This window comes from Aegilops tauschii, chromosome 6 (genome assembly GCF_002575655.3).
Source record: "Aegilops tauschii subsp. strangulata cultivar AL8/78 chromosome 6, Aet v6.0, whole genome shotgun sequence".
Classification (NCBI taxonomy): domain Eukaryota; kingdom Viridiplantae; phylum Streptophyta; class Magnoliopsida; order Poales; family Poaceae; genus Aegilops; species Aegilops tauschii.
Genome location: NC_053040.3, coordinates 13,939,114 through 14,011,202, shown reverse-complemented (window position 1 = coordinate 14,011,202; position 72,089 = coordinate 13,939,114). Strand labels below are relative to the sequence as shown.

The 72,089-nt window shown below is 46.0% G+C and overlaps 3 protein-coding genes and 1 pseudogene across 3 annotated transcripts; 2 read left to right on the top strand and 2 right to left on the bottom strand.

The window, feature by feature from the left end:
* Positions 1 to 5,553: 5,553 nt before the first annotated feature.
* On the bottom strand, positions 5,554 to 7,946 carry LOC109784676 (uncharacterized). Its single transcript, XM_045229545.2, has 3 exons — positions 7,820 to 7,946; positions 7,623 to 7,705; positions 5,554 to 7,457 (listed from the first exon to the last, which is right to left on the bottom strand). Exons 2-3 carry the CDS (start codon positions 7,649 to 7,651, stop codon positions 6,239 to 6,241), a joined length of 1,248 nt encoding a protein of 415 aa, XP_045085480.1. The 5' UTR covers positions 7,652 to 7,705; positions 7,820 to 7,946; the 3' UTR covers positions 5,554 to 6,238.
* A 5,349-nt stretch (positions 7,947 to 13,295) lies between these two features.
* LOC109784677 (uncharacterized) lies at positions 13,296 to 14,509 on the bottom strand (annotated as a pseudogene).
* Positions 14,510 to 36,155: 21,646 nt separating this feature from the next.
* Positions 36,156 to 37,778, top strand: LOC109784679 (wall-associated receptor kinase 4-like). Its single transcript, XM_040391675.2, has 2 exons — positions 36,156 to 37,101; positions 37,204 to 37,778. The coding sequence occupies exons 1-2, from the start codon at positions 36,198 to 36,200 to the stop codon at positions 37,776 to 37,778; spliced, it is 1,479 nt and encodes a 492-aa protein (XP_040247609.2). The 5' UTR covers positions 36,156 to 36,197.
* A 5,321-nt stretch (positions 37,779 to 43,099) lies between these two features.
* On the top strand, positions 43,100 to 48,361 carry LOC123494412 (putative wall-associated receptor kinase-like 16). Its single transcript, XM_045230254.1, has 2 exons — positions 43,100 to 43,247; positions 46,543 to 48,361. Exons 1-2 carry the CDS (start codon positions 43,100 to 43,102, stop codon positions 47,781 to 47,783), a joined length of 1,389 nt encoding a protein of 462 aa, XP_045086189.1. The 3' UTR covers positions 47,784 to 48,361.
* Positions 48,362 to 72,089: the final 23,728 nt, after the last annotated feature.

Below are 72,089 nucleotides of genomic sequence, written 5' to 3'. Positions count from 1 at the left end.
TGAGGACCTCCAGCTTGACCACCCTACGGGTGACGGGGAGACTCGGTGGGTTCTTGTCTGAAGACTCCATGCCTATGGTGGAAGGAGCTCATCAACCTTCCGAACTGGACGCCTCCGCCTCCTCCTCCTCCTCCGGCGAGTCAAGGCACTCCGCCTCCTCCACCGCCTCCTCCTCCGGCGAGTGATCAGGGCACTCAGCCTCCTTCTCCGGCGCGTGGCGGCACTCTGCCTCCTTCTCCGCCTGCGCCGGCGCGCCCGAGCAGCCACCAGCCTCCTCCTTCTCCGCCTCGCCAGCATGGGCAGAAGAGACCCGCCGCCGCCCCGGCTGCTCCGGCGCGTCGTAGTCCTTCTCCTCTGCCTCGTAAGCAAGCACGAAAGAAGACAGCCGCAACCGCTCCGTCTGCTCCGGCGTCTAGCAGTACAGCCAGAGGCGGGAGGCAATACAGATAAGGTCCACCTTCTCAAGCCTCTAGAGAAGTTACCGTACGAGAGGACCGAGGAGGAAAACGTGAAGATCGTGCGGACCGAAGTGAAGGACTTCTTTGAAAGGGTGAAAGCAAAGAGACATCCACCTCCGGAGGAGAAGGTAGATCCGGTGAAAGCAAAGCGCACTATCGATGCCCTGAGGAAACCACCAACGTCTCCACCGAAAACCAACTATGAGCGCGTTACTGAAAAGGTATATCTCGAAGCGGAGTGGTCGGGAAGTACTGTCAGCGATCAAACGTTAAAAGAACGACGAGCAGCTGGGAAAAAAATTGCCCAGCTCGGCGAACAAGCAAACCAATCGTGCCCCCCGCTCAATGTGTCTAGCGACATCGTCGCTAATGATCCGGGGATGGTGCCCGGTTATAGCAATCTTGGAGATTACCTGCCCGACGATGTAAATTATGATTTCTTGGAGGTGGACGAACACAGATACGAGTACGGGAAGCCTCTCGTCAAAGATGAAAAATCTCTAACAACGATGATGCGAAGATTCCATGATTGGTACATGAAAACCTGCAGAGAGTCTGGGGGGACGAATACTTTGTATCTGAGAGTTAAAGAGGAGCACAACCTCGTTGGAATTGATCTATTGCATGTTCCATTTGAGGAGTTCTTCCAGTTCTTCAATCAAAAGGCCCTCGATAAATTAACGGTCACTTGCTACTGTCTGTAAGTACTACTTCTGTCATTAAGTCTCTATATATAGCTCAGCTCTTTCATTGCATGTATTTATAATTATCCTCACTATATTATGCAAATTGAAGATCGTCGAGTGCAGAAAAGCAGAAATGTATGATATTGGGTTCATTAACACAAATCTCATAGATGAATTTCAGGTTAAAAAGAGCGCCAGAGATGCCGAGGCCAACTTGCTCAAATCATTGATAATAAATCAAAACAAAGATTTAATACTCTTTCCTTACAACTGCAAGTGACTGTTACTGTCGTGTGCATATTTGGTTTCCCTTATTACTCGAGCGAGGTTATAGTAATGTAATTGATGAGTTATACATGCGTGCGCAGCTTCCACTATATTCTCTTGGAGATTAAGCTTGAGCGGGGACTAGTAACGGTCTTATACTCGAGACGAAAAGATCCCGGGACATATGCGGACATGACTAAAATTCTCAACAAGTAAGTTCAATCGATCATTATCGCACCATATCGGCAACTTTTTGTTCATTTCCTGATATCTCAAGTAATAATTATTTTCTTTGTCTTGCAGGGTTTGGAAACAGTTCACCGCAGAAGCTCCGGGACTGCCGAAAGAGCTGCGATATACATACCCGAAAGTAAGTACTACTAGCTAGCTAGTTGCGCGCATCTCCCGTTGATTCTAGCTACTTTCATCAATGCCATTTATAATGCTTCATTATCAGTTTGATTGACCTCTATTTCTCGTAAAGTGTTTGTGGCAGGAATAAGGGAATGATTACTGTGGATACTACGTGTGCAAGTTCATCTACAACGCGACTTGCAAAGATAAGCGGGGCTACTCTAAAAGACAATATAAAGTGCGTAAGCAATAATATTCACAATTTCATTTTATTACACCATCATTTCTGTTGAGTTTCATTCATATATATGTATTAACCCCCTTCTTCAAATTAGACGTGGCAGATGCGGAATGAACTCCTACCACAAGATCGCATGAAAGCAATTCAAGAGGAATTGGCGGCATTCTTTCTTGACCACGTCATCAATAAAGCCGGAGAATACCATGTTGGAGCTGACTTCATATATAATTAGGGGAGATTATATTGTAAGAGATCTTAATATTGTATATATGTAGCCAGTAGTGTCAGATAGATATACGAAAACTTGTTGTTCGCGCCATCTCTTGGAGAAGTAGAGGTCGATATCACTTCTCTCAGTATGCATGACAAACTTTTGTACTTAATGGTTTTCCTTCATTTGCTTACTAGTTAGCGTGTCGAGGGCCTCTCTATACGTATAGTACGTAGCGTCGACCAAGCACGGAGATAAGAGAGGACACTTCTCTCTATTAATTAATTAGCTACCTAACACAATATATGAAACACCTTAATTAACCATACAAAACCCCCAAATCCACCCCCCCTTTCAGAATAAAAAAACCTAGCCCCTGAACAGCTGACGCGTGGATGCCTATTGGTCCCGGTTGGTGCCACCAACCGGGACTAAAGGGCCTCCTGCCTGGGCTCGCAGCACCGGCCACGTGGAGGCCCATCTGTCCCGGTTCGTGTAAGAACCGGGACTAAAGGCCTAGGCATTAGTAACGACCCTTTAGTCCCGGTTCACCAACCGGGACAGATGGGCCTTATGAACCGGGACAAATGGCCCTTTTTCTACTAGTGCATTGATTTTGAAGCATATATGTACACGGATTTTCCGTCAACTAGTTAGCCTTGAAATACTCCGTCAACATTGATTTTGAAGCATTCTCAGTGGCGGCATATTTGGGAGATGAAGAGGCAACTGTAGGGAGGGGGTTGGAAGAACCATCAAACCTATTGGATATTTATTATAATGCTTCAGGTCAGAAAATTAACCTCGACAAGTCACTGGTTTACTTTAGCAAGGGTTGCCCAGAAACTCTTAGAGGGGATGTGTTGTTGAAGTTGAATGTTGCAAATGAATCACTCAGCGAGAATTATCTTTGCTTGTCGTTGCCGTATGAAGTAGGAAGGTCCAAGAATGGTAATTTCAAGTATCTGAAGGATAGAATTTGGAATAAGGTCGGGGGTGGGGAGGTGGGGGGGTAAATAGGTGTTCATCAGATCAGTTGTTCAAGCTATTCCGGTGTATTCTATGGTGTGTTTTAAACTCCCAATATGTTTAGATGAGCACACCAACTCGATTACACTTTAGTTTTGGTGGGGCAGCAAGGAGGACAAAAGAAAGGTGTTGCTTGGTCCCCTTGGGAAGTTATTACTGGACCAAGATTCATCGGTTGCGTTGGTTTTTGTGATTTTGAGCTTTTAAATTTTGCCTTGCTGGCTGATGACCCACAAGTATAGGGGATCAATCGTAGTTCTTTCGATAAGTAAGAGTGTCGAACCCAACGAGGAGCAGAAGGAAATGACAAGTGGTTTTCAGCAAGGTATTTTCTACAAGCACTGAAATAATCGGTAACAAGTAGTTTGATAGCAAGGTAAGTTGTAATGGACAAGTAATACCAATCTCACATAGCTACAAGTTCAGAGTTCAAATGTACATAGCTGCAGGTTCAGAGTTCAAAGGTATGTAGCAGAAAATTACATCATGATTATATTCGAGAAACAATGTCAAAATTCTGTGGTTATTGGGTTTGCGATAATATACTAAGACAAGAAAACAGAGTGTGCAATATGTTAAAAAGATTAAGAATCTTTCAACTCTTATACAGTTGGCAACATGATAAGAAGACTTAGAGTATTTTTGTAGGCCCAATTTGTAGTTGGCACTAACACTTCAGAAAACAGTGATACAACAAAACTAGAGGTCCATGCTCTAAACACTCAAAAATCAAAAGAAACAACTCAGGACAAAAACATATGTTTTTCGTACCAAAAGTTACAGCCAGTACAACTTGAATGCCCTCATATTGCAGACCCACTTGTTTCCATTTCATACTTTGTATTTTAGTAAAAAGAAAACTAATCATACAAGGAGAAGTGACACACAAGCAGACTACCCACTATTAGCTTGGACTAGCCACTAGTTGTTAAAAAGGAAAAAAAAAATCATGGTCGCAACAAGAGCAATATAGAGATGATCTGAAGTCCAAAAAGCAAACCTTGAAGGGTCGTCCTTGAAGGTGACGGATGACCGTGGCAAGCTCTGGGGGCTGAGGTAGCATGGGGACAAAGCGTGGAGCAGAACGGTGGCTGGTGATGGGGGCAGGGTTTAAAAACTCTGGGGGCAGGGGCAGGGGCAACATTTACGTGAAAGGGTGGAGCACCAAGCTACTCCAACGCAACCGACCGCTCAGAGATGTAGTAACCTAGGAGGCATGGTGGGTGGAGCTTGCGGAAACGGCAGAGGAAGGCGGGGTCAGCGGCATGCCCGAGCCAGCGCTTGCAGACGAGGGCGGCACGGACAAGGGTGGTGGGGAAGCCGACACGGACGATGATCTCCCTGAGGAGGCTGTTATCACCGAGGACCTTGGATACGGCATCCACTGCCCGCTCTGTGTCGCCATCCACTCATTGTTTGACCCTGCCAAATGGGCAGCAGCCACAAACACTGGTGCAGATGGGCATCAGTGCCATGGACAAAGACTAATGCAGATGAACATCAGTAGAATGGACTAATTTCATGAACCAGTAATGTTTACACACAGCAGCATTGGTTCATCCATCCACCCATCAAGCATAACAGCCACAAACAGAGTGCATGAAATGAGAAAGAGATAAACATCTGAGGCAAGCACTGACGGGAAATTCCCTCATTTTTTTTATTGTTCAGTTGAACTACTAGATGAACACATATATGTGTTCCTATTACACAGTTTGCCCCTTATCCTTGTTATGCATGACAGAATTACCTGATCACGCTATAGAAACAAAGGCACCACCAGGCAGGCTTCTTATGCCAAACTTTACTAATCAAACACACCTAAATTTCAAGCCAGAGTGTCGCGTGCAAATTTACTTTTGCATTACAGCTACACATAATTGCTAAAACAGAGTGCAGTTTAGTATTAGAATGTTTTTCTTCTATCTATGCATAAAAAAGTTAAATGAGCTAACAAGACAAGTGGCTAGTACAACGATACTCAAATGTTACATGCACTTCAAAATCCAAAAATGTATCTACTACATCCTGGTTTTGCTCCAATTAACCGGACAACTCTTCTTCTTCATCAATGAAAATGGCAAATCTTTTGCCTCGTTTCACAAAAAAAAAAATGTTTGTTTGGAATATCTAGCGAAACAGCTACAATAGTACAACCAAACTGTCCCAAATGGCCATGTTTCCAATTTATAATATGCACTCCAGTACAACAAAACTATGATCATACACGGAAAAATGCCACACAAACACAATTACTCACTATTAGCTTCGACTAGCAACTTGCCAGTTGCCATACAAAAGGAAAAATTTCGGTTATATATCTGGATAAAAAATCATAGATAAGCTCAATCATACCCACGTAAAAGTTATGATCCACTAGTATTCAGAAAACATGTGTCACCCGCCAAGCAACATTCGGAAAAAAACTGAGTATTGACAATCTCGAAGATAGCTTGTGGTTCATAGTTCAAAGGTAGGCAGTACAACATTACACCATGATTGTATTCAAGAAAAAGGAAGCTAAATTCCATGCATGACGGGTATGTGAAACTGCCTCGAAATAAAAAAATGCAACAGTCAAGATGATAACAAAGCTAGGCATCTCTCAGCCCTAACCACCTAAGCATGACGTTCACATTGATGTAATCGAAATGAGAGGTCCATAACACCAAACAAGTCATCTTCAAGTACCAGCACAAATTGCTTTTTTATGAGACTTCATTTATGAGGGGAGAGGTCCCGGGAAGCATGATATCTGGTGCCCACTGCAATGTTCCTCTATTATTACCACAAGCACATAGTAATATTACCACAGTAGACAAGTGATTTATGTTCATCTTATGGCAAGCGCTTGTAATGCCGTTTAACTAGTATTGTTCTAATGGCCTGAAGAATGAATAATAACTACACACATCTACAGCTATACTAAACAGTGTGATGGATGATACACATTGCAAAACTTTGTAACCTCATAAAGAGGACTGACAAATCATCAAATGGGAAGCGCAAACCTTGCAGGATCATCCTTGAGTGCAGGAAATTTGGGAGGCCAGATCATCATAAAAGGATGGATATGACCAAAACTTTCATCACTTTTAGACTTTTCATACACCTTACGTAATGCCCTGCACTTGACATCCAAATGAAGTGTGCAACGGCCCATCTCCAGGAATAGAAACTCAGCAGAAACCCACAGTTGGTTTATCCGGATAGAAGTAGGAGCGTCCTCATCCTCAACCTCACAACCTGGCATCATCAAAGTAGCACACATCGCACGCAAACAAATAGTGTCCACAGGCAACCAGTTGTTCCCCTTGTGGAGCCAGATGCACACTTGAAGCTCCTTGACTTGGATGAGATACATACCAGAAGCACCATCACTGTGCGGCAACACCACCCGTCTATCCCCATACTCCACCCCTTGTGGGAGTTGAATGGTGGAGATGCTTGAAGTCGTCAAATCCAAGACAACAATGTTGTGGAGGGCGCTCGGTATGTAGATTTTATCATCAATGAGCACATGTCTGACATCCCATCGTATAAGAGAGAGTTGGTCCGTGGCCAAGCTAAGATACCTGCGCCAGACACCATCACCATTTTGCAAAATATCTACAAGCACCATAGGTTGCGTTGTCTCGTTGTTAGACACCACCCGCATAAAAATGTAGGAGAAGCCATCGCCTTCTTCTTTGGGAATAATTGTACCATAAGTATTCTGTTCAAGGATGAATTTTGGGACAATGACCATGCCTCCCTCGGGGCACAGTGGGCTGTGCACTGCAGCTGTGAATCCGCTTTTGTCACTGTGCAGGGTGAACAATCTGCCATTCCAGCATTTTATGACATGTCCCTGGCTGGTGCCCAAGCTGAAGCTCGCAGCACGACAACTAACGATAGTGAGCTCTGGGGGCTGAGGTAGCACTGGGACGAAGCGTGCAGACATGCTCGGAGCCATTATGTCGTCGAGGTAGAAGCCAAGGAGACTGGGCGGGTGGAGCTTACGGAAATGGCTGAGGAACTTGCAGTCAGAAGCGAGGTGGCACCAACGCTTGCAGACGAGGGCGGCATAGACAAGGGTAGTGGGGAATCCAAGGCGGAGTAGGATCTCGATGAGGAGGTCGTCGTCGTTGAGCACCTTGGACATGGATATCGATGTTGGGGAATGCCACTCCGTCTCGGGATTCGGACATGATTCCTTCCCGGGACCGACCCTGCAAAATTGGCAGCAAATGCAAAATTGACATCAGTGTAATGGACTAATTTATTCCACAAATTAATGGTGTTGCAAAATTATATCTTATACACCCATACATCGAGCACATCCGATGCAAATAGACAGCAGGAATTGAGAAAGAGATGGATAAATTGGAACATACCTTTGGGGAATTTCAGAAGGATCCATCATGTATCTTCCTTCCCCCTCTCCTCAGCTGAGCTCCCGCTGCCACCACAAGTAAATCTACGTATATTTCAGTTTAGGGAAGTAAAATCTAGGTAGCTAGGGTTTGATACCCACGAGAGATGAGATGACGGGGAAAGACGAAGAAGAGATTGGGGCAGGAGATATGCTGACCTTGGAGCGGGAGACGGAGACGGAGCGCGGACGAGCCGAGGTCGCCGGCGAAACACAAGGCGGCGGCACGTCAATTCTCCCGGTCGTGGGTCGAGGGTTGAGAGCTGAGCTGGGTTGAGGAAGCCGTGGCGTGCAGGGAGTTGGCTATTAGTCTATGACTTTGTCAACTCCAGCCCATATAGAACCATCCGCTTCAGGCCCATATGTACGAGAGAGCAACCCATAGCTCAATTTTTTCTTTTCTTTTTGGAGAAAATCTGTCTCCATTATTTGTTTTGCCCTGGAGAAGTGAAAAAAGAGAGCTAACATCTTTCACTTAATTTAATCTGATCGTTCTTCAGTGCACTGCCATTGTATGTATTTGTCTGATTGTTTTTTTTTTTTTGGAAAAGGGGTGTAACCCCGGCCTCTGCATCAGAACGATGCAAACGGCCACATTTATAAGCAAATAAGTTCAACAAAGGTCATGAAGTCTTATACAAACGAACCACAAAACGACTCACGAAGAGCGCAAAATGAAGACAGGAAAACTAATTGCCTATCCTATTACATGACCGCCATCCAAACCGGCTGAATATAGCCCGAGCTACCATCTTCCATCGGGTAGATCCAGTAACCAAATGCTCCCTGGCCTCCGTCTGAGTGACTAGCGACCACATACGGATCAGCGTAGTGGCTCGGAAGATAACCTGCAAAAAAGAGTATTTGTTGTTCTGTTAAAAACCAAATCATTTCTGCAGTTCCAGACTGCCCAAAGTAAAGCACATACTCCTACACGAATGTGTCTCGCTGTTTGGGGCTCTATCCCGTCAAGCCACGTCCCAAATAACGTGTTGATATTATTCGGAGGAGTAATATTAAAAGCAATGTGAACAGTCCGCCATAGAACCTTTGCCATCGGACAATCAAGAAAGAGGTGTTTGATGGTCTCATCGCGATCACAAAAACTACATCTCGTAAAACCGGTCCAGTTGCGCTTTGTCAAATTGTCCTTAGTTATGCATGGTTGATTCTTCCTTTCCTAAGCTAAGCTAGCTTCAGAGTTGAATTAAATGCATATTGACTCCATCTCCTATTCTAGCTAGCTAAGTTAGAATGTGACATATTTCAAAAAAAAAGTTAGAATGTGACAAGGTTGCTGCCAGCGTAGAAGTGCATACACAACTGGAACGCACACCTAGCCGCCGCCTCCAAGAACCCTAGCTTTCTGCCTCCCACCCGCGCCTTTTTTCGAGCTTTGTTAGGGTTTGTGTCCTGCTCAGGAAGGTGAGACGGTGGCGGCTCCCTGAAGATGGAATAAAGGTCTCCCCGCCTAGCCCCCGTTCCGGTGATGCGTCTTGCATCGTCGGTGCGCGTGTGGAGTTGTGTCTCCGGCGGATCTGTCTTTCGTGGATTTGCTCGGATCTCTTCGTCGTTCGTCTTCGTTCGTGTGTTTTCAGGTTGGATCCTTTTGATCTACACTCTTCATCCGCGGTGGTTGCTGTTCTGGTGCGTTGGTTCTATGGAGCCTTAGCACGACGACTTCCCGACTGTCTACTACAACAAGGTTTGCCCGGCTCCGGCGAGGGAGGGCGATGACAGCGGCGCGCCTTCGGCTCGCTTCAGTGCTTGTAGTCATCGCTAGGTGGTCTACGGATCTGGATGTAATTTTTATTATTTCTAGTGTTCGTTGTACTACCATGATTGAAGATGAATAGATTGAATGTTTTTCCCACAAAAAAAAAGCGTAAAAGTGCATGCTCTAGCCAAAGCAACCAGAAAACCGATCTGATGGAAGAGACTAGGCAATACGTTTATACGTCAACAATTAGTTCAAATTAATTTCGTAAAATTCTGAATGTGCTAGGTCTGTTTCAAAGTACTCACTCCGTCCCATAATGTAAGACGTTTTTTGACCATGTCAAAAAACGTCTTTCATTATGGGACGGAGGGAGTACTTGATAGCCAACTCAAAGTTCTCGGCCAGGATTCTCAAATGGCAGACTGCCAGCAAAATTAAGCATTACTATTTAACAAGAATTGAAATACGTGCTTATCAAATTAAGCGAGCAGGACAGTTTCATGGTCAAAAGATACAGAGGATAGCAATAAGGTATGGTCTAACTGACTTCCTGCTCTCGCCAATATTTGTTCTTGACACAGGGAGAATTCCATGTGATGAATTGAGTGGATTTTATTGTCAAGGAAACATTTATACCAACTTTCCTATAACAACGGAAGTTATATACACACACAGACTCGCCGTTGATACTCTGCTTTCTCTGAAACAGGAATGCCATGTGAAGGACAAGTATATATTGGAGCTTTTGGATGGCTCCAGCAAGGAAGAGACGAGAGTCACATTTCCTTACTTGCAGTTCTAGTAACCATCTTTGTTACAACTTGTAATAGATTTAGGATGCTATGTAACCGTAATGCAATGCGTACCCCTATCCTATGTATCATGACTGATTGGGACCGAGGTCTGTGTTCCATGAAGACTCCATGTTTTTATTTTTATTAGTGATGTTGTATGGTCCACTTGCGTTGTAGTGTTGTGTTTGCTGTATTTGTGGAATTGGTCTTGTTGTTCTGTATGGTATTTGTGGAATTGGTCTCGTTGTTCTTTACGGTATTTGTCGAATTGGACTTGTTGTTCACCATTACTGAAAATATGTTTCAGTTAACTTTACTTATATAGCTCTATTTCAATTGTAAAACTGAAATGTCTCTTTGAGCCTACATATTTTCTGCTCCACACAGAGGTTCATACATGGTGGACAGCCCAAAGTGCATTTCTGCTGGTGGATTCAGGAGGTTTTTTTTTCTTCCAGGGAGGTTGATTCAGGAGTTGGTACTTACTACCAGGAGAATGAAGTAGTGATGAATGATGAACAACCAGAGTTTTAAGCGCTGGTAGATGGGTCTTTTTTTTTTGAAACCATGGTAGATGGGTCTTATATACCAGGGCTAAGAGAACGATGTGTTGATGAACCTCAAGCTGCCAGTAAACTCACTAAGAGAATATTTTGTCAACCCAGTAGCTAGTTAGACTGATTTACGAATTGGTGCCTGGTATTTTTGTTGCAAAATTGATAGCCGGTCTCAAGCCCGGAAAAAGGAGGAGAGACCACCCATGCGCTTTTAGACGGTAATATATACTCCCTCCGTCTGTAAATATTTGTTTTTTCAGAGATTTTATAAATGAACTACCACATACGGATGTATATAGACATATTTTAGAATATAGATTCACTCATTTTGCTCCGTATGTAGTCACTTGTTAAAATCTCTAAAAAGACAAATATTTAGGAACAGAGGGAGTATGTTCTATTGACTTAATGATAATGGTTGAAATTCAAGAAGCATTTCGGAGAAATATTATTCCGTTAGTTTCAGAAAAATGAGCTGCCTTCTTTTCTTTTCGATAATGAAACAAATATTTGCCGTATTAAAGGTCTGCATGTTCAAGCCAATGAATCTCCATTGAGACGCTCAATAACACAGCGAGTACCGAGACTAACTCATCATTAGGTTTTTATCATTCCAGTCATATCGAAGCTATTTATTCACTGGTTTTCTTTGTTCTTCAATCTTTTCTATGAAGCGCTATTTCGGAATTTTGCCACTCATTTGTCTGAACCACTCTGCAGTACATCTCCTCTTTGAAGGAATCGTTCACTTGCTTTCCTGCTGGTTGCGTGTGTTATGTCTTATCGTTCATGTTTTGACTTGCTTGTGTATCTACTATCTGCTGATAATCACAAAGTTGAGACACTTATTTTAGGACGGAGGGAGTGTATACTAGTACATATGGAGCAAAATGAGTGAATCTACACTTTAAAATACGTCTATATACATCCATATGTAGTCTATATTGGAATCTCTAAAAGGGCTTATACTCCGTATTTAGAAACAGAGGGAGTACATCTTTTGTCATTTGTCTGAAGCATGCATTTCCAGAACCTAAATGCCAGCTTTGCCATGTACATGCATTCAATAACACCTAAGCTAATTGGACTCTACATCCTTAGCTTTCACTTTTCTGACCACTATCTTGAGATCTGCGGCGAACCAAGCTTAGGTTTTTAACAAGTGTCGGTGTTCTTGTTCTTGTTATTTTACAGAGTGGCTTCTGCAAATGCCATAACAAGCATCAACCTGCAGAAACAGTGGAACCACAAGCCTGCAGCAGAAGCAGATTACTCATCATATACACTTCTTCTTCCCTACATATACAGGTCCCAAACAGTAATGATTCATTGATACTATACTATGTCCTAGTCCGGTACAGAGTGTAACTAGCTTCTGATGTGCTCGAAACTGGCTACAATATGCAACTTAGTCCTCTCCTGTTAACAAAGACACAGCGAATATTCACTCAGAAAAAAAAGACAGAGCTAACATTCCCTGCAATCAAAAGATAAAGCAAGACATTCGTTACAGCTATATAGCTTACATACCTTCATATCCCTTCATTAATTAGAACAAATAGATGCCCTCGTTTACGTGACGGCATATGACAATTTTTATATCAGTAGTCTAGTGAAATAAAAGACGATTTGATTTCAAAAAATAAACCAAGTGCATGTAACAGTATTGTGAAGGCCGCTCGGCACCATAATAGGCGTCTCTGTCTCATTTACTTTGTTGAGAACACCATACAAATCATATTTCGGTACCATGACAAACTAGTATTATGATACTCCCTCTTTCCCGAAATAACATTGGGACGGAGGGAATACTTTATAGCATTATGTTTTCTCTGCTCGGTTACTCTGAAGCACACAAAAAGAATATAGCAATTCTTTTGAAAACAAAGGATAACTCACAGTGTGAAATATATGATTTTCTGGTACACAATATAGCCCAATGATATATTCTGACCCAATGGGTGGGTTAGGCATAAACCTGATCGTGATGTCGATCGCGAAACACGTGTATCTATGAAATAATAAACCAACACTTCCTTACCATAAACCGACCAAATCGTAGAACTAACATGGAATTGTCATCATAAACCAGCACCAGTTTAATAAATAACCATATGCAGATCACAGCTTACCACCATAATCAGCAACGAATTATGCTTGCTCCATACCTGGAGGTCTTGACCAGCAGCGACTTAGTGCAGCAGCAGGCGGTCAGTCCTTTCCCTTAATAGGCGACGACATCCAACGACCAGTCACAGAACCCGTCGGCTAGGAATTATGCAAAATCATGATGTGTCTATATTCATTTCATGAATCTTCAGCATGCAGTGGTTCAAGGGAAAATAGGAGGACATCTCAGTTCAGATGAAAGAAGGCAAAATGCTTGCACAAGTACAGATAAAACTAGGAAAACCATAGAGGTACATTATGATGGGACATGAATTTCCTCACTAATTGGCAAATAAAACTTGTAAAATTAAATTATTTGCTCAACAAAATCGTATATTTGTGCTTCTATAGTTGATAATGAAGTTGAGAATGGACCAAGAACCTGAAAGAATTAATCACAAAGTGCTATTGAATGTTGAAACCCAAGCCGTCAAACTCATCTCATAGGGGATATTATGGGTCGTGTATGGGATCCTATGATCCAAGAACCACCTCACAATCTCCATGATGGACTGCAGGTCGAGCCAAAAGAAACCACGGCATGTGTCGATGAGCACGGTGCCACTCGTCTCGCCGAAACCAGATTAGCTTGAGTTGGACTGGGTTCGTCGGCGGAATGCAACTACCGCCTGCCTTGTCAAGGAACCGCAAAATTTTCTCCGTCATGTTGATCACCACATGTGGCCGTTGCTGCCACTTGCCTGTATGCTTTGATTGTGCCCATGCCGATATCTTGTCCTCTTCAGCGACGAGCATGAGCACATCCCGACCCGCCGACGATGTTGCTAGAAGTTTTGGTGTCGTTCGTGGTGTGGGAACCCTTTTGGGAGCATCCTCACCATCACCTTTGCCGCTCTGACACGGAGCTTCAGGACATAGGACCCGGTGTCAGTCTGGCACAACCAGTGGACAGTGCCGCCGGTGACCAGGGCCTTGCCGAGGCTTTGTTGCAAGTGGTTGCCAAATAGGTTAGGTAGATAGTTGTTGGTGTAGAGGCCCCACACGCCATGCTCCGACGAGAAGGTCTGGAGCTGCAGGTTGCCGCCGTACTGTGACATCTCCAGATATGCCTTGACCACTTGGAAATGCCGGCCAACGGAGGTGGCCCCCTTATCATCGCCACGGACGAGCAAGACTAAGTTACCCCAGTCGTTCTTGGGAACGCCTGTTGGGATGGTAGGGTGAGACTCCTGCCGGTGGCCGGGTCGCACACGCGGAGCTCTTGTACCAAGCCCACACGGGCGAGGACGAGACCATCGCGTGACGAGAGGGGAAAGCCTCCGCGGCTAGCCGTGCGCAGCTTGGTGGCATCCGGCGCGCTGGTGTCCACCAGAAACAGCTCCTCCTCGGGCTTGGGCCACCCGTGGGACTGGTAGATCAGATTGCCGCGCAGGAGGGGGAGCACGAAGCGGTCTACCTGCTGGAGGCGGAGGGGGCCGTGGAGGCTGATGTATTCCTTGACGCGGCAGCGCATGTCCACGCACGTGGCGGCACAGCGCACGAGGGTGGCCGGGTCGGTGCGCGCCGCAATGTCCACTAGCGCTGCCGCTGCCTTCTGCCTCCGCCGTCTTGCAGCTTGCGTCCGTGACTTGGCGCCGCCGCCTGCCATGGTCGATGCCTCGATGGATGGCTCTAAGAGGGAGCTCAGTACAGGGCGAGATCCGGTCGCGCACCGATCCATGCTGTATAATTAGCCCAGATGATAGATGTGCATCCTAGTTGATATAAGTAGGATTAAGGGATATTTAGGTATGACTTGGGTTTCCGTAATTGTTTGGTAACTAGAGATGCGGCCGGAGACGTCCCGATCGAGTCCGTACGTAGCAATAGATAGATCAAACACCCAGGAGAGGAGCACCACGTACGTGCAAGTGCAAGCTAGCCGAACAAGCAGCCAAGCAGGCAGCTTAATCGGGTGGCTATTGCAGTACATGATCGATCTACTTCGGTGATTGGCGACTCGTAGCTGCACGATGAAACGATAACCTTTTCTTGATTATCTCCTCGTACGTACGTACAAAGGGTACAGATGTTGCCACGTGCAACGCGCTGCCCGACTCGCAACCAACGTGACGCGACCCGGACTCGTACAGCCACCAGTCCAGTTTACAACTCTATCTAGGACTATACGTGACGTTTGGACTACAACTAGATTAATTACTACATAGATCGGCATGCAAGAACTGCAAGGACGCCGGCGCCTGCAGATGGCCAACCGCGACGGCAACATGGGCACGAAACAAGAACGGTGCTCCCCGACGACCTGCTGGGCATGGTCCGTGTGAGAGTCGCCTCCCCGCTCGGCCGTGTACGCTTCACCGCCGTCTGCAGGTCGTGGCGCGCTGCCGCGTTCCAGCAACCAACGCCGCCGGCACTCCCTCTGCTGCTCCTCTCACCTGTGGACCGGTGCACCGTCAACGAGAAGTGCCTAATTTACTGCGCCGAAGAAGGTGGGATCCTTCAGGTTCCAATCCCAAGCAAGCTGTGCAACATGCAGTTCATCGGATGGTACGACGGCGGAAGGATCGCGGCTATTGAAAGATCAAGATCCTAGTACGACGGAGGATGGGTGGGCGCCGTAGATGGATCGGCCATGTTCCTGATTGTGAATCTCTTCTCTGGCGTCGAGGTGCCACTGTCTGAGAAGCAGCGGCATTTTCGATTGACTGACGACTATGAACAAGACTTCATCTGGAAAATAGTCTTTTCCAAGGTTCCCACTTCGGGTGACTGCATTCTCGTCGCCATGACTGCTGGGCGCAAGGTCGCACTGTGTAAGATTGGTTGTCCGGACGGCGGATGGACCATACAAGGATGTGACATGGAACCAGTTGGGGACATTATATTCTGCCGCGAGGAGCTTTATGGCCTGGCACATAGCAAGACCTTGTGCACGTTCGACATTGGTGTTAATGAAGATGGTGCACCCATAGTTACCGCCGCCTACCCGATGGACGTTCGAAGGGGCGGTGATCCTATGTGCATCAGCTGGTTCTTGGACGATGTCTCATACATATGCGAGTTGAATGGTAAGTTGGCGGTGGCAGTTATGAGTCAATGGTTGCGAAACTGCAAGCCTTTCTTTAAACTATTCCAAGTCACAAATGTTGATGATGACGCACGCAAATATGAGTGGGAGGAGGTGCGTAGCTTGGGCGATCGTGCGTTGTTCTTGGGGCAGCTATGCTCCTCCAAGGTGGTGCAAATACCGGCAGGTGGGGGGGGGGGGGGGGGGGGGGGGGGGTGGGTGTAGAATGAAACCGCATATACTACTCAAACCATCACTCCGGAGCTAGCAAAGAGGACCAAGAGTTCGAGGAAGAATACGTCACAAAATCAGAATATGGTGACCTAATGTTCCATAGGAAAGACCAAAGTGTTGATAATGTTGGTGCTGACGTGGAGAGCATCTTGTCAGTACGATACTACATTAAGGGTGGCCATCATCTTCCCATGTGGTGCCTTCCTCCCGACTTCTAGGGCTTGTTTGACTAAAAGGATTTTCATAGAAAAATTGGAGGATGGAAATCATTGGCGGTATTGCTATCATGGATTGTTTGCTCTATTGTGACCACACATTGTTCTTTCTTGAAATATCTCTATGGAGTATTTTATAGGAAATTTTCCGTTGACTTTATCTCTCGGAAATATTATAGCAATAAAAGTTTTACAGTGATTGAGAAAAATAAGATTCATCCATCCAAAAGAATCTAGCTAGTGGTAGATAAATAGGAGGTGCCAATAGAAAGGTATTGATAAAAACTAGAAATATGACATCAATAAAAAACGTGGGATCGATACAATAATACTTTATTTATTTATATTTATTAAAGGACCGAGACACCGAGGGAGGGGGGAGGGGAAGGAGTAGTCCTGGCCATCTCAGGCCCGGCCCTGCCGGCCCACCCAGGCCCGGCCCTAAAATCCAGGGCCTAGGCCCGATGGGCTTGCCCGTGGGCCGGGCTTGGGCCTGAGTTTTGAGCCCACCAGCAGGGCCTGGACGGGCTTGGGCTTGGCATATTGGCATTTTAAGGAACAGGCCCGGCCCATGGCCCTAAGCCCTAAGGGCTTTTCAGGGCTTTTTACTGGATGGGCCGGGCTTGGACTTGAAAAGTAGGCCCGATGGTAGGGCTTGGGAGGGCCTGGGCCTCAGTTTTTTGTCGTGGGCTTTTTTAGGCCCGGCCCAAGCCCAGCCCGGCCCGGCCCATGGCCAGATATAGGAAGGAGAGAGCGCCATCTCAACAGGGAACAAGATCAAGCTCTCAGAGTTCCCATGGTAGATCTTGTCAGGCCTAATTGTCTCAATCCTGGTTCTTGTTCTGTTTTGCTGGAACAGAGACACCACATGAAGAGGAAGGTCATGGATAGAAGAGTGATCCGAGCAAAGTGTATATTTTCATAGGCAAAATCATGACCTTTCTGTAAATTCACTTAATGAAAAGTTCTATAAATCTGCCTGCATGCAGTGTGATCCTACTGACAGTCACCACTGATTTTATTGCATCAGCTAGTACAACCACCTCACCTTTTGCTCGTTCACTCGGTATGCACACTTGTACATGGCAATCCATATCCTAGCAAGTGCTTAACACAGTTCGGACGTTTGCAGGTCGAGTTGGCGGCAGCAGACACGATGCATGTGTTTTGGGGAAGGAGAAAGGCGTCCGGGACCATTCCAGCTGCAGCGGGGAGGTCCTCGATAGCAGCAAGCCGGCCTTCACAGTTATGTGTGCCTGCCTGTCTCGTATGTCTCTGAAAACAGCCAAATCATCTAGCATTAGCTTAGCAGTCGCAGGGAATCAGCCATGCCACGAATCTCAAGGAGGCAAGCACCACAAGATTCTATGTACAAGAGATCAGATAAAGATTTCCTTTCTTTCTAACTGTGGACTACCTACTGACTATAAAATGGGATTATGCCCTGTCAAATACAGGACAACATCTATGTTGTAACTCTGTAACGAACTTTTGAATTAAACATTTTATTCGGCTTGTCTTTGTTCATAGTCGAGGATCACACACTAGTTATACTTTGTACTGTACAATGAGTCAGTATTGATGTTTGCGAACTGTATATGTCGGGAAGAAGAACTGTAGCTGTTGAGTAATCTGCTTCTGAGTTACAGGCTTGTGTTTCCACTTCAGCAGATCGATGCTTGTCATGCAGAATTGAAGTGTCATGTTCATCATTTTTAATTCGGTTTTAGGCTTTTAGCACAAGTGGATCACAGTTGAATACTGCTTTATTTTTAGAGCTGCCTGCAGGGTAAACAGACCCACAAAAATGATGCATAATTTGTAAGATGGAGGACAGACAATTTTGAAAAGCCAACTGTCTCGTCATCATGACAACAAGCAAAGAACACGTAACAAATTCCTAGAAGAAACAGAAGGTATGTTACAGCATCCTTCTTCTTTGCCAAAACACGAGGAAGTTCATGCTGGACATATATTTTGCTGCAAATGGTAGCTCCTGTGGGGCATCAACAACTACTATATGCAATTCCTGAACTATTGTGATTAAAACTTGTACCAATTCGGTAACAATGTGTACCCTGCAATCTTGGTGTTTGCTCTGCTTGTTACACCCAGCCTGCTTCCACCAACATCAGTGTTGCATTGCTAAATCTTGTTATGAAAAAACATTTTTTTGGAAATCCTAATAGAGATGCCGCATCCCATCTTAATACCTTCGTATCGATCGTTGTGTGGGGGAAAAAGGGAGATAGAGAGACCTACAGAGATTGTGGGAGACAGACCTAAAGAACGAGAACGTCTGTGCGTGATGCAGAGGATGCCGAGTGGGGAGTGTGTGTGCACTTATCCTCCACACACATATTTTGGTTCTCGACACTAAGTTCTCTTACCATGGGTAGGTTCTTAAAATTTTCTAATCCATCATGTAATTTAATACATTCACCATGGTCTCAATGCGTAGCTCATCAACGCGTGCACGAGAAAACATATAAGGTCATAACTGGTGAGTTGCCACGTTCACTTGTATATGTGCTTGTTGTAACACGCTTGTACTCACGGCTATAACGGTGCTTTGGATAGCTATTTACCTGTGCGGCACCACCTCACCCATATCGCTGCATGTAGGGATCGTGCAGGTCCCCGTCTATGCATGCCCGATGTTGTCAACACAGGCGCATCAAAGTTGTCATGTCTATTGCATATAAATTGCCATGATGTCTCTACTATCTAAAAGAAACGTAGTGTTCCGTTTCCCCTCTTATGTTCGTCAAGCCTTTCGTCGCCGTTCTTACAAAAAAGCCCCTGTATTTATTCGAATTCAACCCGCCGTCCTATGTAAAGTGTGTTCCTGAGAGTACGTTTCATTTTTGCAAAATAGCCCCTGCAGTGGTTGGAATTCAGCCCGCAATACTGCCTCTTATCCATTCTCAGACTCCACCGCCGGCCACTCACCGCCGCTTGGCGCCGGAGTCCACGCCACAGAAGCCAAGTAATCGAGCGAGGGTCATAGGGGAACGGCGACGGGGCTCCTAGGAGGGTGGCGGCGCTCCTGGCGACGTGCAGCAAGCGGAGGCGAGGAGGTGGTGGGGTTCTTGGTGGTCGCTGGCGTGGCGAGGGCCGAAGGGGTCGCCGGCGCGGGCGTCGGGTGCGGTCAGAGCAGAGGAACTCGGGCAGCGGCGCGATGTGTGCGGTCAGAGCAGAGGAACGCGGGCTGCAGCGCGGCGCGGGAAGGCGGGGCTCGTGCTGGAGCTTGAGGGCGTGACCATCATGGCATGCGTCCAGATGACGGCAGAGTGCAGGCGTGGCTTGGCGTCGCGCCGCAGCCCGAGTTCTGCTGAGAGAGCCACGAGGTCGTCGCCGCCGGCCTCCGCGCCATGCTGGACCAGATGCTGCACCCCCCTGCGTCGTCATCGTGGGACGCCTGCGTTCTGCTGAGAGACGAGGTGAAGATTCAGAAAAATTGAACAAAGATTTGTCCGTCATAATAGATGGATGCTCTCGCGAAAGAGAAAACTCGGGGCTCACAGGGCAGCCGCACACTGCACGGGCCACCATCCAAGCTGCCCCGTCATCCTTGCGCTACCTCAAGCCGAGCGCACGCACATCTACGCGCCAACCGGCGAGATCTGGGCCCGAAGCGCCGCAGTAAGGCGCCGTCGGAGGGTGAGGTGGACATGACCACGCATATCCGGAGCCCGGAGCCTCGGGGCAGATCTACGCGGCCCCGTCAAGTAGCCGCCGAGCTCGACCGTGAGCAGGCCACCACTGCCGCGCCTCAGCCATCGGCCCAGCCAGCCCCCGCGCGCGCAGGCTCGGCCAACAGGAGCCGCGCTGCAACCGGCCGACGAACGTGAACCGTGAGAGGGCGGTGCTTGGTTAGTTGTGGAGGAGGGAAGGGAGAGGGGAACGAGGAGCCGTCGACTGAAGCAAGAAGGGCGCGTGGGTGGTGTGTGGCTAGAGCACGGATAGAGATGAGAGGAAGGAGAGCACCGCTGATGGGGTGGGCTTGTCGGCGCACTGGATGTGGATGGATAAAGAGAAAGAGCAAGAAGAGCAGCAGCGCTGCTGGAGGAATGGCGATGTCCACGGAGTAGTGGTCTCGGGGGGTTTTTTCTTTTGTGTGGATTGCTTTCTTTATTGGCTGCACCGACCAGAAGCTGCTGGAGCTTGCCATGCATGCTAGCATCGATTGCAATTCTTCTCTTTCTAAATATATGAGCACCGATTTACTTCTTTTGAGAAAAATGAGCACCGATTTACTTGTTGTTGTTTTATTGTTATTACTGTCATAGTTTAATGTTCTAGCTTACCACATCTTATGAATACATCATCAAATACAATAATTAAAGTTAGTGAAATATTGGAAATAATATTTCTTGTGAAGAGTAGAAAGAATGTGACGATGGTGCATCTTAAAATTTAGCTTTGTTTTTACAATTCACCCGAAATTTACCTGTGATGGGGAATAGAGAAAAGCTTGCTTTTTTATGATGATGATGACTAAGTTCATAGTGCAAAAGAAAAAGACCGGAATATAATCTTCCAAATCAAATAACCAAAATTTTCTAAAAATATAATTAATATAGTAAAAAAATGTTTGCTTTCAAATATTAACAAAAATAATTGTACATAAACAATCCCACTTCAATGCACCACTACTCTTTCATCCAAAAAAAATATTTTGCAAATCTTTTGAAATTTCTAAGAAAAACTTTTGGATTGGTTGTTAAACTCTCGAATAGTATACAACAATTCCACAGTTTGTATATCCTGCTGAAAACAATTACACCATTTCCTCTTTCACCTGATGATAGTACTAAGCTGAAGGAGGCGCCATCAAAGGACATCCCTACGACTTTCTCAACTTTATACTACATGGTATGGACCCAACAATCCATTTTTCGTTGCAGACACCGAGCGTGTGTTTTTTTAAAGACAAAGAGTGTTTCAAATTCTTCTTGCTTTAAAAAATTCTTCTTGCTTTAAAAAATTCATGCTTTTCAATATTGCTCAAAATTCATGTTTTTCACGCTTTCCCAAAATATGTTCAATTTTTTTAAAAAAATCATTTAAAATTGATCGCAAATTTTTAAAAATTCTCTTTCACAAAAAACTTGTGTTCAAAAAAAATGTTCATTTTCAAAACATGTTTCAATTCTAATAAAATATGCTTTTTTTAGTTATTTAAAAGTAAAGGAATATTTGTGTTTTCCAAAATATAAAATACAAAGCTGATTACTAGACTATTCTATGCAGCACTACTCCTCTATCAGATGTTAGGATGACTTCTTTACGTCCACACTTCATATTTCGAAAAGCAATAATAATATAAACTTATTACTAATGTTTATCAGAAATGTATATTAAAATTGACGCGTACTACCACACGGAGCAAGTTTTACGATATTTTTTCGCCCGTTGCAACACACGGGCATTTTTCAATGATATAAGCACATATCAATGTGGGATCTAGTTTTGAAGATCTTGTGTAGACGGATTCAATGATATAAGCACAATTTTCTTGCATCCATTAAAAGTATATCTAAAAAGTAAAACCAAACAACCATTAAAGATGAAATACATTGACCAATATAGTCCTATAGGACTACTAACTGGCACAACATGCACAACCGTATTCTTCAGTCATATACACTGCACGGGGAAAGTAAGAGCGAAATGATATCCTAACACATATAATCACCCTACAACAGTGTTCATGAATGTTGCCTAATAGGTATTGTAATATGGGCCTAATAGGTATTGTAATATGGTTTGCGGAATGAATCAGACAACCATGACTATTCATAGTTATACCAAGCAGCGTGATGATTGAAGAGGCATTAAAGCAAGACTAATGGAGCATCAGTGCTGCATCAATACAACAAACTTCAACCAAGTTTGTGTTGGGGAACGTAGTATTTATAAAAAATTCCTACGAACACGCAAGATCTATCTAGGAGAAGCATAGCAACGAGCGGGGAGAGTGTGTCTACGTACCCTCGTAGACCGAAAACGGAAGCGTTTAGTAACACGGTTAATGTAGTCGAACGTCTTCGCGATCCAACCGATCAAGTACCAAACGCACGGCACCTCCGTGATCTGCACACGTTCAGCTCGGTGACGTCCCTCGTACTCCTAATCCAGCTGAGGCCGAGAGTGAGTTCCGTCAGCACGACGGCGTGTTGATGGTGATGATGACGTTACCGACGCAGGGCTTTGCCTAAGCACTACTATAATATGACCAAGGTGGAAAACTGTGGAGGAGGGCACCGCACACGGCTAAAGATCAACTTGTGTGTCTATGGGGTGCCCCCTCCCCCGTACATAAAGGAGGGGAGGAAGAGGAGGGCCGGCCACAAGGGGCGCGCCCAAGGGGGGATTCCTACTCCTAGTAGGAATAGGTTTCCCCCTTTCCTAGTCCAAGTAGGAGAAGGGGGGAAGGAGGAGGAGGAGAGAAGGAAGGAGGGGGGCGCCGCCCCCTCCCCTTGTCCAATTCGGATTGGGGCAAGGGGGGGAGCCACCTGGCTGGCCCTCTCTCTTCTCCACTAAGGCCCATGAGGCCCAATAGCTTCCCAGGGGGTTCCGGTAACCCTCGGTACTCCGAAACTTATCCGAAACGACCCGCACTATTCCGGTGTCCGATTGTAGCCTTCCAATATATGAATCTTTATTTCTCGACCATTTCGAGAATCCTCGTCATGTCCGTGATCTCATCTGGGACTCCGAACAAACTTCGGTCATCATATCACATAATTCATGATACAAATCGTCATCGAACGTTAAGCGTGCGGACCCTACGGGTTCGAGAACTATGTAGACATGACCGAGACACATCTCCGGTCAATAACCAATAGCGGAACCTGGATGCTCATATTGGCTCCTACATATTCTACGAAGATCTTTATCGGTCAAACCGCATAACAACATACGTTGTTCCCTTTGTCATCGGTATGTTACTTGCCCGAGATTCGATCGTCGGTATCATCGTACCTAGTTCAATCTCGTTACCGGCAAGTCTCTTTACTCGTTCCGTAATGCATCATCCCGTAACTAACTCATTAGTCACATTTCTTGCAAGGCTTATAGTGATGTGCATTACCGAGAGGGCCCAGACATACCTCTCTGATACACGGAGTGACAAATCCTAATCTCGATCTATGCCAACCCAACAAACACCTTTGGAGACACCTGTAGAGCATCTTTATAATCACCCAGTTACGTTGTGACGTTTGATAGCACACAAGGTGTTCCTCCGGTATTCGGGAGTTGCGTAATCTCATAGTTAGAGTAACATGTATAAGTCATGATGAAAGCAATAGCAATAAAACTAAACGATCATCATGCTAAGCTAACGGATGGGTCTTGCCCATCACATCATTCTCCTAATGATGTAATCTCGTTCATCAAATGACAACACATGTCTATTGTCAGGAAACATAACCATCTTTGATTAACAAGCTAGTCTAGTAGAGGCATATTAGGGACACTTTGTTTTGTCTATGTACTCACATATGTATTAAGTTTCCGGTTAATACCATTCTAGCATGAATAATAAACATTTATCATGATATAAGGAAATATAAATAACAACTTTATTATTGCCTCTAGGGCATATTTCCTTCAGTCTCCCACTTGCACTAGAGTCAATAATCTAGTTCACATCGCCATGTGATTTTACACCAATAGTTTACATCACCAGGTGATTAGTTCACATTGCCATGTGACTAATACCCAAAGGGTTTTACTAGCATCAATAATCTAGTTCACATCGCTATGTGATTAACACCCAAAGATTACTAAGGTGTGGTCATGTTTTGCTTATGAGAGAAGCTTAGTTAATGGGTCTATCACATTCAGAGCCGTATGTATTTTGCAAATTTTCTATGTCTACAATGCTCTGCATGGAGCTACTCTAGCTAATTGCTCCCACTTTTAATATGTATCCATATTGAGACTCAGGGTAATCCGGATCGGTGTAAAAGCTTGTAGTGACGTAACTCTTTACGACGGACTCTTTATCACCTCCATAACCGAGAACTATCTCCTTAGTCTTCTAAGGATAATTTTGACCGCTGTCCAGTGATCCACTCCTGGATCAATATCGTGCCCCCTTGCCAAATTCATGGCATGGTACACAATAGGTTTGGTACACAACATAGCATACTTTATAGAATCTATGGCTGAGGCATAGGAAGTGACTTTCATTCTCTTTCATTACTGGAATTTGCTTATTTGCCGTCCGGCAATTCTTTGCCGTCTGTTGGCGGACGGCAAAGAAGGTCTTTGCCGTCAGCTTGCAAAAAAGGACGGCAAAGAACTGGCTGATGGCAAAGAATGTATTTGCCATCAACCAGTTCTTTGCCGTCAGCGGGCGGACGACAAAGAGGGAGGTGGGCCCCACTAACGAGCTGTTCAGAAAAAAACCTAACGGCCCCTCTTTGCCGTCCGCCGGCGGACGGCAAAGAGCAAAAAGACGGACGGCAAAGGGGGGCGGACGGCAAAGAGATAACCTAACTAACGGCTCCCCACCCACCCCCTACCCCTCTCTCTCTTTCTGTCCTCTCTCCCCGACGAGACCACCGTCAACCGCCGCCGCCCCCGCCACCAGCCACCCGCCGCCCCCCTTGCCCCATCGCCCCACCACCCGCCGCCGCCCCCTCGCCCCGTCGCCCCACACCCCTCCCCTGCGGCGCCCTGACGCCCACCGCGCCCCCGCCGCCCCTTCCACGCCGGCCAGCCGCGCCGCGGCCGTCCAGCCGCCCCGCCCCTCCCCTGTGAGGCCGTCCCCGCCTCGTCCCGCCGCGGCCTCCCCCGCCACCGGGCCGCCGCCGCCCCCACCCGCCGCGGCCTCCCCCTCCACCGGGCCGCCACCGCCCCCCCCCCCCCCCGAGGAGCGCCGCCCATCGCCGGCCCTCCCCGCCCCGTCGCCACCCTGCCTCGCCGCCGCCCCATCGTCGCTCCCTCCACGAGCCGTTGCCGCCCCCACAGTGAGCCCCTGCCCCTGTTTTATTTTCCCTTTTTTCTGTTTTTCTTTTCTGTTTAGTTTAGGTTATTTAGTTTAAGTTTTTTCAGTTTAGGTTATTTAGTTTAATTAGTTTAGGTTATTTAGTTTAAATACTTTAGGTTATTTAGTTTATTTTTTTGTTTAGGTTTAGTTTTAGGTTTAATGAAAAAAGAAGAAGAAAAGTAGAATAAGTAGAAAGGGGGAGGAAGAAGAAGAAGAAGAAGAGGAGGAGGAGGAGGAGAAGAAAGAAGAAGAAGAAGAAGAAGAAGAAGAAGAGGAGAGGAGGAGGAGAAGAAGAAGAAGAAGAAGAAGAAGAAGAAGAAGAAGAAGAAGAAGAAGAAGAAGAAGAAGAAGAAGAAGAAGAAGAAAGAGGAGAGGACGAGAAGAAGAAGAAGAGAAGAAGAAAAGGAAAAAAGAGACCCCGACCCCGACACCCCGACACCTCGGCACGACACCCCGACACCGACCCACGACCCCCGACACCACACCCCGACCCCGACCCCCGACCAACACCCTGACACCCCGGCCCGACCCCGACACGACACCCCGGCACGACACCCCGACCCCGACACCCCGACACCCTGACACCACACCCCGACCACGACCCCGACCACCGACACCCTGACACCACACCAACCCTTACCCCCGACCCCGACACCCTGACACCACACCCCGACCCCGACCCTGACACCCCGACCCCGACACGACACCCCGGCACGACACCCCGACACCCTGACACCAGACCCCGACCCAGACCCTGACACCCCGACCCCGGCACGACACCCCGGCACGACACCCCAACCTCGACACACCGACACCCCGACACCACACCCCGACCCCATATATATTTGTGTTGATCGGGTGTATTTTTATTATGGTCATGATTATGATACACTTAAATTATATACATATTATTATGTTCATGTCAGGTATCCAAATTTTTTATGTTGTACTAATTTCGTTTACTTTTTGTCATTGTAGGTGTTGACAGGATGGTGGGCAAGGGTCCAGAGCGCCCCAATCCTCCTGCGAGTGCTACTGGGAGGGATGGTTCCATTATTCCAGCCCAGCCCCTCCGGAGAGCGCTGCTAGACAGTATGCAGACAACTGCGACGGGCTTCTTCTTCGGCTGGGAGAGGTCGAGGGAGGACGAAGAAGCCTGCTAGAGGTGGACGTGGCAGCGGGAGAGGTAGGAAGGTTGTTACGCCTTCCTCGCCGCCACCCTCAGCTGATTCACCCGACCACAGGAGTGCTCCGTCTAACGTGGACCCGTCTCGGACTCCGGTCCATGAGCCTCCGGTCGCTGATCCTTCCCCCTACCAGACTCGGGTCACCGATCCTTCGCCCCACATGAGTCCGGTCCTAGAGTCTTTGTCTCAGAAGACTCCGGTCACGGGGTCTTCGGCCCAGAAGACTCCGGTCACGGAGTCTTCGGCCCACGAGACTCCGGAGGCTAGTGGCCCGGAGGATGGTAGCGAGGACACCTTTTCAGATGATAGCTACAGCGACGATGAGCTGGTTTAGAAGGGCAAGAAGGTCTACAAGCGTGGTTTTACAAAGCTCCCGTCCGTGCCGACGACCCCCGACCAGAGGTGGTTGATTGCGCCTAAAGGGTTGAAGTAAGTGCATTTTCTATTTTTTAACCTTTTGCCTTCATGTTCCTTCAAATTAATATCTAATGTGTTGGCCTTGTCATACTGCAGGGGCTGGGTACGCCCCTGGTGCCCGTAGGCCCAACCAGGTCCTTGGTGTGCTCTGCCGGCAGCACTTCCCTGGGTGGGTCACGTTGCCCGGTGAGGGTCAGGTTCCACAGCTAGCACTGACCTGGGAGCTGTACTCGGTTGCCCAGGGCCCGCCAGAGGAGAGGGTCGACGGTGTCTTGTGCGAGACGGTGGCCGACATTGTGTTCCGTCGGTTTTGGGTAATTTCTCCTTTACGGAATTAAAAATCAGCACTACCTAGTGATTGTACTAATCAGTGTTGCCTTGTTTGATTGCAGACCTTCTACAGGGTTTCAGAGGGAGAGCAGGAGGCCGCGTCTATGGTTGTCGAAAACGAGTGCAAGCGCCTACTTCAGAACTTAAGGCACGAGGCTCGGGTGCAAGCCGTTCGAGACTACTACGCCTCGAAGGGTATTAGGAGGGGCAAGCAGAAGTGCCGCGGCAAGTTTCTGAGTAAGGAGAAGTACATGCAGGTAATTACCTATTCTTAAGGCCTTGAACTTAGTTTTCTTGATTTGATTCGTAGGCGTAGCGCTGAAATTTCTCTTGACTCACTTAGGTGCCCCCGAGATGGTGTGTGGATAAGATGGACTGTTGGGAGGCGTTGGTGGATGCGTGGTGCTCTGATCAATGGAAAGTCGAACACCAAAAGGCCAAGGATAAGCGCGACCAAATGGAAGGTGTGCCACACCATCAAGGGAGCTCCAACCTGTTTGAGTACGGGGATAACTGGGTATGTGGTTTGCTACATGATTCATGCAATTCATTCTTCATGTTAGCATTTATCCCTTCCAAAATGACTTAATTAATATGCTTAGTTAGTTAAAAAATGGCATAACTACCTTGGATAGTTCATTTATGCCATATTTAGCTCTAAAATGACATAATAACCTTAGATAGCTCTATAAAATGACTTAATATGCTATAGTTAGCTCTAAAATGACATAATAACCTTGGATAGCTCAATAATGAAATAATTAGCATAATTTGGTAAAAAAATGGCATAATAATCTTGGTTACCTCGAAAATGACCTAAACTTAGCTTATTTTCCTCGAAAATGACATAACTAATACTTTGGTCAAAAATGGCATAATAACCTTTCTTAGCTCCAAAATGACCTATTTACATAGCAATATCATTCTCCAAAATGACCTTAACTAATCTTTTGTTCCTCTCTCTCAGGCGCACCACCACAAGAAGCCTGTGCCAGGTCTGTTTGACCTCTATGGCATGGCCCATATGGCCCCGTGCAAGAAGGCCAAGCCATTCACGGAGTCTGACCTAGATGATCCAGAGAACTTCACCAACAAGACCTCCCACCACAAGCTTGTGTGTTACAGAGACAAGGGGAAGGCGATGAAAGGGGAGGACTTTAACCTGAGCCAAGATCCTTTTGATATAGAGCTGGTGATGATATCTGGTGGCGGGAGGTCCCATGGCTCTCAAGCCATTGGTGATGGACTGATACGTTGTCCTAAGACTCTCCCGCAGATCAAGAAGCGCCTGAGTAGCTCTGATCCTGAGATTACGCCTCGTGCACAGCCCGTGGAGATCGCCATGGCGGTTAGTTATACGGACTCTCTCACCTTTCCTCCATTACATTGGGTGTGCGTCCGTCGATGATTACATGATGCTAACGAGGAGTGGTGTGTTGCATACTATTGTTGAGAAAGAGAGATTGAAGACGAAGGCGCTTGTGGAGGAGGCAAAAAGGGAGGCACAAAGGGAGGCGGAGGAGAAGCAGAGGGAGATGGAGGAGAAGACGGTTAAGCTGTTGGAGGAGGAGAGGAACCGGAACGACAGCACTAACCGGGCCCTATACGAGCTCATCGTGGTACGTTTCTCGTGCATATCAATAAGCCCAATCATGCACGTAATGTTCGCATTACTATCTAATATGGCTGACTCATGAGAACCAAATGTGCAGACCATGTACGAGAAAAATGGTCAGGCCCCTCCACCGATGCCCCAGATTGCTCCGGCGACCATGGTGAGTTCGATTTGAATGGTCGTTTCTTACTACTATTCACATTTCAGTTTGCGAACTTGCTAACGAGACATTATTGGAAATGATCTTTGTGCAGCATGGCTCCCGACAAGCATCGACCACTCCTTCTGCCAATGCCGGAACCCCGACCGGTCCTTCACCTCCGTCTGGCACTGGCGCAGCCCCGAACATTCCTACACCTCCATGATAACGGTATTTTCCTTCTTATTTAGCGTGTTCAGTCCATTTATGACATAATTTAGCCTATTTAGTCCACAAATGATATAATAAGATGAAGAAAATCAAGGAAGAGGAATGAAAGAAGGAATAGGAAGAAAAGAAGAAGAAGGAGAAGAAGAAGAAGACTAGAAGAAGAAGAAGATCTTCTTCTACTTCTAGTCTTCTTCTTCTCCTTCTACTTCTAGTCTTCTTCTTCTTCTCCTTCTTCTTCTTCTTCTCCTTCTTCTCCTTCTTCTTCTTCTTCTTCTTCTTCTTCTTCTTCTTCTTCTTCTAGTCTTCTTCTTCTTCTTCTCCTTCTTCTTCTCCTTCTTCTTCTCCTTCTTCTTCTTGTCCTTCTTCTTCTTCTCCTTCTTCTTCTCCTTCTTCTTCTTCTCCTTCTTCTTCTCCTTCTTCTTCTTCTTCTTCTTCTTCTTCTTCTTCTTCTTCTTCTTCTAGGTTTCTTCTTCTTCTTCTTCTTCTCCTTCTCCTTCTACTTCTAGTCTTCTTCTTCTCCTTCTACTTCTAGTCTTCTTCTTCTTCTCCTTCTTCTTCTTCTTCTCCTTCTTCTCCTTCTTCTTCTTCTTCTTCTTCTTCTTCTTCTTCTTCTTCTTCTAGTCTTCTTCTTCTTCTTCTCCTTCTTCTTCTCCTTCTTCTTCTCCTTCTTCTTCTTGTCCTTCTTCTTCTTCTCCTTCTTCTTCTCCTTCTTCTTCTTCTCCTTCTTCTTCTCCTTCTTCTTCTTCTCCTTCTTCTTCTTCTCCTTCTTCTTCTCCTTCTTCTTCTTCTTCTTCTTCTTCTTCTTCTTCTTCTTCTTCTTCTAGGTTTCTTCTTCTTCAAGTGTGCTATTTTAACCTTCAACAAGGATCGGGCATAGTCAAACTCGATTCAACTAAAGTTGGAGAAACAGACACCCACTAGCCACCTGTGTGCGAAGCACGGCCGTAGAACCAGTCTCATGAACGCGGTCATGTAATGTCGGTCTGACCCGCTTCATCCAACAATACCGCCGAATCAAAGTAAGACGTTGCTGGTAAGCAGTATGACTATTATCGCCCACAACCCCTTGTGTTCTACTCGTGCATATAACATCTACGCATAGACCTACCTCGGATGCCACTGTTGGGGAACGTACTATTTCAAAAAAAATCCTACGAACACGCAAGATCTATCTAGGAGAAGCATAGCAACGAGCGGGGAGAGTGTGTCTACATACCCATAGTTTAAAAAACCGGACCGGACCGGCGGTCGAATCGGAAAAAACCTGAACCGGCAGCCTCATAGGGTTTTTAAGCTAATAAGACCGATATGCAATCAAACCGGAAAAAACCGATCGAACCGGCCGGTTTTCTGTAAAACCGGTGAAAAACCCGGGTAATTGAACCGGGAAAAACCAGGAAAAAAGTTTTAATAGAAATTGGGAAAGTGGGATTCGATCCAAGGGCATGTGAGTAGTAGGCGGGACCTGCCCATGGCCCAATAACCAACTTGGTTGTGCTACTTTGTTGTCCACTACATGTTTGTAATTTTATTTGACCATTGTTTCACTCTATATTAGCACATATATTAATCAATATATATTATTTTATTCCTTAAAAAACCAACAATCGAACCGGTGAACCGGCGGTCCGAATGGTAAAAACCTGAACCGACAACCTTTCCGGTTCGGTTTTTTAAACTATGTACGTACCCTTGTAGGCCGAAAATGAAAGCGTTTAGTAACACGACTGATGTAGTCGAACGTCTTCGCGATCCAACCGATCAAGTACCGAACGCACGACACCTCCGCGATCTGCACACTTTCAGCTCGGTGACATCCCTTGTACTCTTGATCCAGCTGAGGCCGAGGGGAGTTCCGTCAGCACGACGGCGTTTTGACGGTGATGATGAAGTTACCGACATAGGGCTTCGCCTAAGCACTACGACAATATGACCGAGGTGGAAAACTGTGGAGGGGGGCACCGCACACGGCTAAAGATCAACTTGTGTGTCTATGGGGTGCCCCCCTTGCCTGTACATAAAGGAGGGGAGGAGGAGGAGGGCCGACCACAAGGGGCGCGCCCAAGGGGGATTCCTACTCCTAGTAGGAGTAGGTTTCCCACTTTCCTAGTCCAAGTAGGAGAAGGGGGAAGGAGGAGGAGGAGAGAAGGAAGGAGGGGGGCGCCGCCCCTCCCCTTGTCCAATTCGGATTGGGGCAACGGGGGCGCGCGCCACCTCCTGGCTGGCCCTCTCTCTTCTCCACTAAGGCCCATGAGGCCCAATAGCTTCCCGGGGCGGTTTCGGTAACCCCCGGTACTCCGAAATGACCCGAACTATTCCGCTGTCCGAATGTAGCCTTCCAATATATGAATCTTTATGTCTCAACCATTTCGAGACTCCTCGTCATGTCCGTGATCTCATCCGGGACTCCGAACATACTTCAGTCATCAAATCAGATAAATCATAATACAAATCGTCATCGAACGTTAAGCGTGCGGACCCTACGGGTTCGAGAACTATGTAGACATGACCGAGATACATCTCCGGTCAATAACCAATAGCGGAACCTGGATGATCATATTGGATCCTACATATTCTACGAAGATATTTATCGGTCAAACCGCATAACAAGATACGTTGTTCCCTTTGTCATCGGTATGTTACTTGCCCGAGATTTGATCGTCGGTATCATCATACCTAGTTCAATATCGTTACCGGCAAGTCTCTTTACTCGTTCCGTAATGCATCATCCCATAACTAACTCATTAGTCACATTGCTTGCAAGGCTTATAGTGATGTGCATTACCGAGAGGGCCCAGAGATACATCTCCGATACACGGAGTGACAAATCCTAATCTCGATCTATACCAACCCAACAAACACCTTTGGAGACACCTGTAGAGCATCTTTATAATCACCCAGTTACATTGTGACGTTTGATAGCACACAAGGTGTTCCTCCGGTATTCGGGAGTTGCATAATCTCATAGTTAGAGTAACATGTATAAGTCATGATGAAAGCAATAGCAATAAAACTAAACGATCATCATGCTAAGCTAACGGATGGGTCTTGTCCATCACATCATTCTCCTAATGATGTAATCTCGTTCATCAAATGACAACACATGTCTATTGTCAGGAAACTTAACCATCTTTGATTAACAAGCTAGTCTAGTAGAGGCATATTAGGGACACTTTGTTTCGTCTATGTACTCACTCACACATATGTATTAAGTTTCCGGTTAATACAATTCTAGCATGAATAATAAACATTTATCATGATATAAGGAAATATAAATAACAACTTTATTATTGCCTCTAGGGCATATTTCCTTCAGTGTGAAGCATGTGGCAGAATAAGGTAGCATAACCTAAAAGAGATTAACATGATGTCCATTGCAAATCTTTTGTAATTAACCTAAAGAAGGGCACTATACACGTATCATGTAACAAATGATAAATGTCAAACCTTGCAAGATCATCCTTTAGCTGAGGGAATGTGGGAGGCCAAATCATCATAAGAGGATAAACTGCATTCCGAAATATATCATCTTTTTTTATCTCAGGATATTTACAGAGTCTCCTCCACTTGATATCCAAATAAAGTACACACTGCTCCTATGTCAAGAACAGAAAGGCAACATTGTCTTCCATCCCATTAATGCACACATGAGCACTAGACTCATACATCAGGCTGCGATCTTTAGCAAACATGTCACGCAAACAAATGGTGTCCACCAGAGTTAATTGCAAAAAACCACCACATTTGGGGCTTCGTTTGCGGAAAACTACCTGGTCCCTAATTATTTGCAAAAGCCACCGCATTTTCAGTAAACTTTTTGCAGAGAGCACTGATCATCCGCTTTGGCTCCTTTAAACGCGTTTATGACTGATGGGACCAGATCGTCAGAATAGTTTTCTCCATCTCTTCACATAGACAACCCTCGATCAAATAAAAAAACGCAATCAAATCCCCCCGTGTCTCTGTCTCTCTGTGTGGATGGAATCCAACGACCGTCGGGGAGCCGGAGCTCCTGTGCAGCGTCCACGGCGTGGACTTCGCGGAGGCGGCAGCCGGGAGCTCGTCCTTCAAGCCACGGCGGCGCCCGCCGGGATGCCGTGGCCGTGCCTCGGCCGTCTGCCGGGGACGCTCGACGCCGTGGATGGGGGCCAACCTTCATGCGCGTCCCTAGGGTCCTCTGTTGTGTTGGAGGAGCTCACTCCCGTGGATGCACGCGCCCAGGTGCCACCGGAGACTCGTCGGATGTGACGCAGCTGCTCGTGGGCAGGGACGAGGCGAAGGAGGCGTCGGGCGATCGTACTGACGACCATGGCCTCCTGCTCGACCCAGCCGCGGCAACCACGGGGGCTGAAGCAGTGGGGCCTGCGGAGGAAAGTGAGGCGCCGGCGGCGAGGTCTGCGTCGATTGGGGTGCAGATGCTCGACGGATCAATCGATCCGCTCGATCTCTGGAGCTTGGCGCCGGTGCTTGAAGCGGATACAGAGGCAGACGGCGTAGGGGCGACTGAGGACACCCGGATCCGGTCGATGGAGGCGGTTGGCGGAGCTCCGGCCGGCGGGGGTCCTTGGATGCGGCCATGAGCCAGCAAACACCGGGGACAAGCTCCTCTGTACACGCCAGCCATGAGCCGTACAGGCGGTTGGTGGCTCCCCTGTACACGGGAGAAGGAGAAGCTAACCTTATCCTTTGAACATTTGACGTTTTCATCCTTCACCGTTTCTCTTATTTACGAAAAAGCCCCACTGTTCATGTTTTTTTGCCAAGTCAGCTTCTTATTATCCGGCCGCACTGTCAGAAAGTGATCAAACGAGCTAAATCCCCCGATCAGTGCTTTTTGCAAAAAGTTTACTGAATTCACGGTGGCTTTTGCAAATAATTAGGGACTAGGTAGTTTTCCGCAAACGAAGCTTCAAATGTGGTGGTTTTCTGCTTTTAACTCCCATTTTCCATGTTGATGCTGATCGACATTCTCCTATTCACCAGCCACTGCTAGCAAGTGGCGACGCCTCTCGAAAAGACAACGAATGGTGATTGGCTTGTTGGAAGATTCCAACAAAGTTTCTGATATATGAGAGCGAAGCGACACAAAAAACAATATTCTTTTAGTTGCACCTAATAGTGATAGTTGGAATATCAGACCAGTCATTGATGGCAGTTAGGCGAGTCATGTTGGCCTTAACAACGACCATCACATCTCATGGGCATAGTGGCCCAGGAATTCCTATCTACAATGACACTATAGTTGACTCGTAGTTGGCAGTCGCCTTTATATAATCTAAAAAATAAATTGCGCCAAGCCAAACACTGATCCGCAACACCAACAAAAGACAGACCAGCTTACCACCGCAGCGCGACAATAAGCAAGATACTCATCGGCATGTCTTTTGTGCTGATGTTATCGGCAGCTGCGCCGCAAACGTAGGCCACAGTCTCTGGAGCCGCCCGAGGGATCCTGTACATCCCTTCTAATAACTCCATGACTCACTGCATCCCAAGGTGCGGGGATATCGCCATCTCCCATTCAATGAAAAAAATAGCGCGCTACAGCAAAATAGCGGCGACTTCAAAATATGCTATGAGCGTGCTATATCGCGCTATAGCATGCTATTAGCGAGACATTGTACACCGATATATTTAGCGAGGCAATTCTCAATACGCTATAGCGTGCTATTAGCGACGCTATAGCGCGCTATTTTTTCCAGTGCTCCCATCTCCTATCCCTTCTGTATAAGGCCCGGCTGCTTCCGTCGAGGCTTCCATCTCACCTGCAACCACTCCAACAAAAATTATGAACACCTCACAAAATAGCATAAATGTTTTTCAAAGTACTTTTTAAACCTAATAAATATTTAATTTATTTTTTAAAATTAAACGCGAAATTAAAAACTAACAGAAAAAGAGAGATGTGCCTACACAGTCGAGCTATGTACCAGCAAAGCCATGAATCGTTACACTACTCGTGGCCATGTTAGCAGCGTGGTAGGCTATTCAGTTTAAAAAATCAAATGGTAGGCTATTAATTCAGTATAGCATTGCATGTGTCCTGTGGTTTTCACGCGAATGGTTGAAAGAGTCGCCACTGCATTTTGTAAGATATTCGGCGGCACGTTATTATGACATAATACAAGCAGTGAAGCATCATTACAAAAATATATCGCCTGTAGTGCAAGCTAAAAACTAATACAAATACTCCAGCTCGCTCAATTATGAAAAATATTACAAGGTCCCACCAATGCAATACTGCTCTACTATTAACATGTCTTCTGAAGACAAAGATAAATATTTCCCTCACTTTTTTTTCCTGAGCGAGGTGAAAAGAATTTCAACCCTTGTAAGGAATAGCAAAGCAATATGTTGGAGCCACACAAATTAAGTGCAGCTGTCGAAATAATGGCAAGATATACCACGATGGTAACAATCTTTGCTGACCAAGGTATGGTCGACATTCTCCCTGGAAAAGTCTGCATGATTTTGATGGTCATTGTCAATTCGCATGCCGTGTTGCTGCTGGTCGAATTAACGGTGATGCGTGTGGAAAAGCCCACATCATTTTTGGGAAATGAAAAAAAATAGAGATGTAGACATTACTAGAATATTAGCACAGCAGTTGCAGCACGCACACGGCAAGCAAGCATGAACGACTTTCCTTTGAAGAAAGAAAAAGAAAGCGAAACAAAAAAAATAATCCGCGTTTTCATGTGGGTATCAGCGAGCAGCCAGCAGCAGCCATAGCCGAGTCATGTTGGCGTTAGCAACGACCATCACATCACATCTTGTACATTTGATATTTTTGATTGAAGAACAGTCGCCTTTATACAGTTTACAAATTGCCCGAAGCCAAACAGCGAACCCCAACACCAGCACCAACACCAGCTTACTGGCGTTAGCGCAACGATGAGCACCATACTCATCGCCATATCATCTGTGCTGATGCTCTTGGCAGCTGTGCTGCAAGCATTGGCCGCGGACTCTGGAGCCACCCGAGGGATCTTGCACGTCCCTTCAAATGGCTCCCTAGCACATTGCATCCCAACGTGCGGGGACGTTGACATCTCCTATCCCTTTGGGATAGGGGCCGGCTGCTTCCGTCAAGGCTTCGATCTCACCTGCAACCACTCCAGCAAGCATCCCAAGCTCTTTTTAGGCAGCAGCACTGTCCAGGTCACTTACATCGACTCCAGCTACGGCATAGCTTTGACCCCTATAAGCTTCAAGATTGCAACAAGCCCAGGTACAAATGCCTACAACATGACATGGGAGTCCCCTGCTAAAGGTATTACTCTCGCTAGTTATAATACCTTGTACGTAGCTGGTTGTGATTTCGACGTCACCTTGTTCAAGTATGGTACGGGAGACATGGTTGGTTCTTGTATGAGTAGATGCGCCGGCAAGAAGGCACCGACTGGAGGGTCTTGTAATGGAATAGGCTGCTGCCTCATCCAGTTACCAAGGAACCTGGCAGGCTTTCGGGCAAAACTTGTCAGCACCAATACTACTGCAACACAATCAGATTGGTTGCACCCTGGCATCACGGCTTTAGTGTCAAGTGATCAAGCTTATTACAGATATAATACAACCGATCTTTTCTCCAGTTGGACAAATGCAAGCATGATTGATGATGCGGAGCTTAGAGTTGCCATCATGGACCAACCAAGCTGTGAAAGTGCACAACTGAAGAACGAAAGCTATGCCTGTAGCAACGGTAGCAGTTGTCGGAATTCCTCATCCGGTGGTTACCAATGTGTCTGCTCTTCTTATAGCGGAGGCAACCCTTACATTTTAGATGGATGCATGCAAGGTACTTCCGGCCCTACACTTTCTCCATAATGAGTTAAAATTCCCTTCTATTTAGCCTTCATCCTCTTGTTCTTACATTTTATGTCTATCTACTGTGTAGCAGATTATAACCCGAAGCACAAAGAACACTGTCATGCATCATGTGGACCCATTATTGTTCCCTTCCCCTTTGGGCTTGAAGAAGGGTGTTTTGCAAATGAAAAATTTCATCTTAATTGTACATCTGGCAATCTCACAGTCTCTGTCTCAGAAGGTGCACACTATCAGGTGACCGGTGTCTCCCTGGAAGACGGGACTCTGACTGTTAGCAATATGGTGAACGGAAGTAATGAAAAAGAGGCAATAATAATCCAGACTGAAGATGGATATGGAGTGGAGTCACCTATGGAAGATCAATTTGATTTCTCTATGGAATACAACATTGTTATAAAGTGGGCGGTTGCCAATTTAACATGTGAAACAGCTATGCAAGAGGATACTGAGTATGCATGCCGCAGTTCCCAGAGCTATTGCCTAAACGTCACCCACGGGGAAATATTTATGGGATATCGTTGTAAATGTTCCTCAGGATTTCAAGGAAATCCGTACGTCAATGCTGGCTGCACAGGTCTGATCCTCCTCATCACCCTTTATTGTGCACTAATGTTTCTCTCGCACCTACAAATATTTAGAAAATGAGAAATATTAATGTATATATTTCATCTGTGAACTCTCTAGAAGGTATAACATCAACTGTGAAACCAACAAACATAAGTTCCTCAACTTCGAAAAGTGGATGGATCTAGTCCTTTGTGCCGTTTTAGGTTTTGGGTGGTTTCCTGCCGACGTGGACACAATTTTGACTATTCACTAAAACAGGAAACGTCACCAGGTTTTGACCGCCATGTCAATTGAGTGACCCAAAGGCGCTCCCCCCCTCTCTCTCTCCAGAGTGACAACGTTGATGGTGACATACGCAACAATGGTGATTTAGGCAGTAATCGCACAAGGAATCCCTTGGCTGGGTAAGAAGATGATAATCTCATCCAGCTCAAGCTGCTCCCGTGGGTTATCCTTGCCACTACTACAGGAATTCTTAGGAGTAGAGGGCGGGAAAAGCCCAACAGTGGCGGGTGAGACTTCCAGGGGCGCCCGCCACTGACCTCACACCACTGCTAACATGGCATCAGACTGGCACTGGTAGAGACTCTGGGGTGGCTGGCGGGCAGAGGTACTCATCACTTATGGGTGTAATAGCTGTGGCGGGTTGTTACAGCGCCCGCCACTGATGCCAGTCACGAAAATTTAAAATTTCGCAGCCACAACAATATTTATGCTACCATTGCTGCATTTTTCATACAACCCATATCAGAATACATTGATTTCGACAAGATACTATGAAATATTGCTGGATACATTAACCACTAGCTCTAATTGTTGTCAATCGTCACTACAAATGCCCCAACTAAATATTCCTAGCTAGCTAGCAACCATCACATAGTAGGCAAAACACGATTGACGGTACAAACATCCAATAGTTAATTAGTCCTGATCATGACAAAGTACAAGGACCTACTCCTTTTTTTAGGATAAATTGAAAAGAATAAGACAACCCATGCATCTCCATGGTGGAGCACAGAGATCCACCGATCTCCAATTTCTGGTCTGCACTCATTCAATATTTGCCGCCATTCATCAATTTTGAGGCGTCCATTTGGTGTGTCTGCAGTCGAGTATGTGCCTTTGAAATTGGTCTTCTGATGGCAAATAATTGTCATCTCACCTTTCACATCTATTGTTGTAGGCACAACAACTCGTGAGAGCTTCTGTCGAAGAACAACGTAGTAACATAGTACGTAGGATAGTTTATTTAAGATGGACTAGTGGTACAATAATAGTATAAAATCATACCTTGCATTTTTTATGAATGTTGGTATTGCTGAACTTGTGGACTAATGGCACGTATGGTGTACTATTTGGACCAGCTCCTTAAGTTTCCTTTAACGACTCTACATCATTAACGAATGAGACAAGATAATTCTTCTCCTCCCAAGTAAGCTCCTAGTCAGCGGTGTAATAGGTCTCGCCTACTCTATTCCTTCTTTTTATTTGAGATAGAAAATAAGGTGTAAATTTTAAATAAAATGTTAAGATAGGAGTGATTAACAAATATTTTAAAATTAAATTACTTAATTTTTTTAAGAAACTCACACGAAGGAAAAATAGGAATCATGTCCAATTCCACCCAAATGTCTTGATGAGAATGAGGAAATGTGTCTTGAATGATGCAAATAACGAAGGTTATACTCATACCCTCCTCCCCGGTTTTTGCAACAAAAATATGTGTGATCTACTTCATTGTAGATTCTAGCTTCGAAAATAAAACCATGTTTCGTCTTTAGGTAAACAATCCTCTCAGCCACGCCATCTCTGTCTTCGAAATGTAGCTTCTCTAGGACAAAAAAGCCTTCATAGCAGGGGATGCACTAGTCGAATTGTAAAAATAAATAGAAATTACACATTAAAACAAAAATCTTAAGACATGTTTAGTTAAGAAGGAAATATGTAGAGAAATTACCCTAGAATATTTTAGCCATCTATAAGCATTAGAGAGATGTACCTATCATCCTCTAGACGAGGATCGTCGCACATACCCCCGTTGTCAGAATAGTAGTGGCACTCGGGGATCCCATCGAGCTCATTACCATTCATTAGTTGTGTCCATAGATGGAAGACTTAAAATCAACAAAAAAATAACAGTAGTAAGTATGATCACACATTACCAACATTGTGTGTGCCGCCGCCTCAGCGATGTCGGACTGTTGTATCTTGGCCATGTTGGGGTTTTGAATATGGGCCGCCCAGTTGCTAGAAATTGAAGACAATATGAATCACAAACACATAAAGGCAGTGGAACACTAGTTGACAACCTGAAATTAAGTTCATCTCCGTCATAGCAACATGAAATTAAGTTCACACACATTGATCATATAGATCACATAAAGGTAGTGTATCAGTAGTTCACAAGCAAATGGTCAACTCCGTCAAGAGCTCTCCTCGTCTCCAATCATCTTCGTGATCTCGGCTAAGGCGGTCTTCGCAGCTTCGGAGGCTGTTTGTACAGTCTTGGTGGATGCTCGCCCACTCTGAGCAGTTGCTGCGCCAAGATGGTAAGATTCTATATTTCTGTTGGTGTATGTTTCAGCTCTCTCGGTTTTTTTTCGAAAAGGAGGAAACCCCCGGCCTCTGCATCTGGACGATGCATACGGCCAATTTATTAATTATTAACACAAGACCTTACAAAGTTGTACAACAGTAAGACCAAAGCCACCATGTTCGCAACCTCTGTCGCTACTCCTATCTAACTGATGAAGGGGCGCTGATGGTCTGGACCTAATACCAAACAGACCTCACAGTCAAACCTAACATCTAAGACCTGAGGTCCCAACCAGGACGCCTGCCGGGTATGGGCACCCACCAGTCCGGCGTGCTCTTCAACCAGGACCCCTGCCGGGAAATTAAGTTCATCTCCGTCATAGCAACATGAAATTAAGTTCACACACATTGATCATATAGATCACATAAAGGTAGTGTATCAGTAGTTCACAAGCAAATGGTCAACTCCGTCAAGAGCTCTCCCCGTCTCCAATCATCTTCGTGATCTCGGCTAAGGCGGTCTTCGCAGCTTCGGAGGCCGTTTGTACAGTCTTGGTGGATGCTCGCGCACTCTGAGCAGTTGCTGCGCCAAGATGGTAAGATTCTATATTTCTGTTGGTGTATGTTCCAGCTCTCTCGGTTTTTTTTCGAAAAGGAGGAAACCCCCGGCCTCTGCATCTGGACGATGCATACGGCCAATTTATTAATTATTAACACAAGACCTTACAAAGTTGTACAACAGTAAGACCAAAGCCACCATCTTCGCAACCTCTGTCGCTACTCCTATCTAACTGATGAAGGGGCGCTGATGGTCTGGGCCTAATACTAAATAGACCTCACAGTCAAACCTAACATCTAAGACCTGAGGTCCCAACCAGGACGCCTGCCGGGTATGGGCACCCACCAGTCCGGCGTGCTCTTCAACCAGGACCCCTGCCGGGTATGAGGCCGCCGCAGCCACGTACCATCAATCCATCTTCAGAGCTGTACTGTTGCATGAACCGTGCCAGGTCTCTCTGCCATCGACGCCGCCACGACGCCAGACAGCGCCACCATCCTGCGCTCGTCCATCATCACACGCCCACCGGCGAAACCCCCACTGCTCCATGCCGCTGAGAATCGCCGTTGTCAACGTGCCAGATGCCACGCCGCTCCTCCGACGCGAACACCAAAAACAAGAAACGCCCTAAAGATACAAGGGGCACTCTGCACAACATGAAGCCGCCGCGAGCAGCTGCAGAGAACCAGCCGGCGGCCAAAGCCCCCACCTTCATGAGCCCACACCCGAGTCCTAGCTCCCCAGGCAACGCCTCCAAGGAGGAGATGACGCCCATGGCGCCACCGCTGCCCAATCCAGGCCGGATTTTGGGTTTTCACCCGGGAGAGGACCGGAGGTGGCAAGAATAAGGACCACGACACCGCCTTCAGGAAGGATGCGTCGCCCGAAGCCGACGCCGCTGTTGAGCCGAACTAGCCGGCCTAGGGTTTCCCCCGGTCCCAATCTGCACCACCATCCCCAGAAGCACCGGAACCAGCAACATCCACCGGCCTCAAGCGCAAAGGGGAAGGAGCGGGAACGAGGGAGCAACAGGCCTCCAGATCTGGCGAGGACGAAGGCCCCCGAACTACCGCCACCAAGCGCCGACTCCCCACCACCCGAGCGGTCGAGGACGCCGGGCAGAGTCCCCGCGCACACCGTCCAGGGCGTGAACGGCGGCGCCGAACCAGCAGGGGCCGCCGCCCCGTGGATCTCGGTGCTACTAGATTTCTCTCCGCATAGGAGAGCGCAATCACCATGTACCCTCGAGGCGGAGTCTATGGCTGTAGGAGTCATAATGAGGCATCTTGACTTCTCCCCTAACTCACCTTAGAGAACTTGACATTTGGATAAACCACAATTTCATTGAAATCAATTTTATAACAAGGTATAACTGGTACAACAACAATCAATGTCTTCCACGGAAAAAAATCGATATGACCTTTGCTAGTAATTCGACATATTGAGTGCCAGAAGTTTGGTAAAACGGAATTTAGTCAACGTTTCCCAAAACATTGGCACTCCTTATGAACACTTGCATCATGAATATACCTCGTACAAAATTTTACTTGTACACAATATGCTACGCCCAAATAAACTTCATCTACAGTAAACACTATCTAATAACTAGTACAAACCATTTCTAGTATTAAAGTTTCTAGTATAAGAACAACAATACTCTACATCTAGAATAAAAGAGAGAGATCTAGTTATCAGGGTGGACAGAGACGATGGAGAGGTTGAGGACGATGGGAGCGGAAGTTGAGGGCATCCGAGATGTGGAGCACGTTCGAGTCCTCAAAAGACGAGGCAACGGTGAGGGCAGGGACATTCGAGGTGGTGTCGGACGACGAGGGCGATGATGTTTGATGTGGCGGCGTGCTCCCCGATCCGCCGGCGTATGGGACGAGCGACATCGCTGCGGGCAGGATCGCAACAAAGCTCTGTATACCAAGTGTTGGGCAGCTCTCTCTCTCTCTGGACGAAGGTAGAAGAAGCACTTTTCTTGCGACCAACGCCCGCGCCCCAAACGCCTCCGCTTTCTTGTTATATACGGACGCGTACCACACGTAACAAACGGATTACAAAGCCGGCTTTGTAGCTAGCCTAGGCAGCGCAATACCCACGCAAGACATGCTCACCCCAGCGCACGAATGCCTGATGACTCGGTTTCCCTCAACGTGAGCCGCTGCTCATCCGCGGGACCTGGGCACCATCGCGCATAGTCAGCGCCCGCTGCAACGACCCATTGCTACATGACCTAGCACTACTGTGATGGACTCGGACACGAGCCAAACTCACACACGCGCCCGCGCGCACACACACCATGACCAGCCTCGCGGATCCGACCTGGCGCACCAACGCCGGTCGCACCGCCACGGATCCGACCTGGCGCACTGACACCGGTCGCACCGTGCTCCGTCACGGCTTATTCCCAACAAAACCAAAGAAGTTCTTTCTCAATCGCCCCAGAGGTACTGTTCACCCTCTCGTCTTGGCTCGAAAGGCATCTTGGCATCGGACAAGAGAGATGTTAATCAAGAGCTGGAGAGGTGCCAGTCTCTGAGACCCCTGGTAACCAAAGAGCATGACCACCTAGCAATGAGTTGAGGGCTAAAGTCCCGGCCTCCGCGTTGCTTGCTCCGAGCGACTCAGGTACGAGCCCCACCACTCCCAGCCTTGGTCCCCTCCATCTCTACCGTCCCGCTCGCCACCGCCTCAATAACACCTGATTGGTGCCGACGCCGGAGGATCTCTGTCTTCCAGCCCAACCCCTTTTCTCCTAGCTTCGGTTCCCGGGTGCATACTACTCTGCATGTGCGGTGGTTTGCTGTTGAGGCTCCCTATGTGCGACAGGCCTGGATCTGGCCATGGAGACTCGGCTCACTCGGCTACGTGCACTAGATCCATGCCAGGACTCGTGGTGGTGCCCCTAACTCACCAGATTCCCCCATATGGGTGGAACTGGCCTTTGCCTCCCGACTGGCCTGAGCGCGTCGTATGGCGTCCCTGATGCTAGATGCCCTCGGCAACTCGTTCCCCAGCTTCCTTGAGGCGTCGTTGAGGTGGTGGCTGCCGGCTTGGGGGTGGTGATCCGGATCCGATCGGTTGGGTTGTGGATGCAGATTGGGATGGAATCCTTATATGTCTCCCTGTCAGGCCGCTCTGGTGGCCCTGCATGCTCTGGCATCCTCGCACAGCTAGGGACGCTATGGCAGTTGGATATGGGGCTTCAGATCTGACAATGGTGACTCCTCAGCTGCAAATTATGGACAATTAATTGACGCACAGGATGATAGTTGGATATGGCGCTTCCGATCCGATCGGCTTTGTCGAAAAGCTAGCAATGACTCACACCCCACCGACTACACCGCCACAGACCAAGGACACCGGAGAGCACCTGTAAAGAAAACAGGAGCAGCCACAGAGGAAGGAGAAACAAGGACATCAAGAAGAGACCATGGGCCGTTGAGCAACAATAATAAATGACACGGCCTCTGCTTCCGTACTGCATTGCGACAATCCCCCATCATTCCAAAACTGCCAGTGGAAATGAAATCTTATGAAAACATAGTTTTTACGGTACATCGTACTACATGAAATAACGAGTAGTATATAGTTGATCCAACGCTTAGTACGGTCTGGTCGGAATTTGGGAAAGTGCAGATTGGTAATTTCCTATATGAAATAGGTTTATTTCCATGTTTTAATCGTAATTACATACAGAAACAATCCCATAAAAATAGATACACAAACAAAGGGGAACGACATGCCATCTCCTCGACGGCACACACCGCGCACAGGTCATCCGCCATCCGATGCCGTCAGCCCGCCTCAGCCAGCCAGTACGACACACGCTCTCAATGTGCGTCACGTCCAAGTCCTACGCCATCTGACGCCGGCGTCAAAGTTCTACTGGCCGCACGCCTTCGATAGCAGCAATCAATCACACCAGCTTGCCATTACCACCATTGAGCCAATGATTGTACTACTCCATCGTCCAACGGCCGCTCTCATGGTTGAGCGTGAACCGTGAATGATATGATATGTACCTCCAGTAACGCAGCCTACCGGTGCTGACTTCATGGGCCGGTGCTTGATATGCTGCTTCAATTCTGTTCCCCGTGTCATGTGCACTACGTGTGTGTGTTTTGCAGTATTATGCTAGTAGCTCAGATCGATGCAGCGATTAGTTTGGTACATGTCAGGTAGCATCTGCACGAAGCATCCACCTGCATGTCTGCTTAGGCGCTAGCGCTCTACGTTTGCCGTCTCCTCATCCTGACGGAACTGATACTTATATTGCCGAAAAGTATTCGCAGCATCGTCGAGGTCATGGTGTACGTCAACAACTAGGAGGCGGCTTCATGGGCCAGAGCTCAGGCAAGTCGCTGAACTGCAGGCGGCGCCCCAGCTCTCCACCAGAGCCGGCCTGTGAACTGCAGCAGCACCTCGTGAATCAAGTAAATCTGCCTCTCGGGTGGGAACGGGGATGGTATCACCAGCTCATCCCAATCGCTATGGGAAAAATCCCCGTCCCCAGGAAGTCTGAGATTGATAAAACAATGAACTACCTAAAATGTCCCTAACTACCCAATATACTACCAGAAATTAGATGAGGTATTGCCTTATTTGGGCCGTCCAACCACAAAAATAAACGGTCCATAATTGACTTGAGGTACTCACTCCATTCCCTTATACAAGGCCACTATGGAAAATACATTTTGCATCTATACAAGGCCACTAACAGTAATCGAGGCAAAATTTAATGATGTTTCCTCGTACTGGCAACTTATTTAATACTTGCATGCACGTAGTCATAATGATATTGCGCTACTTTCTTCTCATTTCTTCCTTGCATGCATACAGATGTATTAATAATCCCGATTGAAGAGAAGAAAAGTTGGCTCGGAAAGCAGTCATTAAATTTTACCTTGGTACCGGTAATTTGAGTTTGTGGCCTTGTATAAGGGAATAGAGGGAGTAACGTAAAAGGTCTCGATAAAAAACAACTCTCTACGAACCATGTAATGTGACTACCCTATGTCTCAAAGAAAAGTGATGTGACTACCCTATATTTATTCAAGAGAGAGTCAAACTGAACGTTAGAAATTTGCCTACTCCCAAGTGGCAGATTGAAATACCCAAGAGCAAAAAATACCTCTGGTAACCAGGAGCTCATCGTTTGATTGATTGATTGAGAGAGAGAGAGGGAGAGAGAGAGAGAGAGAGAGAGAGAGAGAGAGAGAGAAGAGAGAGAGAGAGAGAGAGAGAGAGAGAGAGACTTGTCGAGTTTTAGAAGTTGAGCGAGTACGGTTTGCAGGTCTAGGAATTGAGGGACCATTATTTCTACATTTTCAGACTAGTTGTGGGACAAAAACTATGCTTTTCAATTTAAAAGTTATGAAAACATCACGCAAACCTGAAGGAGTTTCAATTTATGCATTGAGATCATACGAATTTAATCTGACATTTTTTAGCAAGTAGTAATAAATTAGCCGCCAATACATAACTAATGAGAGTTTTCTACAGATATTGATGAATGCACACTACCAAACTACTGCAATGGGACATGTCAAAATTCTTTTGGAAACTACACATGCTCAAGTTGCCCACATAAAAAAGAGTTTGATCCGATAAAAAGGCAATGTGTTACATCAGCGAAGCAACACAATATTATTTTGGGTAAGTCATAGCTACCAATATCTCCTCGTTGCAATTATAATTAACCAAATGCAGAGTGGCTCAAAGAGCGATGATTAAATGTAGGTATTGCAACTGGAACTGGATGTGGCCTTGCCTCCATAATTATTGCAGTCTGTGTAGTTGTATTTGCCAACAAGTGGAAGAAAGGAATCCAGAGAAGAATCCGACAAGCACACTTCAAGAAAAACCAAGGCCTACTCTTGCAGCAGTTGATCTCAGATGAAAGCGCCACAAACAAAACAAAGATATTCTCCTTGGAGGAACTAGAGAAGGCCACCAACAACTTTGATGCCGCTCGTGTTCTTGGTCGTGGAGGACATGGTACAGTTTATAAAGGGATTCTATCTGACCAAAGGGTGGTGGCTATTAAAAAATCCAAAATTGTGGAGCAGACTGAGATAGACCAGTTTATCAATGAGGTTGCTATCTTATCTCAAATCATTCATCGCAATGTGGTAAAGCTCTTTGGTTGTTGCCTCGAATCCGAGGTGCCTTTGCTGGTGTACGAGTTCATATCTAATGGTACATTGCATGACCTTCTTCACATTGATGTTAGTGCCAAATGCTTGTTGTCATGGGATGACCGCATTAGGATTGCAGTAGAAACAACAGGAGCACTTGCTTATCTGCACTCGGCTGCTGCAATACCAATTTTCCACAGAGACGTGAAATCTTCTAACATACTATTGGATAGCAGCTTCGGTACAAAGGTTTCTGACTTTGGTGCTTCAAGGTCACTTTCCCTCGATGAGACTCATGTGGTGACTATTGTCCAAGGAACATTTGGTTACCTAGACCCAGAGTATTACCATACCGGGGAGCTAACTGAAAAGAGTGATGTGTATAGTTTTGGAGTAATACTTGTAGAACTTTTGACAAGAAAAAAGCCAATTTTTATCAATGATCTAGGTGCAAAACAGAACTTGTCCCATTATTTCGTTGAAGGATTACAAGAGGGAGCGATCATGGAAATAATGGATCCACAGGTTGTCAAAGAGGCAAACCCGGAAGAGATTGATGATATTCTCTCACTTGCAGAAGCTTGCTTGAGACTCAAAGGAAGAGACAGACCTGCTATGAAAGAAGTAGATATGAGGTTGCAATTCCTGAGAACGAAGAGGCTAAGAAAATGCAATATTCTCCCAGCTAGTCATGAAGAGATTGAGCCTTTTTTATGCCCAAAGGTTGGTAATTCCGATGCACCAATGAATGTTGTCAATGCTGGTAATTCAACATCAAAAGGCACATCTAGTTGCTATAGTCTAGACCAAGAACTTTCATCCTCGGTCACATTGCCACGATAAGTATATATGTGCAGTAATACAATCGCGTCCTTCCTCGTATTCATTTGAATTACCATTTATTTCCTGTGGTGTCATGTTACATAGTTCCCTTTAGACGAGAGTATGTAATGTAGCTCCGCTTCTTAATATTTGCATAATATATTTGTAGCTCATGTCAATTGTGTACAATTACCTCACATGTCAATTGTGTACAAACGAATATGCTTGTAATGAATAACTTAAGGTACATCATTGTACTTGAGTTGCGATGGTGGAGAAAAACATATTTGTAGCATTTTCAATAAATTTTGTCTTATCAATTTGTCGTGGATATAATCATGACAATATATACTACGAGGGTAGGAATATAGAGGCAATCGTATCTAGCAAATAGTATAGGTGCGAGTACACACACAAAATTATATTATTACGGGCCCTCCCAGTGGAGGTAATACCCTACTCCTATGGTGCTCTTAGATCTTGGCATAATGTATGATGTTTTAATGCTCAACCTTCAGCCCAGTGCTTCCCTCCCGGCTTATATAGGGTGCGCTAGGAGGTGGTACATAATGGTCAAGAGGTATCCTAGGTAGCCGTTGCCTGATGGCACAGCCGACTAATACCATCGTCTCCCCAACCAACTGTTGGGTATTGCCTATCAGGCGGCTCAGGATCCGACTATTGGGACCTGTTGGGTTGATGGCGATGTCCCATGGCCCATGGTCTCCTTGGCCGGCCCTTTGATGGTCCATGGGCCTCTGGTGGGCCATTCATATGCTTGCTCCTATCCCATAGTTGTAACCTTAACGGTAGCCCCCGGGTCAGTCTAGGTCTCGCTGGAGAGGATGACTGTCTACTCGCGCCACTGGCGAGGATTTTGGCTGTTCGACGGGCTTGAGGTCCGATTGAGAGACCTCGGCAGACTCAGTTAGTTCATGGCCTCGTAGGGCGAAGAGGTTAGCAATTTGGTAGAAGACTCGGTCATACCCATTATTCAATCTCTTACAAAGAGGACGGCTCATGGTCCATCCGTCCTCCGATACACGGCAAGCAAGCATGTACGGTCGTCCAACTTACACTTGTACTCTGACCTTTTCAACCCGATACTTCCACCTTCAAACTAGAAGCAAGACTCATCGTAAAAAAGGTCGTAGCAGATGGTGTTCTATTTGAGAATTATATACAACTAAGACTCATCCCCAAAAAAAAAAAAAACACTAGAACTAAGGCAGTCATAGAATGTGATATTTTTTTGAGAATTATAGTTATTGATATCAAGGTTTTGGATTCCGAATGGAACATTTTTTTCGAGGGGGGCGGTAAACTCGGTTACCACGGTAACAACGAAATACCGAAAAATTCAAGCAAAATTTAAAATTCAAATTTGAATTCAATTTTTTTAATACCAGAATACATAAGTTTGGAACATAGAATATACTGTTCACTGGTACTAGCTCAGTGGTAACAGGTTTGCTCCACTCCATCCATATGCAGGTCGCGAGTTCGACCTTCGCACGCACATATTTTTTGTAGAAATTACCTCATACTGTGTGGCGTGCATTCTTCAAAAATCAAAGAAGTGCGGCCGGCTGTACTCGAACACATGGCGCCTGTTGCTGGACCAGGATCGTTACCACTAGGAGACGAGTAGGCTTGTTTTCGAGGTAGAGACATGCCTCATTTAAGTAGACGTTAGGAGTTTAAAGTCAAAAAATTCAAAAAGTTCGATTTTTTTTGCTCGAGATACATAATTATCGAGGGGTACCGGGAAACGCGGTTACCGGGCGGTAACTGAATTTACCGCCCGGTACCCAAAACCATGATTGATATTGACATGTCTAATTAAATTATGATCGTCTAGGATAGGGAAGGAATAATTGCAGGTGTAGAATCGTTTACTAGTGAGTACATGTGGCAATTCACAAGTCGGCAGTCTTGCAGATTTTTCACTTGACATCGAATCTGCGTTTTCATGGGGCTATCAGCAAGTCGGGTTGGCATTTGCAACGAGCATCACATCTGATGTGTGAACAGTGGCCCGGGAATTCCTAGCTACGTTTACATTTTTTATTGACACTATAGTTGACCTGTAGCTAGCGTGGCCTCTATACAGTTTACAAATTGCGCCCAAGCCAAACACCCAAACCCAGCACCAACACCAGACAGACCAGACTACCGGCGCAGAGCAACGACGAGCACCATACTCATCGCCATGTCATCAGTGCTGATGCTCTCCGTAGCTATGCTGCAAGCATTGACCGCAGTCTCTGGAGCCGCCGGAGGGATCTTGCAGGTCCCTTCTAATTACTTCTTGGCTAACTGCATCCCAAGGTGCGGAGACATGGATATCTCCTATCCCTTCGGTATAGGGCCCGGCTGCTTCCGTGAAGGCTTTGATCTCACCTGCAACCACTCCACCAAGCATACCAAGCTCTTTTCAGGCAGCCAACTACGGCCAAGTTTTCACCCCTATAATCTTCAACCTTACAACTACTGTAAAATTGTGATTCAAATTATACCGTATTGGACCAGACGTAATACCAACGGTGTGGGCCTTTGCATTGGTACCGACGCGTACGAATACAACTCATTTACTTGTCCTCCAAGGACTCTTATGTATTGCCCTCATATATACTCTATGTAGTCGCACCTAAAAATGTCATGTCATCTCGTGCTTGTAATACTCCTCCATCATAACTATTGTGTTTTCGTGCGTCCGTGGGTTTTTTCCCTGAAAGATTTCCACGTAAAAATGTGTGCGCTCTCTTTATTCTCGTTTATCTAACAAGTGGTATACAGAGCCAAGTTTGCAGATACGAGATTTGAGGCGAGAGTTAGGGTTGCGTTGGGAGATTGATCAGATTGCTTTTTCGGCCGAGATCGCCGACCGCTCCAGCAGATTCGATCTGTACCGCAGTCAATCCCGAGACAGACTCCGCTGCGTGGGTTGCAGATCGATGTGTTCGTGGTCGCCGCGACTCCCGAGGAGACGAAGCCGCTGCAGCGCACGCCTGATCGATTTCTACCCGTACGAAGTATCACGTCATTATCAATACTAGTACTCGCCGGCCAGAAGCAAAGTACTAGTTTAATTAAGCTCAGATCCACTACGTGAACTACTTTCACGTGAAGCCATATCAGTTTTTGGTCAAGTCTCCTGTTTGCTACATCCACCCAAAGATCATACCAGGTGCTATTTACTCTGTTCTATTTGGTCCGCATATTAATTTCGTGAATATTTTTTCTACCGGCTTGTACTACTTTGTATACACAGATTTATCTGCTCAAGGCTTTCAAGAAGTATGATCTTCCGCTGCTGGATCGTGACACAAGGTTTATCCTATGGCAAGTCAAGATGCGGGTATTGTTGGCACATGCCGACTATGATGAAGCACTGGATAGTTTTGCGAAGCAAAGGGTTCAGAACTATACTGATCATGAGAAAAGAAGGGATCGTAAGGCTTTGTCGCAAATTCAACTCCATTTGCATAATAATATTTGCAGGAAGTTTTGAGCGAGAAAACTGCCGCCACTTCATGGTTAAAGCTGGAAGGGATTTGCATGACAAAAGATCTCACCAGCAAGATGCATATTAAACAAAAATTATTCCTGCACAGGTTACCCGAGGGAGGTAATGTTTTGAATCATATTTCAGAATTTCAAGAGATCATTTCTGATCTAGCTGCAATGGAGGTTAAGTATGAAGAGGAAGATACTGCTTTAATGTTACTTTGTTCACTGCCAAGTTTTTATATCAATTTTGGAGACACCATATTATACAGTCGTGACACTCTCACGCTTAATGAAGTTTATGAAGCTTTGAATTCTAAGGAGAAGATGAAACTAATGGTGCCTCATGATGGTTTGAGTTCATCCCAAGCCCAGGGATTATCTGTCCGTGGAAGGACAAAGGAGAAAAACTCACATAATGGAAACAGAGGGAAAAGTAAGAACGACTACAGAGGCAGGTCGCAATGCAGAGACAAGAAATATTGTAGATATTGCAAGAGAAACGGGCATGACATATCAGAATGTTTCAAGTTGCTGAACAAAGAAAAGAGGAAAGGTAACAAACAAGGTGAAAATTTTGCTAATATTGCTCGTGATGATATTTCCGATGATGCTCTTGTTGTTATTGCTGGATGTGCTGAGACCAATGACGAGTGGGTACTTGACACTTCATGTACTTTTCATATGTGCGCGCATGGAGATTGGTTTACTACTTTTGATTCTACTACTACTGTTGGTTCCGTTTTAGGTTTTGATAATTCACCATGCAAGATTGAAGGCATAGGTTTCGTTCGAATCAAGATGTTTGATGGCACAATTAGAACTTTGACACATGTTCGGTATATTCCGAAGATGAAGAGAAATCTTATTTTTATCAGTGCTCTTGGTGCAAAGGGGTACAAGTATTCAGGTGGAGATAGTGTTTCGAAAGTCAACACAGGTTTCCTTCTTGTGATGAAAGGTGACTTAAGTTTGATTAACGGTCTTTATTACCTTCGAGGTTCTACCGTTAAAGGTAACGCGACTCTAGTTATTTCAGAGAATTCTGATTGTGATGCTGCTAACCTTTGGCATATGCGTCTTGGTCATATAAGTGAACTTGGTCTAGCAGAGTTAAATAAGAGAGGTCTTCTTGATGGATATGAAACTGGCAAATTGAAATTCAACACTTCGACTCATACAACTGAAGGTATTCTTAATTATGTGCATTCCGATTTATGGGGACCATCTCGCAGAAAGTCACTAGGTGGTGCTAGTTACATGCTGACTATTATTGATGATTATTCGTGAAAAGTTTCGCCTTATTTCTTAAAGCATGAATATGAAGCATTCTCAACATTTAAGGAGTGGAATATTATGTTTGAGAGACAAACTGAAAAGAAGGTAAAGATACTCGCACTGATAATGGTATGGAATTCTGTTATAAGCAATTTAAGAATTATTGCAAGTCTGAAGGCATTGTCAGACATTACACCATTCCTTATAGTCCTCAAAAAGATGGTGTTGCTGAGCGTATGAACAGGACCATTATTTCCAGAGCCTGTTGCATGTTGTCCAATGCAAGTTTGCTTAGGCGTTTTTTTGCTGAGGCTGCTTCCACTGCTTGTTATCTCATTAACCGTTCCCAATCTATTGCTCTTAATAAGAAAACTCCAATTGAGGTATGGTCTGGTTCACCTGCTGATTATTCATAGTTGAGGGTTTTTTGTTGCACTGCTTATGCTCATGTTGATAATGGAAAGTTGGAGCCTAGGGTTGTTAAGTGCATCTTTCTTCGTTATAAGTCTGGTGATAAAGGTTTTAAATTTTGGAATCATGAAACCCAGAAGACTGTTATTAGCAGAAATTTTATCTTTAATGAATCTATTATGTTACATGATGTTCCATCTAGTACTGTTCCTATTGAGAGTGAACAGCAGCCTACTGTTCAGGTGGAGCATGTTATTGATTCCGGTGATGCATTCAGTAAGAAAAATGTTGATGCACATGATGAACCCGTCGTTGATGATGAACATGTCACTCCAAATCAGCCTATTGTTCCACCCAGTTGGAATCTCGCACGTGACAGAGTATAATGAGGTATTGACTATAATGAGGTATTTTCTTCCGTTGTGAAGCATAGCTCTAATCGCATTTTACTTAGTATTGTTGCCATGCATAATTTTGAGCTTGAACAATTAGATGTTAAAACTCCATTCTTACATGGCGAATTAGAAGAGGTCATTTATATGGAACAACCTGAAGGTTTTGTTATTCCTGGAAAAGAAAAGCTTGTCTGCAAGTTAAAGAAATCTCTTTATGGATTAAAACAATCTCCTAGATAGTGGTACAAGAGATTGACACCTTTATGCTCTCTCAAGGTTTCAAAAGGTCTAATTATGATAGCTGTGTTTATTTGGAAACTGTCAATGGTTCAACTGTTTATTTGCTCCTTTATGTTGAGGATATGTTAATTGTTGCAAAGAGTATGTCAGAGATTAATGAACTAAAGAAGCAATGGAGTAATGAATTTGAGTTGAAGGATTTGGGTGTGACAAAGAAAATACTTGGCATGGAAATATCCAGAGATATACCATCTGAAAAGTGAATCTAATTCAGAAGAGATATATTGATAAAGTTCTTCGTCGTTTTAATATGCATAATGTCAAGTCGGTGAGTAATCCGTTAGCTGCACAGTTCAAATTATCATCAGCTTTATGTCCGAAGTCAAATACAGATTTTGATTACATGTCTAGAGTTCCCTATTCGAGTGCAGGTGGTTCACTTATGTATGCCATGGTTTGTTCTCGTCGAATTTATCATATGCATTGAGTGTTGTCAGTAGACAAATGGCTAATCCTGGAAAAGAGCATTGGAAAGAAGTTCAGTGGATTTTTAGATACCTGCAAGGTACTTCTAATGCTTATTTACAGTTTGGAAAAAATAGAGATGGACTTGTTGGTTTTGCTGATTCTGATTTTGCTGGTGATTTGGATAGGAGAAGATCACTCACTGGTTATTTTTTCACCATTGGTGGTTGTGCTGTGAGTTGGAGAGCAAGTTTGCAGTCTATTATGGCTTGTTCCACTATTGATGCCGAGTATATGGCTGTTTCTGAGGCATGCGAAGAAGCTATCTGGTTGAGAGGTTTATACACTGAGCTTTGTGGAGATTCATCTTTCCCTACCGTATTTAGTGACAGTCAAAGTGCTATATATCTTACAAAGAATCCAATGTATCATGAGAGAACAAAGTAGGTTGATGTCAGGTTTCACTATATTCGAGATGTTGTTGCTGAAGGTAATTTGAAGGTATGCAAGATAAGTACTCATGATAATCCTGCTGATATGATGACAAAGCGAGTTCCTACCAATAAATTTGAGCTTTGCTCAGGCTTAGTTGGTATTCTCACTAGTCTTATAGACTTTGACGCACAAGGTGTTTATGCTAATTTGGATGGAGTTATTTACTTTCTTCGACTACTGGAAGGAATGTTTTGTCCAGCCTGTTTGGTCCAAACAGTTCAGGCCCATTTACGTTGGAGAGCAGCCCATGGTACCAGCCCATCTGTATAATATCATGTCCCAGGAAACTATAGTCAGGCTACTTTTTGCTTTGCATATATACTAGAAGGTTAGGCGCGCTTTGTTGCGCCGTTTGTTGGGTTTCTAAAAAAATACTCACTATGTTTAAAAATATAAGGTGTATTACTTTTTTGAAAAGTTAAATCTCTTTAAGTTTGATAAATTTGTAGAAAAATCTATGAAAATCCATAATATCAAATCAGTACCATTAGATTCATCATAAAATGAATTTTTGTGTATTTTTTGTTTAGTATTGTGGGTGTCAATATTTTTGCTTCCAACTTGGTCAAAGGTAAAGAAATTTGATTTTCCAAAGAACTAATACCCCTTCTATTTGGCATTGATTGAATACTTAGTTTGGCAGGTGAGGGAGATGATGGTAATTTTCATTTATAATGCGGTGATTTGGTGTGCCTTTCGTATTGTGATTCTGTATATACCAGTAATCAACTCATATTTAAGTTGAAAAATTTCGGCGTCGGTGGTTGCATGTACTATATTGGTACTACAGTATCACATGGTGGCACTTTTTTTAGGTGGTGGGAGGGTGATCGGGATTAATATGTTTTTATATGACGGTTGCTAATTGATTTGAAAAATCATTGGCCTGATTAAAATTGTAAATAAAATCCAAAATTAAATACCTTAATCGAATGAAAGAGCTTCAAAATCGGGGAACGTAGTGAATTAAAATAATTGAATGGGAGAGCTCATCGAGAAATTATTGACCCGGTGAAAATTAGGTGGCCCAAATTCTAAATGAAGACCTCAATTATTTGTGAGACCTTAAAAATTAAGAAGCATACACTAGTAGAAAAAGGGTCAAATGTCAAGCACATTAGTGTCGGTTTGCTTTTGAGCCGGCACTAATGTGTGCATAAGTGCTGGTTCCAACGGCTAGCCAGCCGCTTTCATTAGTACCGGTTCGTGGCCGACCTTTAGCACCGGTTCGTGCCACGGACCGGTACTAAAGTGAGTGGTGGCAGGATGTTGTCAGTCCGGGGCCCCTCCAACACCTTTAGTACCGGTTCATGGCACGAACCGGTGCTAAAGGTCGTCCTACATAAACCCTTCGTCCACCCGAGCTCGCTCTGTTCTTCCCCTTTCCCCTCTCCTCTCTGTTCTTCCCCTCTTCCTCTCGAGCTCATCACACATTTTGCCCAAAATTTGTCAAGATTTGAAGGCCCCCATCCATTCAAATGATCACAAAGGTTAGCAACTTTGTCCTTTCATCTCCCATTGCTAGATTAGCTCTTGCAATGCTTTGTATAGTGATTAATTTAGGAGTTTAGTAATTTGGTAGAAAATATATGTGCTAGTATTTGATTTATATGCAATTTGTGGTCAAAACTAACACTTAGTTTCCATACGTAGGTGTGGTTTACTTAGTGCCTTCTAAATCTCCGTCGTAACCACAGTCGATCGCCCGCACCGTTCCGTCGCCGGCAGCACCTTGTGGTGAGCCTCTTGTTCATGAATGTTTTACATTACCAAATTGATGTTTGTGTGATTTGGATATATAGTTACTCGTATAATTATCTTACCCGTACGTTGTTTGTTATACATAGTGCCATGGTTTTGATATTTGTCCCCGTCGGCCCTCGTCCTTGTTATGATTCGGATGTGGTATATTCTCTTTTAAAACTAGTTGTTGCATTTCGTGTTTATGACAAATTATGCCCATCAAGTTGATATAGATATTTTTGTCTAGGAGGTTTGTGAACCAGAAATTCCAACCGACCCTATTGTCGAGAGGTTAAATTTAGTTGAAAGAGAAAACGAGTATTTGAAAGAAAAATTGAAAAGAATTGAGGGGGAGAAGATGGAATTGGAGTTGCATGTTGCCGATGTCGTCGATGATTACAAGATCAAGATGGAGAAAATGCGCTTGAAGATTAGAAAGATTAGAAAATATACCATTGATAGTGAGGCTTGGTATCATTATGTTGTTGGATCAATTGTTACCTTAGTTGCGATCTTGATCGCATTTGTTGCTGCATTTAAATTCTTTAGTTAGAGAGTTATTTGTTTGTTGCATTTAAGTCTTGTATGAACTTTATGTATGAACTTGTATTAATTTGGTCTATTCGGTGTTGTGTAATGAAGATGAGTCGACAATGGATGTACGATGACCGATGCTCTCCCGAGTTCATTAATGGCGTGCAAACTTTTCTGCTTGCGGCTGAGGCAAACAAGCGGGCAGATGGTTTTATGCCTTGTCCATGTTTAGTCTGTAAGAATGATCACAATTACTCTACGTCAAGAACCATTCACGTCCACCTGTTTAAGTCCGGTTTCATGCCCCACTATAATGTTTGGACCAAGCACGGAAAAAGAGGGGTTATGATGGAAGACAATGATGAAGAAGAGGACGACGACAACTATCCTAGCCATGGGTTCCCTGAATACGATGATACAACAATGGGGGAAGAAGCTAAGCTGGCAATGCGGGAAGAAGCTGAAGAAGAGGCATCAGATGAGCCCGCTGATGATCTAGGTTGGGCCATTGCCGATGCAAAGAGAAACTGCGCAAGTGATTTGGAGAAGAAGAAGTTGCAGCGCATGTTAGAGGATCACAAGAAATTGTTGTACCCGAATTGCGAAGCTGACAAGAAAAAGTTGGGCACCACACTGGAATTGATGCAATGGAAGGCAGAGAATGGTGTATCTGACAAGGGATTTGGAAAGTTGCTGGTAATGATAAAGAATATGCTTCCAAAGGACAACGAATTGCTCGAGAGTACGTATGAAGCAAAGAAGGCTGTTTGCCCTCTAGGGTTAGAGGTGGAGAAGATACATGCATGCCCTAATGACTGCATCCTCTACCGCGGTGAGTACGAGGATTTGAACGCTTGCCCGGTATGCGGTGCATTGCGCGATAAGATCAGGCGCGATGACCCTGGTGATGTCGAGGGCAAGCGCCCCAGGAAGAAGATTCCTGCCAAGGTGATGTGGTATGCTCCTATAATACCACGGTTGAAACGTTTGTTCCAAAACAAAGAGCATGCCAAGGCGATGCGATGGCACAGAGAAGACCGTAAGAAAGACGGAAAGTTGAGAGTACCCGCTGACGGGTCGCAGTGGAGAAAAATTGAGAGAAAGTACGGGAAGGAGTTTGCAGATGACGCAAGGAACGTATGGTTTGGTCTAAGCGCAGATGGCATTAATCCTTTTGGGGAGTAGAACAGCAACCATAGCACCTGGCCTGTGACTCTATATTTGTATAACCTTCCTCCTTGGTTGTGCATGAAGCGGAAGTTCATTATGATGCCAGTGCTCATCCAAGGCCCTAAGCAACCCGGCAACGACATTGATGTGTACCTATGGCCATTAGTTGAAGAACTCTTACAGCTGTGGAATGGAACAGGTGTACGTGCATGGGATGAGCACATGGGGAAGAATTTGACCTAAAGGCCTTGCTGCTCGTGACCATCAATGATTGGCCTGCTCTCAGTAACCTTTCAGGACAGACAAACAAGGGATACCGCGCATGCACGCACTGTTTGGATGATACCGACAGTATATATTTGGACAATTGTAGGAAGAATGTGTACCTGGGACATCGTCGATTTCTTCCGAGCAGGCATCCCGTAAGAAAGAAAGGCAAGCATTTCAAAGGTGAGGCAGATCACCGGACGAAGCCTCGCCACCGTACTGGTGCTGATGTACATGATATGGTCAAGGATTTGAAGGTAGTCTTTGGAAAGGGTCCTGGCGGACAACCTGTTCCGAATGACGCTGACGGACGCGCACCCATGTGGAAGACGAAATCTATATTTTGGGACCTGCCCTATTGGAAAGATCTAGAGGTCCGCTCTGCAATCGACGTGATGCACGTGACGAAGAATCTTTGCGTGACCCTGCTTGGCTTCTTGGGCGTGTATGGGAAGACAAAAGATACACCTGAGGCATGGGAGGACCAGCAACGTATGCATGGAAAAGACGGCATACATCAGGGTCATGCCGGCTACGCTCTTACCAAAGAAGAGAAGGAAATCTTCTTTGAATGCCTGCTCAGTATTAAGGTACCGTCTGGCTTCTCGTCGAATATAAAGGGAATAATAAACATGGCAGAGAAAAAGTTCCAGAACCTAAAGTCTCATGACTGCCACGTGATTATGACGCAACTGCTTCCGGTTGCATTGAGGGGGCTTCTACCGGATAACGTTCGATCAGCCATTGTGAAGCTATGTGCATTCCTCAATGCAATCTCTCAGAAGGTAATCGATCCAGAAATCATACCAAGGTTAGAGAATGATTTGGTGCAATGTCTTGTCAGTTTCGAGTTGGCGTTCCCACCATCCTTCTTCAACATCATGATGCACGTCCTAGTTCACCTATGCGAACAGATTAACGTTTTGGGTCCTGTATTTCTACACAATATGTTCCCCTTTGAGAGGTTCATGGGAGTCTTAAAGAAATATGTTCATAACCGTGCTAGGCCAGAACAAAGCATCTCCAAGGGCTATGAAAATGAGGAGGTCATTGAGTTTTGTATTGACTTTATTCCTGACCTTAAGCCGATTGGTGTTCCTGAATCGCGGCATAAGGGCAGACTGGATGGAAAAGGCACGCTAGGAGGGAATCAAAAAATATGTATGGACGGACATTCTCTCACTGAAGCACGCTACACAGTTATACAGAATTCCGCCTTGGTGGCTCCGTATATGGACGAACACAAGAATTTTCTACGCCCCAAACACCCAGAGCGGTCTGATGACTGGATTACACGTGAACAAACCAGGAGTTTCGCCGGCTGGTTGCAGACACGTACCATGCATGACGCCTCTATTGAAGATGACATGTACTCGCTGTCCCAGTTACCATCTTCGAACATAATGACTTTCAAAGGGTATGAGATAAATGGTAATACATTTTACACGATCGCCCAAGATAAGAAGAGCACCAACCAAAACAGTGGTGTCCGCTTTGATGCAACAACCAAGACGGGAAAGGAAACATATTATAGTTACATAGAGGAGATATGGGAACTTGACTATGGACGTGGTTTGAAGGTCCCTTTGTTTCGGTGCAAATGGGTCAATATGACACGATATGGGGTAACAGAAGACCCGCAGTATGGAATGACAACAGTGGATCTCAACAATCTTGCGAATGCAGACGAACCATTCGTCCTAGCTAATGATGTGGCACAGGTTTTCTATGTGAAGGATATGTCTACCAAGCCGAGAAAAAGAAAAGATAAGGAAGCGAATGCATCATACGATGAGCCAAAGCGCCACATAGTTCTTTCTGGGAAGAGAAACATCGTGGGAGTGGATGACAAGACAGACATGTCAGAATATTATGAAAAGTTTGATGAAATTGCTCCATTCACAGTGAATATTGACCCGAGCATCCAGTTAGATGATGAAGATTTTCCATGGCTATAGCGCAAAGGGACATACGCGAAGAAAAAGTTTCACACCCAAAGATCTGGGATGTGATCGGCTTCACTATCATCACTTTCTTCTGTGTTTCACATCCAGGAGTGAATCTCTGTAATAGTTAGGGTAGTTATGTGTTTTGGCATTTGAAACGCGAAGAAATTTTATGTGCAAACAAATTCTTTCATGCATTTACTGATTTTTTTCAGCTAAATGACCCTGAAATTGAAAAGCATTTCAAATGAACTCAGAAAAGGTTGAAAGTTGGCATGGTATCATAATTTCACCAACATAGCATGTGCAAAAAAGTAGAGAGGGTTACCGCAAAAACTGGATGCACTTCGTGTATAAAATGGACAATCTCTTTCGAAGTATCAGGGTTTCGGACAAAAACTCATCCGTTACAAAGGCATTTCATTTTTTAAATAACCTAAGCATTACCAAATTGAATATAATGATAAAACACACTAATATTAAACATAAGAAAAGAGAATCACTGAAAATCTATTTTTAAAGTTAAGTTATTCACAAACTTGTGATTCACACAAATTTCAAATAATTCAAAATGTAAACTATTCAAATTTGTAAACTACCGGCACTAATAGAAAGCTTGTAATTTTTTGTACCTAAAGCAAAAATATTCACAAAGAAACTCTAAATACAGCAAAAAACAACTCAAAAATAAATAAAACAAAAATAAATAAAGCAAAAAAAAATAAGAAAATAAAAAAGCCCGCCTACTGCGCCACAGCGGCCTGCATACGACTAGAAACTCAACCTGTTGTTGGGCCAGGATGCAGGCCCGCAAAGGCCCAGTAGGCCCACAGGACAGCATAGAACATTTAGGCCCAGTACGCCTGCTTTGGAGAGGAGCTCGAGAGAGTTACCGCACTGGGGCTTATAAACCAGTGCGGACACTCCTCGGCTAGCGAGATGGGACTAAACATGACGCACCGCACCTGCGCGAGCGCACCACCTTTAGTGCCGGGTGGTGGCTCAAATCGGTATTAAAGGGAGGGTCTTTAGTACCGGTTGGAGCCACCACCCGGTACTAAAGGTGGGCGCTTCCCGCCGCTTGGCCTGGCCAAAATTGACCTTTAGTACCGGTTGGTCGCTCCAACCGGTACTAAAGGCCCATCCTATATAAGAAAACACTTCAAAAAATTCAGTTTCTCATCTGCTTCTTGTCCTCTGCCCCGTCGCCCGCCGCCCCCCGTCGCCGCCCCCGTCGCCACCCCTCGTCGACGCCCCCGTCGACGCCCACGTCGCCGCCCCGTCCCTGTCGTCGCCGCCCCGGCCGTCCCCGTCGCCGCCCCGTCCCCGTCGTCGCCGCGCCCCGCCCCGTCGTCCCCGCCCGGCCCGTCCCCGTCCCCGTTGTCACCGCCCCGTCCCCATCCCCGTCGTCGCCGCCCGTCGCTGCCCCCCGTCGCCTCGCCTCGCCGGTGAGCTCCTGCCCCGGCCGCCATGTCCACACACATACACACATTGTTTTTTAGTTATAGAAAATTTTCTGCTTTTTAGTTATAGAAATATTTATAGAAATGTTAGAAATTTTTCTATTTTTTAGTTATAGAAATATTAGAAATGTTATAGAAATGTTAGTTATATAGAAATGTTATAAATTTTTCTGTTTTTAAGTTATAGAAATGTTAGCAATTTTTCTATTTTTTAGTTATAGAAATATTAGAAATGCATGTTAGTTATATATATAGAAATGTTAGACATTTTAGAATTAGTTTTAGTTAGATGAATTAGATTAATGTCAAATTGTTAGAATTTGCATATAGAATTTTAGTTATCACAATCCAATCATTTAAAAAATGTTACTTTTTGCGGGCATATAGTATTTGTTCTCGACGATGCCCGGCCCGCATCCTCGCCATCGACCCGTTCGCGACGACGTCCGGCTGACCCATGTCTGGGATTGGGCTCCGCCGGGCTGGCACTGGGAGGTGCTACCTGGAGGGGCGCGCTGCTTGGTGAGGAACCCGGCCTCGGGTCCCGTCGTCGACCCTGATCTCCTTTGGTGGCGCTCGCGTGGGCCACATTCGGTGCAGAGGGAGCCGGCCCCGCCGGAGGTGGTGCGTCGTCGTGTTAGGGAGGAGGACGAGCACGTCCATCGCTACATGGCTGCTATGGATGTCCGGTTTTCCAATACCTGGCAGGTTCTTTGGGCAGATGACCGGAGATATGATCCTGTGATGGTTCCTTGTCTTTGGGTGTCCACCGCCCGCGCCCCAGGAGCCGAGGGTGGCCTAGATTCTTCTATAGTATTCGATCTTTATTAGCTACCTAGCCAGTGATGTGTTCGAGATTATATATTATTCGAGACCATGTATTTGAGATTATATATTATTCGAGACGATGCATATTATGTACTATATGATTCAGTTTTTCCTTATTGGTTGCATCCATGCATTGTAATTTGAATACTAAATTGTTTTATATTTCTTCTGTATTAGTTAAATAAAAGCTATGGCGGACAATACCGGCAGAGAGGGAGAAGAGGCCCTGTTCGAGATCATACGCAGCCCTAGCAGGCCAGATGATCTGAATGAAGCAAATGACGGCTCCCAATATCTGAACAATACCGGGGAGGGTGATGATAAGATATTCGATCTCGACGACCGAGCTGATGAAGTCATGAAATATGATTATGATTATGATGACGCAGACAATGATTATGATGACGAATACAATGTTGATCTTGAAATAACAAAGACTACCGGCGAGGTATATTTATATAAGCAGGCATCTAGTGATCATCACATGTTTTTTTATTTGAAGATATATTAACGAATCGATCTTTCTTCTTTCAGCCCTCCGGATCGAGCAAATCTGCTTCTACAGACAGCAGGACAAAGCGCGGCCCGGGCAAAAAGTTGAAGGAGGGTGGAAAGTACAACATCGATTCCATCAAAGCTACTGGTGAACCCCTCACGCCTAAGAATATTGCGAATAAGTTCGTTCGTCAGTGCGGAGTTCTTGTGAAGGACCAACTCCCGATCTCCATTCAAGAATGGAAAGAGCCAAAAACTAAACGCCTAGATGTTACTTGGGTCGACGACAGAGCAAAACAAAAGCTTTGGGAATCTCTGATGGAACATTTCACCCTACCAGATTATTTCACTGATGCAGATGTGCAGAAAGTCAAGGACGCTGCTCTTAAGAAGATGGCAATTGCATTCAACACCCACAAGAAAATGGTATGGGTCAACTACCTCGCTGCAGAAAGGAAGACTCCAGAATTCAAGGGAACACTAGAGAAGCAAAGAGAACACTGGCCCGCTTTCATGAAATTCAAGGAATCAGAATTATCTAAGGAACGGTCGAGAAAAAACAAGGCCAATGCCGCAAAAAAGACGTAGTTCCATAGGCTGGGTCCAGGTGGCTACGCGGTGGCAATGCCTAAGTGGGATAAGTCTGAGCAAGAGATGGAGGATGCAGGGGTCACTCCGGTTACTAGGAGCTGCCCCCCCAGGTGCAGAACTTGGTTCTATGCGCATGGGGGGGCGTTGGACCCGAAGACAGGCCTGGTTTTGAAGAAGGCAAGTCTAAAAGGAGCAGAACAAAAGTTACTTGATGCAATAGAAGATGCTCGAAAGGGGGTGTTCACGCCCAACAGAGAGAACGACGAGCTTACGCGCGCCCTGGGAAATCCTGAATACCCGGGAAGAACACGAGGCAAGGGCGTTATTCCCTGGTATGAGGGCTTTTCAGAATGGAACGACGACTACAGGACCCGTGCAAGAAAGAAGATGGAGGAGGAGAAGAAGAGGAAGCTGGAGGAGGAGCAGAGGAAGCAGGACGTGGAACGCCTTCAAGGCCTAGAAGCGAGGCACGCGGACTTGGCACTCAAATTCCAGCAGCAGCAGCAGCAGATCGACTCACTTAGCCAGGAAAGGGGGTCTCAGCAGCGGCAGCAGCAAGCGGATGATCATCCAGCATTGGGTAGCACCGTCCCATCCATGCCGAGAAGCAGCGCTGGTTCCGCCCCGGGCGACGCACTGCTAGATACATACCCTGTGGATGACATCATAGAGAACACTAACTGTGAGCTACACTTCAAAATGAAGAACATATCCATGAAGGTGGCGGACGCCGTTGCTTTTACAATTACCCCCGAAGCAACCTTCCATTGCGCCCCGATTCCAGAGGGCTATGCTCGTGTCTTGGTTGATGAGGTGGTGGACCCATATTCGGGGCTAGATCTTGACATTCCTGGAGGTGACGACGAGCACACACTAGGAGAGGCCATACATCGTATCATCCTATGGAGAAAGGATTGCATCATCTTTCGAAGTCCACCGACACCGCGTCTGCCGACTCCTCCTCGAAGTCCGCCACCGTGTCAGCAGACTCCCGCTCCTCCAAGTCCATGAACACGTGAGCAGACTCCTGCTTCAAGTCCGGCACAGCGTCAGGCCACTCCTCCTGTTTCAAGTCTGACACCGTGTCAGGCCACACCTCCTGCTTCAAGTCCGGCACGGCGTCAGGCCACACCTCCTGCTTCAAGTCCGACACCGTGTCAGGCCACACCTCCTGCTTCAAGTCCGGCACAGCGTCAGGCCACTCCTCCTGCTCCAACTAAGCCACGTCAGCCGTCTCCTCCGCCTAAGCAATCGCAGAAGAGACACACCGCAGCTATGATGCGTAGCGGTACGAGTCGAGGTAGTACAGAAAGTACAGGCGGAGACAAGCGATATAAATATGGTCCAAGCAGCCTCGCTCCTCTTCCTCAGAGGCCTTACGACATGACCGAGGAGCAAAACGATGCAATAGTGCGGGCCGAAGTGGACGCTCATTTTCGACCGAAACCGGCAATGCCGCCGAGGGAGAAAGTGCCTGAGGAAAAGATTGACCACTTCATTCGTATGGCTAGACCACCAGTTCCCAAGCCTGTTGACTCAGACTATGAGCGCCAAATCAGGAAGGCACATCGAGCACGACTACAGAAAGAAGCGAGCTCGAGCTCGAGCCAACAAGCAGCTGTCAAAAAATGTGGGAAAACCGTTCCCCAGCTGGGAGAACAGGCAGCGCAATCGACCCCCCCCCCCCCCCGCTTGTTGTCCCAACAACACATTAGAGTACGCGCGCCCAATATTATTGTGGGCAAACCGTTTACGTTCCCGAGCTGGGCGATGTGGTAATAACCGAGGAGCATATAATGCAAGCTGAAATGCTCAACATCACTGTTGGACAACTCCTCGATATCGAGTCCATGTCTCCGCTTAGAGAGGAGGAAATAAAACGGAAATATGTCCGGGGCCAACCTTTGGTCGAGCCCGAGGAGGTCAAGAACCTCCCAACGAGAATGTATGCATTGCATGATTGGTACATGAAAATTACCAAGATTTCCAATCGAGAGTCCGTCATGGTGCAAGTCGAGGAAGATCATTACTTCAATAAGAAAGCTCTGTCCGTTGAGTATTCAGAACTATTTCAGTTATTCAATCAAGATGCACTCGACAAATCTATCGTCAGTTGCTATTGTCTGTAAGTGATTTCTTTCTCTAATTTAAGTCTCAAGCTAGCTCTAGTGCTCATTGATTGATCATTAATTATCTGTAATTATATATCCTCACTATATATTCTTTTCTGTGGTATTATGCAGGATGAAGATGTATGAAATGAAAAAAGCTGGACGCTATGGCATTGTGTTCATTGACCCAAATACCGTTAATGAATACACATGGAAATTGGAATGGTGTAGACAAGATGTAGAGAAAAACATGGTAGAGTTCTTGAAGCGCCTCAATAGCAATGAAGATATACTACTTCCTTACAACTTCGAGTGAGTCACACTGTCTTGTACTACAAATTCTGTTTTTGCTTACTAGCTAGATGTTAATAAGTGTATAGGGTTTAGGGTTATAGTTGATTAGTGTTATGCACATGCCCGCTTAATTTATACATGCAAACGTATGCGCATGCAGCTTCCACTGGATCTTGTTAGACATTAAAGTTGACGAAGGAAAAGTTGAAGTACTGGACTCACTACTTAAAAAAGATAGTGACTACAGCATCGTGAAGGGGATAGTCGATAGGTTACTTCAATCATTATTAACTATATCTCGGGCTATTTAGTTCTTCATTTCCTGATATGAACTATTTTAAATAACCCCTTTATTAATTTTCTTTGCTGGCGGGCAGGGCTTGGGCAAAGTACATCAAGGTGACTCCAGGAAAATGGCGACAAAAGCTATGTTGGTATCGACCCAAGGTAAGTAATTAAGTAGTACTAGCTAGCTAGCTACCATCTCTTTAATTCTTGTTTCAATACCATTAATTAATTAACATGCTTGATTAATAATTATCTGGTTAAATTCTATTCTCGTAAAGGCCCTGAAGCAGGCGCCGGGGACTGAAGTGTGTGCATACTATGTTGGCGAGAACATTCGCATGATGGCGTCCGAAAGGAGCAGATCTGATAGACAGGACTAGGTACGTTTGCCAGAACACTATTCACAAATCTTACATGATTGTCGATATCTAGTCACACAACTAATACACATGCATATTGATCTCCTTCTTAACAGTTCAAAGAGCTGCGGGACCAGCTCCTACCAACAGAGTGCATACGAGCACTTTAAGAGAAAATAGCGAGATTTTTGCTCGACCAGGTCATAGATCCCCAAAGGAAAATACTATTACCCGCTACCGCCCCCATGAACCACTTGTCATCGTGCTCCAAAGGCACCAAGGCAACATGTAGGAGAAATTGTATATATATACATGTGTATGTGTGAATAATTAATGATGGTTGTGAGACATTCGATTATATATATATATATATGATCGGTTCTACGAGAAAATCTATTTATATATATGCATAACGTGTACAATATGTAGTATCGTAAAATACCAGCAAACAAAAAAAATTAAATGGAAAAATAAAAATTAAAACCAAAAACCTCCCAAACATTTAGTACCGGTTGGTGCTACCAACTGGTACTAATGGTCTACCAGCACCCGGGCCTGGCTCGTGCCACGTGGTGGCACTTTAGCGCCGGTTCGTGCCAAACCGGTAGTAAAGGGGGGGGTTTTAGTCTCCACTCTTTAGTGCCGGTTGCAGAACCGGCACTAAAGGCCCTTACGAACCGGCGCTAAAGTCCGGTTCTGCACTAGTGATAGTGTATAGTATAAAATAATAGAGTAAGAAAGCTTGAGAAATTGTTGACCAAGTCAAAATTGGGTAACCCAATTTTAATTGGAGACCTCAGTTGATTGGGAGGCCTTAAAAATTAGGGAGCTTAGTGTTATAAGGATATGAAAAAGAAGAGAGCCAAGAAAATACAGCTAAGAACAACAACACGTCTGGCGCATTGCCAGTGGCTGAGCAACTTCATATAAACACGCACAGTATGCATGCTAATTTGTATCAGTGGAGTGGACGTCTAAGTTACAAGAACTTCTGTATTCTAGAGAAAATAATAGCTCCCCTTCTGCTACCTAGAATGGACAGTAAACACTACAAAGGGTTCCGCTTTGAAACCATCAGTTCGAATTGGACAGTTTCGATGAGGTGGTGCAGCAAGGATGGTCCAAGCTGGTACGATGTGTGGATGCCTTTAAGGTGTTGCACAGTAAGCTCTCCGGGACTGCTTCTCCACTAAAGAAGTGGGACAGGATAGGCGCAAGCTCCTAAGATTGCACAAAGACATCGCTAGTGAGGTCACTTTGTCAGCTTGACCTTGCACAAGAAAAGAGTGTTGTTAGGTGAGGAAAGATGTTGGGGAACGTAGTAATTTCAAAAAAATTCCTACGCACACGCAAGATCGTGGTGATGCATAGCAACGAGAGGGGAGAGTGTTGGCTATGTACCCTCGTAGACCGTAAGCGGAAGCGTTATGATAACGCGGTTGATGTAGTCGTACGTCTTCACGATCGACCGATCCTAGTACCGAACGTACGGCACCTCCACGATCTGCACACGTTCAGCTTGGTGACGTCCCACGAACTCACGACCCAGTAGAGTGTCGAGGGAGAGCTTCGTCAGTACGACGGCATGATGACGGTGATGATGAAGTTACCGGCGCAGGGCTTCGCCTAAGAACTACGACGATATGACCGAGGTGGATTATGGTGGAGGCGGGCACCGCACACGGCTAAGAGATCAATGAATCAACTTGTGTCTCTATGGGGTGCCTGAGGGAGTCCTGGATTAAGGGGTCCTCGGGCGTCCGGTCTATATACGTGGGCCGGACTATTGGGCTGTGAAGATACAAGACCGAAGACTCTTTCCCGTGTCCGGATGGGACTCTCCTTAGCGTGGAAGGCAAGCTTGGCGTCCAAGACATGAAGATTCCTTTCTGTGTAACCGACTCTGTACCAACCCTAGTCCCCCCGGTGTCTATATAAACCGGAGGGTTTAGTCCGTAGAGGGAGAGATACAATCATAATCATATAGGCTAGACTTCTAGGGTTTTTAGCCATTACGATCTCGTGGTAGATCAATTCTTGTAATACTCATATTCATTAAGATTAATCAAGCAGGAGTAGGGCATTACCTCCATAGAGAGGGCCCAAACCTGGGTAAACACCGTGTCCCCCGTCTCCTGTTACCATCGACCTTAGACGCACAGTTCGGGACCCCCTACCCGAGATCTGCCGGTTTTGACACCGACATTGGTGCTTTTATTGAGAGTTCCACTGTGTCATCTCCAATAGGTTCGGTGGCTCCGTCAATCATCCTCAACGACGCAGTCCAGGAAGACACTTTCCTCCCCGGACTGATTTTCGTGTTCGGCGGCTTCGCACTGCGGGCCAACTCGCTTGGCCGTTCGGAGCAGATCGATAGCTACGCCCCTGGCCATCAGGTCAGATTTGGGAGCTTGAATTATGTTGCCAATTTCCGAGGAGACTTGATCTTCAACAGATTCGAGCCTATGGCAATCGCTCCCTGCCACCACGATGAACATGATCTAACTCTGTCATCGGCCGATACCCAGGAGATAGCACCTGTAACTGCTTCGGCCCTAGATCCAGAACAGACTGCACCATCCGAGGACGGGAAGCTCAACCCCACTACGGAGGCCGCAGACTCTGCGGCATTGGAGCAGCACACAGACCCAACCCTGAACGGGATCTGTGTCATCGGAACCCCGGAGCCATCTCCGACTACAGGATCCGAACAGCGTGGATCTGCGCCCATCGAGCTCGATCAGGCGCCGATCGTCAAGTTCACCTCCGCGGGTATTTTCCGGCACTCGCCCTTAGGAGATGTGCTAAACTCACTAAAAGCCCTCTCCTTAACGAGTGGCTCACAACCGAACTATATCCGGTTTGAACTGGAGGCTGATAATGGAGGATTTCGCTCCCCACCCACCACCCACTTTATAGCCACTGCCGAAGACTTAACCGACATGCTTGACTACGACTCTGAAGACATCGACAGTATGGATGACGATGTCGGAGAGGAGCAGGCAGAACAGCCACCGCGTACAGGGCGCTGGACAGCCACCTCCTCATATGACGTATACATGGTGGATACACCCAAAGAGAACGACGGCGACAAGGAGAATGATCCAATTGAGGATATACCTCCTGAAACACAGCAAAAACGCCGATGGCAGCGGCGCCGCTCTAATCCACGCCGTGGCAAAAGCAGTAATACCGGCACAGGAGAACATACTACTCCGGATGATGCCGAAGACAACGAAGACCCCGTTGAGCCAACTTCCGAACATGATGAACGAGAAGATGGGCAAGTTAGCCCTCAGGAACAGGCCGTCCACAAAGACTCGGAGGACAGTAATTTTCTTCCACCCTCTGAGGATGAGGTGAGCCTCGGCACTGAAGATTTCAGCGTGCCTGAGGAACCTCTCGAGCAGGAGCGCTTCTAGTGCCGGCTAATAGCCACTGCAAGGAGCCTGAAAAAGAAGCAGCAGCAGCTTCAAGATTATCAGGATTTTCTCAATGACAGATGGACTCACGTCTTGGCAGCCGAGGAATACGGCCTCGGACTCCCAACCAAGAGTTACCCGAAGCGTAAACTGCTACCCCAATTCGACGATGAGGTGCTAGAGCCCGTCCGAACAACCCACAATACGGCTGACCGACCACTACCTGGCCGGGACAAAGTGGTTGTTCAAGATGAACACCAGCCTGTATTACCTCGCCGTACAAGCAGAGGCACTACAGCTCGGGAACACATGTATGATCTACGACAAGACCTGGATAACAGAGCAGCTCAGACAAGATCGATCTACGAATCGCGGGGCGCGTCCCAAAGCGCGGTGACGGCCATTGGGCCGGACGCGCCAGGCATAACCACGCTCGGGCCGAAAACCGCATACGGATTCCATCCAAACTGTGTCATGATTTGGCCCGATATAGAGGCGACGCACACCCCCTCTGCTTCACTGATGAAGTAATGGAGCATAAGTTCCCCGAAGGGTTTAAACCCATGAACATCGAATCATACGATGGAACAACAGACCCCGCGGTATGGATCAAAGATTTTCTTCTCCATATTCATATGGACCGCCGTGATAATCTCCATGCCATTAAATACCTTCCATTGAAACTCAAAGGACCTTCTCGGCATTGGTTGAACAGTCTGCCCGAGAATTCAGTTGGCAGCTGGGAGGATTTGGAGGACGCCTTTCTCGACAATTTCCAGGGTACATATGTCCGACCTCCGGATGCCGATGACTTAAGTCACATAGTTCAACAGCCCGGAGAGTCAGCCAGGAAATTCTGGATTAGGTTCCTAACTACTCCCTCCGTTCCCAAATATTTGTCTTTCTAGCCATCTCAAATGGACTACAACATACGGATGTATGTAGACTTGTTTTAAAGTGTAGATTCACTCATTTTGCTCCGTATGTAGTCACTTGTTGAAATATCTAAAAAGATAATTATTTAGGAACGGAGGGAGTAAAAAGAACCAGGTCCTCGGCTGTCCGGATGTCGGCTCTCTAGCAGCCTTCAAACACAGCATCCGTGACGAATGGCTCGCCCGACACCTCGGCCAGGAAAAGCCGAAGACCATGGCAGCCCTTACGGCGCTTATGACCCGCTTTTGCGCGGGCGAGGATAGCTGGCTAGCCCTTAGCAATAACAATACAAGCGAACCTGGCACTTCCGAAGCCAGAAATAGCAACGGCAAGCCCCGACGCAACAGACACAAGCATCGAAACAACGGTGACAACACCGATGACACGGCGGTCAACGCCGGATTCAGCGGCTCTAAATCCGGTCAGCGGAAGAAGCCATATAAAAGAAACAATCCGGGCTCGTCCAGCTTGGACTGCATACTTGATTGGCCATGTCAAATCCACGGCACCCCTGATAAGCCAGCCAATCACACCAACAGAGATTATTGGGTGTTTAAACAGGCCCGCAAGATAAATGCCGAGAGCAAAGAGAAGGGGTCGCAAAGCGAGGATGATGTTGATGAGCCCCGGCCACCGAACACAGGGGGTCGGAAGAAATTTCCCCCTCAAGTTAAAACGGTGAACATGATATATGCTACACATATCCCCAAAAGGGAGCGCAAGCGCGCGCTTAGGGACGTCTGTGCGATAGAGCCAGTCGCCCCAAAATTCAACCCATGGTCGTCCTACCCGATCACTTTTGATCGCAGGGATCATCCGACCAGTATCCGTCATGGCGGTTTAGCCGCTCTGGTCCTCGATCCAGTCATTGACGGCTTCCACCTTATTCGAGTCCTCATGGACGGTGACAGTAGCCAAAACCTGCTTTACCATATAGTGCGCAAAATGGGCTAGATCCATCAAGGATTAAACCCACCAAAACCACCTTTAAGGGAGTCATACCAGGTGTCGAGGCACGCTGTACAGGTTCAATCACACTGGAGGTGGTCTTCGGATCCCCTGACAACTTCCGAAGTGAAGAGCTAA

Coding starts and splice junctions, on each gene's coding strand:
- LOC109784676 (XM_045229545.2), bottom strand. CDS start 7,651: ATGATGGATCCTTCTGAAATTCCCCAAAG. Junction 7,458..7,622: donor CCTTCTGAAATTCCCCAAAG/GTATGTTCCAAT, acceptor CCAATTTTGCAG/GGTCGGTCCCGGGAAGGAAT.
- LOC109784679 (XM_040391675.2), top strand. CDS start 36,198: ATGAGCACCATACTCATCGCCATATCATCTGTGCTGATGCTCTTGGCA. Junction 37,102..37,203: donor TTTAGATGGATGCATGCAAG/GTACTTCCGGCC, acceptor ACTGTGTAGCAG/ATTATAACCCGAAGCACAAA.
- LOC123494412 (XM_045230254.1), top strand. CDS start 43,100: ATGACCAGCCTCGCGGATCCGACCTGGCGCACCAACGCCGGTCGCACC. Junction 43,248..46,542: donor CTTTCTCAATCGCCCCAGAG/GTACTGTTCACC, acceptor GATTAAATGTAG/GTATTGCAACTGGAACTGGA.